The following is a 72089-nucleotide window of genomic DNA, read 5'->3' as shown; positions in this document are numbered from 1 at the left end:
ATTCATTTAAAACATACTTTAATAGTAGAATTATGCGAACCCCTGTTGTGACAGCAGCACGATACTATGGGCACATCAGTAGTTTAAGATGTTAATTATTACGCATCAAAGTCCGTGAAAACCGCTATATATATTTATGTAATCAACAAACAAGTGTGTTGTATATTTGCTTAACAAGCTCTATGAGGTTAAAGAAGACATGGCCAATTAATTTCCTATAAGAAACTTTCGATGCTTTGTTATATATTTATTCATCTGACGTTAATGCACGTTCCGTGAAATTAGATGTCACTAGAGTATGAAGAAGAATTACCAATAAATTCAATTAAGTAATGAGACGTAGTCAGCGGCTTGTAACTACTAAAACAATGTCTATACGTTACACTAGGATGAGCAGAATTGTGCTTGTGACGAAACCAGTTAATTAAGTTAAAATTTGAATTTTAATTAAGCAATCATTTCAAATTAGAATTCGTAGAGTAACACTTAATCCAAACTAATATTGTAAATGCGAAAGTAACTCTGTCTGTTGCGTTTTCACATCTAAACCGCTGAAACAATATTGATGAATTTTGGTACAGAGATTAGTACAGTAGGCTACTCGAACTACTTATTCTACGTAGACGAGGTTACGGACACCTGCTAGTAATAATAACAACAATAACGCACACACTCATAGCCCCGCACTAGGGAACTGTATCGAAGGGACAATGTACATACCACAGACAACTACAAATTACACCCAAAATCAAGAGAGAAATAAATGAGGCCGTGCAAATAATTCTTCCGGCCTGGGATTCGAATCTATGACGTCTGTGTGGCAAGCGCAATATTGAGCAATTAAAGCCAGCTAAAATATAATTTCTCTCAATTTTTTCTTTCGGAAAAAATTTATATATATATATATTTGTCCGGTAACACAAGGTAGCCTAGTACCTACAGGGTTCCGCACTCTAGTAATGGCTTAACATATTGTTGCTCATTATTGTTTACTAAGCACTTATGTGCACTTAAGTAAGATAAATACCATAGCGATTAGAAATAAAATGGTTATTATTATTTTTAGCGAACTAACGAGCCTACAAAATTTTGTTTTCTGTTCTTTTGCTGTTAGCGCACGAAGAAATTAAGGTGTTGCCTAATTTATGTTCGCGACTGCACAAGGTACACCTAAAAATCTACAATGTAATTGGTTTCAATGCTTGGGTACTCGCTGAAAATTCTGTGATAATAACCGTTAAGGTTGAATTATTTCGAAATGTAGAATACAATATGATACCTAAGCTCTGAAAAGTTTATTACGCTCATCAAAAACACCTTAAAGTTTAAACTTACTAAATGACACATTCGGAAAATAATACACGAGAACTTAAAATGCCGAATGTCCGAAGGTTATGTACCCGAAAGCAAGTTATTTATATTCTAAAGAGCCTTTATTCTTCCATAATAATCAATGTTTAGTTGTCACAGAAAATACATTGATTTTCAATCATTATATTAAACATATAATTATTTATATTAACATTATTATTTACCATAAATGTTCGAAATACTACATTTCCTGTGTTAAAGGGTAAGGGAGTTGATGAAATTACAGGCACATGGGACTTGTCAACTTATGTCTCAGGGTGACTGGCGCAGTGCCCCTCAGATCTTTGCGATTTAAAGCTCTGGGTGGCACTGCAGCTGTTATGGACAGGGGTGTAGCTTAATATTAGGCGCACGATTTGATATTACAAAAAAATTCAGTTATCATCTCGGTCAGATAATTATCAATTAATAAAAAAAGTTAAATTATAACAAATTTCATAATTGATTTTTGCAGAATATAGAGATATATCGCTAGACCTAGATAATATAAAAGTATTGTTTACATCATAGATATTAGATATGACGTATTAAATAATAGGCATAAAAAGGCCATTGGCCTATTCCTAGAGGGGATCATTAAAAATGTTATGCACAAAACATTACTTCTGTTGTAACAAAAGGCTTGGGTTTAGTGCACATGGCCACACATCGGAATATACAAACTGAAACTTTTTGAAATCGCAGGAAATATGTATATACTATTGAATGATCTATACCATTCTATCCCATTAAATCAATTATACTTTGCTGCTGAACATAAACATTTCTGAAATAGGAAGCGCTTATCACAAATTAATACTAACATAGGAAGACTGCATCTGCATCTCCTGAATTTATATTTTAGGTACGCACTCGTTTTCGTAACTAGCAATTACACTGTGAACGTAAACTACTTAAGACGACAATTTTGACGCTTTGTAACATCCGTGTATGGCCTTCCGTCCTAACAAGCCATGTGTTGAAGTCTGAGTACTGTGACGACAAACATTGCCGGTTGCCGCAAGGTCTCGGCTCTCGACAATATTACCATACTGTATTGTACATATTATATACTTGATAAATTCGAGTATCTTGTAACTCATCCTTTTCTCTCAATGCGCAATTCTCAAAAGATTTATTAAGTTAATCGATATGTAATAGCTCTGCCTACTTATCAAGACGCAGCTCTGCAGTTTAATTAAGTACATAACATTTAAAGTGAATAAGTTACTCGATTAATTCAACAATAGCTCGTGCTTTGGCCGATATAACAAAGCATTATACGGGCTGTGGCGGCAATCGAAGCATCTGCGATACAATACAGAGACCCTGAGCCACATAGGCGTCGTTAGTGGAGAGTACGGGCTCTCCGCCGCCACCCGCCACCGCCGACAAGCTGCCTATCGCACAACGATGCGCGATTTGTGCTCACGATGTGTGGGTGCCCACGCTATCTCGACTACCTGTATTTATAAATCCAGAAAATTCAACTCGAATAATTCGCCTCCTTAAATACTTAAAACATCTGTTATATATTTATATATTATAGAAATTCATATAACTTCACCAGTCCAGAAAAACAGATCCACATGCAGATTCTGATTATCTCGTGATTAATTTTCATTAAACTAGTCGTATACCTACATATTTGCATGAATCGGAGAGGCACATAATAAATAAGTTTTGCAATTTGAGTGACATGAAGAGATTATATTGTTTGGTACAGTTTGTCTATTACAAAGAAATGTATGTAGGCAACCACGTAATTGGATAGGACCGGTCGCGGCGAGAGCTCGCGCGGTCGGTTAGATAGAGTAAACACTCTGGTCAAACGCCCCAGTTACAAGCACTGTGATTTTACTGATGATTTGCATAATAATGTTATGTACATCGAGCGACTAACAAGGATTGAGAAAATATGAGATGTCATTACTTTTACGTATACGACGTTTATTGAATCATACTCCACACTCGTTTCAATCTGTATTTCTACAAATAAATCAATAGAATGAGAACTATGCGACCGCGTGGGTCAATTCGACGACGACGAGCTATTATGTGGTATGCACGTAGGTCGCACGTATTTAAGGTTTCTATTTCTACGGTTGCGTAACCTCACTTACTGACATGTCAATTTCACTACGGGCTGTTATAAATGCAATATGGTCCTATAAAATGACTCTTGAAGTAATAAAAATAACGACTTGTTCCTACTTATATTGTTTAGTTGTATTGTTGTTATTATTTTGACACCGCTAATATTGTTTTTTTTCCCATTTGTTTCAGGGAACAGTATATCTTTAATGTTTTCGAAGTAATAGTAAGCACTTTGGAAACCAAATTACAAAGAATTGAAAACCTTGACAAGGCCGTGGAACATCTAATGAGAAGAGTGGAAGCTCTAGACTCGAGAGTAAACGACAATATACATAAGACTGACGCCATTATTTCAAAATTAGGAAACCTCGACCTGAAACTGTTCAGCCACATAAGCCAGGGCGACCATGACTCTGTAACTGAAAATGCTTTTAAAAGGCAGAACGAAAATGTGTTCAGTGATGCTAAGATACTCGATAAAAAATTAGAATCCCTCGATCAGAAAGTGTCTGATATAGATTCCAAGCTTGTGGGTCTTAAAAACCAAATAGATAATAATTTTTTGCCGGTGGATGATATCAACGCAGAAGCCAGCGAAAAGAAGCCTATCAATTTAAATGTTATAGAAATTGCAAAAGGTCTCAATACCGAAGTAATTAATGAAATCACGAAAGAAGTAGATCAGTTGCGGTCCTCAATGACAACAGTAGATCGCAAATTACAATTCCATATAAATCTTGTTTCCGAAAATTTGGGCAAGGTATTATACATGATGGCCGATGTTCACTCAGCGATTGTAGAGCCAGAAGCAGCGTCCATTAACGTCAACAGTTTATTCAAGAACAGAACAGCAACTAGCACGCAAGCTCCAGTAGCAAAATCCAGCAAGATCGACAATCTTGTAAAGAAAATAATACCGATGATGAGTGTTTCTGAAAAAAAACATGAAGTCTGGGATGTTGTAGTGGGTACTAAAAGTTCTGTTGATGACTTAGTTCCCAAATCCGATGAATTGCTGACTCAAACACAACGACAGGAGCGTGCTATTGGGCAAATTCACAACGATCTGAGAGTAAAAACAAATCTTATAATTGAGAACTTAGATATGGTAGAGAAAAGGTTAAAGAAGCAGGAGGATGATGTGGCAACGTTAGCTCAAAGGCCGGTCCCTGCCGAGCTGCTGCTGGACCCGACCATCGATAGACTGGTGGAGTACGCCCCCAACCGGTACCGAGTGGACGAGCCTACTACCGATCCCAGCACCAGTACCGCTGCCGCTACCACTTCTTCCTCAATGAATAACAGGTGACATCTTTCTTTACTTAATAACGCTATTGCGATTGTAAAAAAATATTTTGTACAAGCGATTGTATGCGCCCTGCGACTGTTATGTGATATTGTTATTATTGCGGTGTACGTGTGTTTATTTATACGTACGGTAACTAATAGTTATGTCAAATGCAGCCCAAGCAATTCGACACCGAGTCCGACAGTAACAGTGACACCAACGAGCACAGGCAGTACAGGCGCACCCGCCAACAGCACTAACGCGCGCCCAGCCAGTCGCAAGGGTGGCATCATCTTCCCCAGTGTTAAGAACAAGCCCATCATCGGCAACAACACATTCGCCTCGGAAATAGTCGCCAACTACAAAGATGTCAAAGTGAGTCCAAAAATTTAGGGCTCTAAATCTAGTATTTCTGTCGATTGTTGCAGTGTAATCTTTGTGTTTAACCTCCGTTTAAAACGTTTAACTGCCTCCGTGGCCGAACGGTTACCATGCCGGACTGCCACGCAGAGGTCCCAGGTTCGATTCCCGGATCGAGAGAAATATTTGTAGGACCTGTATTTGTTTCACTCGTGAGTGTAATTTGTGGTTGTCTATATGTGTGTCCATGACACGCTGCGACACAGGGTTTCCCTAGTGCGGTGCTATGTTGAGTGTGCGTTATTATTATTATTATTATTGTTGATAATGCACGGTCAAGAAAGTAACATTTAGATACTATACATAAAACAAAAGGCTTTGCTCAGCGTTACAAATGAAAATGCACCTACCTGTTTCTGATTCAATGTTGTCGAGTGGCCGTTTCCTTCCGAAGCCGCGTTCATACAATTAATTTTAATCAAATTCAACATTCAGAATTGGCAACCACAAAAATATTATTACAAGTTTTTCGTGCCAAATGATTGATGGCGCAATAAATGTGGTCACACCACTTTTACGACCGAGTACATAACAAGTCTATAGAATAGAAATGTTCTTAAAGTACTGATTGTGCTCATATTACAATATACATAGACTATTACTATTATGTTAAGTGAATATTGATTAGGGTCCTGCTAAAGTATAAGTAGGATTAGGTTTAGCACAAACATATTTAAAAATATTTCAGGAAGCTTACAGCGAACGTTTTGGTGTTGTTATGTGAAATGTTCTGTCAGTTTTAATCAAAACGAATAGTATGCAGCTCCGAGGCTTGTATGGCAAGCCACGCCACCACCGGGCCAACATGCGACCATTTATGGTTCTGGTTTGGCAATACGGAACACTACCTGCGCAATATAGAACAGCCTAGCAAAATCATTACACTAGACACACTTTTAGTGTGTTTAAACATCAAAATCTGAAGCTACATACAGCGTTGTCTCTTTTTTAAAGTTATTGTTTTTAAAGTTATTTAGGTATGTTATTGATAGACGTCTCTGATACTGCTATACCGGTAGAAAGATGCTATATCTACTCGTACATTAGATTTATTTGAAACATTGTGCAGGTAAGTATATTTTTACTAGAAAATGTAGACAATGCAATGGTTCCAGAAATACGTGAGAAATTAGATGCCTTATCTAATAAAATCGCGAAATAAACTATATTAAGAACACGCGCTTGTAACCTTTTCAATCAAAACAAGGAAAGATATTGACATATGAAGAGGCTGTGTGGTGGAACCTTAGCCTAGATACCCAACTAAATGTGGGAAATTTTTGTTTTTAATTACGAAAATATTTACAACTTTGATTTTGCTATAACTTCGTTATGATAGAGGTACAAATTTTTTAAGAATAAGTACTAAGTACAATTTTGGTACATTTTTTTGGTATCAAATATGTTAGGATTCGTTAAGATGCGCACGGCACTCTAAAATCTCAACATAATTTGTCCTAGTTCTCAGAAACTAACCAGCAGATCGAGCTGGAGTTTCACTTTACTTCAGAGTAGGTACTATTAAGGTAAAAATTTTTGGAATAAGAAGTTTTTATAGTTACTAAATAAATACTGGTAATCCGAGGTACACCCGCCATATTGACAGTCAATACGGCGGGTGTACCTTTGAAATTGCTATAACTTCGTTCTGATGGAGGTACAAATTTTTTAAACAGAGGTACTAAATAGTACATATAAGGTACATTTTTTTGATACCAAATTCGTCAGGAACCGTTAAGGTACACCCGCCATTCTGGCTCTTACTTCAGTCAGCCGTGACCATGGGACCTGTAAAGTACCCGAAACGTTAGTAGGTTTGAAAAAAAAGAGAATAAGCACGATTTAGATCTGATAAATAGTTCCATTTCCATCATAATATATTTTTTATTCTGGATTTTCCAAAACTGCGAGCTATGAAAATTGAGGTAACATACATATAGCCGACGACGACGACTCCGTTGAAAGAAATCAAGCGCTCAAAGCGCTCGCAAAGAAAGTTGCGTCGCGAGCATTACGTAAAACTAGTTCATACATCGTCGTGCGCTTTCCGCGAGGCCGTAAGCGCATGCGCAAAAACCGCCTGTTCCCACCAAATGACAACCAATGTAATAATACAACGTGTTTATTGTTCTTGGAGTACGAGACCCGCGGTTATGGCGAGCAGTGTGGCGCAATTTTTATCGCTCATATGTTGACTCTCGTGTTACCCGACTCGTTCGTCGGTGCTAAGAATGTAATGGAGGTTGGTTAGGCATGCGACACCGACATAGTACCTATAACCCTTTCCAAAAAAATCTTAGCTCATGTCTTAGTTAATATGAGAACCGGACGACGTGTTGGCACATATTTTACTGCATCCCGCTACTATTAACAGGAAACTGACAAATCGTGGCCGTTCACCCCAACCCAATGATGAAAATACGTTACGTTACCACTTTCCTTTTCCCCAGTTAGGTATCATTATTGGCATTATACCTTCTCAGTTATTTAACAACGAAAATTGACTTTAGATTATGCTCGGATAAATCATAATAAATACTTGCTTGCAAACGCACAATTGCCATGGACTAGGAAACCTTTCAAGACAATCTGAATAGAATATTACTGAATATTATTGACGTCATTTAAACTTAAGAAAGTCCAAACATCTGTTTAACCACCTCATGAAAGTAATTTATAATGCAAAATGGAATATAAATAAGTTTTGACTCAACAAGCCTTTAGGGTTAGAGTAACTTCCTTCTTTGCTTTCTTTGTTCGTGAATGGTTAAGTACTCATTGTCCAGCAAACATATTGGACGGATGGAAAGCTCGGCGTGCGACTCGCCGCGCGGTTGCGCAATTCGCGAGTTATAAATCTAAAGAATAATTATCTCGTCGCGAACAAAGCGCCAGATGCCACCGACACGTATGGACAGCAAATAGACCATTTGGCAACCTCACTATAGAAATATTAATGGAGTGTCTTAAGGACATACAATCACCGCTACAACCGGTGTCTGCGCAGACTAAAGCAAAATGGCACATAAAGCAAAACGACTTAATTTTTTATCAGATACACAACGGACTTGCGTTGGCGTGGGTATAAGGTATCTGACGTGGTATATTCAGTACGTAACTATTTACTCGCTGTACAATAGCAGCTCATTTTTTTATAAATCATCAACAAACAGAATTACTTTATGATGACTGTAAACTAACTTGAGACTCATGTTAATCTACGGTTAATAACCTTGGTTTAACTTTTGATTAAAAGTGGTTCACTGTTACCATTTGAAATATGTATATCTCTATGACGTAACAATTAGCAGTGGGAGAGATATTGAAAATAACAATGTAACACGCTACGTCGCGCCACATTCCTTTAGCGAGAAAGTGAACTAGAGATGATGATGCGAAATGCAACTCTTCGTGTTTCAACAGCACGTAGACGCGTATAGAAAGCACTGCATACTATTATATTAATTGCAGCAAACGGTGTCACCTATATTTATACATCAGTATAGCCTTGCTGTTAGTACATTAATATAATTTTGTTCACTGTTGTGATTTTTCCAAAAGACACTTGCGCTTTGAATATAACATAAATGTCTAATTATCTCCGTGTTATCTGAAAGGAACTCTTAAACATGGTCTTTAAAAAAAAGACTATCGCGCGTAGAAAGCTTTAATGTAAGAGGTACATTGCTAAAACCTACCATTGACTATTTTCCTTGGGCACTAGATTTATTCAAGCTTTCTGTTATGCTGAAGGAGATATCGTGGTTTTTATATTAATAATCAGCATTTATTTTCTTTAAATTGGGCTTTACATTCTTCAATTCACTCACGAATCGATGAAGTTTTAAAGAAACGCATGTACCTACCTACCTATATACACAAACAATAATGCTAACTTTAATAGCGTCGTCCATTAGACTTACAAATCTGGAACGTAACTAATGCACTGCGAAATAATAGGAATAAATATGCTTCGCTTTGCGACTGACGAAGGGCTGTCCACTCGCTGTTGGAGATCTAGATCGAGTTCGAGGCGATTGTAGTTTAAAGACTCATATAAAAAGCAAAGGTAGTCTAAGAAATGAGTCTACAATAGTGTATACTACCGTTACAGGGTTACTCGTGCGTAGATCTCCTGAACGCCGGCATGCGAGAATCAGGTGTCTACTACCTACAAATTCGCGGGACCACGTACTGGTTCCTCAAGGTCTACTGTGAGCAGAATGTTGCCGATGGTGGTTGGACTGTAAGTATTCTCTGATATACCTAAAAGTCACAACGCTTTCCTAAATTACGTACTCCTACACTACCTATCTAGTTACTAAATGCCAAGTGCAACTAGGCATTGCATATTTCACAAATTGCCGACAATTACGTTGACAATTTTGTCTTCCACAAACTTATGCAATAGCAGGTACTCATGAGAACCATCCATTTTAATTTAAATAAAGCCTAATTTTAAATTGAAATTACCCTAATTGAAGTTTGTAGTAAAGTCGAAATTATAGTCCTCTTAAATTGCTGTAGTAGAAAGTCCTTGAATAATCTCGTAAACAATACAGCGAAGGAATATCGTGAGTCGTGATAACAATCATTGCCCACGAAATCCGAATTACTTGGTCGATCTATAGGTATAAAGAACACTTAAAAATGTAGGGTCAAGGAAATCACTTGACGGCCCTTTTTAATAAAATTAACTTAGTAGGTACAAGAACTTAATAGAAGATAACTTCTTTTGGCACCCTAATCATAATAAAAGGTTCCACAAAAGCTGTAACTATTCAAGCAAATCCTTTGAACAGTTCAATAATTTAACTACCAGGTGATTCATCGGCGTGATGACTTCGGGCAACCTCCAGAGAACTTCAATCGAGATTGGAATGACTACAAAAACGGGTTTGGGGACCCTAGCAAGGAATTTTGGCTAGGCAACGAGAATATTTATATGCTCACAAACAATGATGACTACATGATCAGGGTCGAACTTGAAGACTTCGATGGCAACAAGAGGTCAGTTTGTTATTTCAGTTAGTAATTTCATCCTTCTAGCCCCGTATAAACAGGTTCAAGCAGGTGTTCGTTATGAGTTTCTTCTGATAATCGTGTACATCACCCAATACGAGAATTACACGCTATTGTGTCTTTAATTCAGATATGCGCAGTATTCGCACTTCAAGATTTATTCAGAAGCGGAATACTACAAATTGGAGATCGACGGATACGAAGGTAATGCTGGCGACTCGCTGAACGACCCATGGTACGGTTCCAACAATAGCCCGTTCTCCACTTATAACAGGTAACTATATAGGTACCTACATTCGTTAAGTAAAAAAGGTGATAAATCCACATCTGCACTTGGTAATATGGATAAATGAATTATCCGTGAGTATTTTGGGTAGATGCATACGTCATGGTGTTAGTATTTAAGCGAAAGATAGAAACAACAGATTCACACTACAAAAAAAAGCGTCATCACTAGGAAACCGTAGGTGGGTTCTGATTTCGAATAATCAATTCTGGAAGTGATAAAATGAGATTGTGGTATGTCGTTGACTGACCACGATGAAATTGTAGGATATGTCGTTGATTGATAGGGAAGTGTAGATCGCATATTTAGGTACTGCAATTCGCCTTCTAAAAGCGGCTCCTTGAGATCATCATAAGAATGCAGACTAATACTTAGGTGATGGTAACCGCTTATGATCAGGTGCACCAACAAACCGGCAAACAAATGGTCCAATGTTGTGATAAGAAAACGTTTTCAGAGATAACGACCGATCGTCCCTAAACTGCGCATCAATGCTGAAGGGCGGATGGTGGTGGAAATCCTGCGGCCGCGGGCTTAATGGCCTCTACCTGCACGACCCACAGGACCTCACCGCCAGACAAGGTTAGATACAAGCCACAGGAATTTTTCACCAACGTTTTATTCAAACAGTATTATACTGTAAAGCAAGGAGTGTATTAAAAAAAATTCATCTGTACCAACCTTTCACCTCACTTTTCTTTGTTAATGCTTCGTTGAATTGAGGACTAATAAGTATACATGATGTTAAAATGACTTTATGAACCTTTTAAATATTTTATGCTACATAGAGGAAGTGTAATAATCTAATAAGTCACTACAAGTTCGATGTGAATTAAGGTGATCCTGCATTAATATGCATACGTTTTCCAATTAACATGTCCGGTTACTCTTTTCTGTTTAATTACTAATATATTATAGTATGCCCTTTATTTTTTTTATAAAAAGATAAAGTCAAACATTTTGCTATTTGAGCAAACGAAACAAAGGGATTACTCGTATCACAGAAATACTATATAAGATAACGTCTTTGAACAAATCCACAAACAGCATTAGGACATATCACCTTAAGTTGCAGAGTAGTCTTCCAATAAGCTGGGCCGCGAGCAAAGTCGAAGAAAAAGCTCGAATTGAATAAATTTATTTTTACAATGTTTACAGGAATCGTCTGGTTCCGCTGGCGAGGTTGGGACTATACTCTAAAGCGCGCCTCGATGATGATAAAGCCCAAGGGCCTGCAGCCCAACACGTGAGCGCCTCTTCCGGCTGCACACTTCGCCTACCAGCCTCTGTTCACTCATTACCTGGACTCGACTAAACCAGGCGCCATTTTTACAATGTACCGACCATCTAAAAAGTTACAAAAGAATGTATGGATTATTTTTTTTCAGAAATATTGTAGCCACGGATACGCTATCACTTTATATTCATATTATAAAATACTTAAAACTATTTCAGAAGGATCTGACCCAATATACAACACAAATTGTTTACCCCACGGTTAGGGACAAATGTAGCTGAATACGCAAGCGTAAATATGGCCGCACAATAGACTTATTAGGGAGTCACCATACTTATCGACATGGAACCGCATTAAGCCGATCAGAAAAATCCGTATGTCCACGTACTAAAAGAAAAAATGACTTACGTTTCACGTCGGGGACACAAGCGGAAACAAAATGTCTTTTTCGCTATTATTGCATGGATATAAAGGTTTTTTGACCGGCGCAAGGCGATTCCACGGAGATAAATGTACTGAATCCCTTAATATACATACATTGGACGAGCCATATTGTGAACACAGAAATAATTAACCACACTTTCAGTGCCTCCGCGGTAGTTTGGCATATAATTTTCGATACATTTTGCTTCACGAGTTAATATAAAACGCACCATATTAAGCGTTAAATTTCCGCTCGTGTTACACTATGTATTAAAAAATACATTCGCTAAAATGTTTTCAACGAGCCAGTGTATTGTAAAAAGCAAGAAATATAGCCGCAATATTTTAGATTTGTCGAGTGATCTGCGGCGTGCAAAATATGCGTGCATATCGTCGTATTATGCGATTATTCCGCTAGATTTTGTCCTTAGCCTAAATATATTAAATTATTTTTTCTTAGCTCTAGTTACAAAAAGGGCAATACCATTATAAATAAATTCCATGTTTGTTACAATACAGTATTGCTCTTACTATTTCAACTAGAATAATATTAACAATGACACCATTTTAGTGGTGATTGTAATCGCATTACAGAAATGTAATGTTAAGACGAAGTTCTGTGATATTCAATGACACGTGAAGTAGAATTACAAGAAAACATAAAAAGGATCGAATCCGAGTAATGAACTTGAACATCGCAGGCAGCTGTTCGCTCAAATATCTATCTGTATCTGTAAATAAACACTTCTCTATCGATCACTATCCCACAAGTCCACCCCATGTTCTTTATATTTTACTCTAAGCTTTAAGCTATATGAGTCAGCACACTTCAGTACCGTGCCCGTACTAAAATGACACATAATTTAGATGAACTATTGTATGATTGAAACAATTACTTATGTATATTGTATATAGTACAGTATAATAGGATGACATTCGTATTACGGCACCGGCGCGCGGCGATGTTCTTCCACATAGATGAACTCGCACGGACGAGCGCAGTATTGAAACGTGCTAACGTATACGTAGTTTATACATCATTGTAAATAACAAATTTGTATCATCAATGTGCCACATCACGTCCAAAATTCATTAATTTATTGTTCATTTAACTTGGTACATGAACCGTTCGATAAGTAGATTTATTATTTAGTTTTAAGGAGAAATTATAATAAGATGTAAATAATTAATTTTGATAAGACGCAACCAGAGCGGTGTTACCAGAAGCTGAGGAACTTTCTATCCCCCTCACGTCTCGCCATTTGTGAGTCAGTGTCCAACGATCATAATCTGTTCCTTAGATTAAAGTTTCTCTTTCTGTATTTCATTGCGCCATATGTTCATGTATTTAGTATACTTAGAAATATATATATAATCATATAACTTATTTCAAAAGAAATCCATGACATTTTGCACCCTCTCTTCGCACAGCAATCACTACGTCTTCACAAGTGATTTTATTATTTTTGTTGGTGTCACTGGGATGAAAGCTCCAACACGTTGTGACAGTTATAATATTACATAGTCGTATATGACATTCCTTGACAACCCATGTAAAACTAAGTAGCAAATAAGAAACGTCCAGTGGCATGCCCCACAATATTTCATGTTAAAATAATTCTACGGGATAGATTTAATACACCTAAAAATTTGGAGGCATGAATCTATAGTTCTCGTAACTTATCTGTTCAAATAATTGCACCTGATTAACTATTGATATTCTAATGAAACAATGCAAGATATCTATAAAAAATCCATGAATAGCAAACCAGCGGATGGGTATCAATAAGCATTCGCGTTCGCCAGGAGATGAAATGTTTGCAAGTTTATATTACTAACATTATATACAAGAACTTTTGTTCCAGACTTTTTACAAAACATAATAAATTTACCAAAAATAAACTTTTGAGTTGTAGTTATACTATCTAACATTTTTCAGATCTGTATGTGGTAGGCAGTAGTTTAAACGTGGAAGGATCCTCCCTGACGAGCTCCACTTTCTTTTGTTACCGCACAGGGTTATCACCGTTTAGAAAGCGATCTATTTAAATATTTTTGTTTTTATGCAAGTAAAATTTGTAATACTTTATTTTTAAAAGTCATGGAGCAAAAGTTGTTGTTTGCGATGATAGTAATATAGTCCTGGGAGCTTGTTAATATTTTACAAACAACTCTGTATGATAAATACTGGTGCACCCTAAATTTGAACATAGTTGTACGCTCGAAATGCAGTTGACTATACTATTATTCGCAAAATTTGCCGCCAGCGAAAAATTGGACACAGGACTACAATTAGAAATTAAATTTACTTATATTTAGTGTGTAGTTTTATTAGCAGACACATAAATACGTTTCACATTAAATGACATAAGTTTTACACTAGGATAGAGGAACAGCTCTGCAGCATACAGCTACTAACAGACATACACAGAAGGTTTAGAAGTTTGCAGGTCGGGATACCATTATCATAGACACAGAGTGTAACTACTTTATTACGACATGTATATAATGTGAAAAATAATTGACGTAACTAGCAAATAAATATGGACATTTGTCTTCGCTCAAATAAATACTCAATTGAACATTAATCATTAAATCGAAATTTCTTAAAAATTAATACTGACTAAACAATGATCTTCAAAAAGCAGTTCTTACTTAATTTAATTGGGTAGTTGTACAGACACCAATTATTATAAAGCAAGAAATAATAGTAAAGTTTACAAGTAAAAGCATAATGTATGTATACTAATAGACCAATCGTTATAAGATTATGTTAACACATATATAATCATGAATATTTCCAATAATAGCTAATAATATATGTAAGTCCGTCTACAGTAAATAACACCAAAGTATGCATACTATTTGTTACATATACACGTCAATAAATTACAATGATGTCTCTGCTTACACAAAATCATATTCCTTTCTTCAGTAGCTAATGCAAAAAATCTTTACTGTGAATCATGAGTGTCCATTTTGTCCTCACTTGAAATATCGAGCGTATCAAAATCATCTGTATTAAGTAGCGCCTCTGTGTCAACATTCATATCCACATCAATTATTTGATCCAACATTTCAGAATCTACTAAGTCATCCACCTGTACTACATCCTGTGAGTCAGTCCCCAACACATCTATAATTTCGTCTGAAGATACATTATTGTTATCCTCAACCTTTGCCACTTCAGGAGATTTGTTTTTGTTACGGTTTTGATTTTTTTTAGATTTTTTGCCTTTTTTATTTTTAGACTTTGGCATGCCATATGATGAAGTGGATGGCTGCGGCTCGCAAGTCCGTGCAGAGTGTGCGAAACTTTGAGATGAATGCCCAAAGGATTGCGAGGAATGGCCAAAGTCCTGCGAGGAATGCCCAAAGGCTTGTGAAGAATGCCCAAAGGCCTGCGAAGAATGCCCATAGGCCTGCGAAGAATGCCCAAAGGCCTGTGAGGAATGCCCCAGGGCTTGGGAGGAGTGTCCTAAACTCTGTAAGGAGTGTCCGTAGGTCTGCGACGAGTGCCCGTAAGGCTGGGAAGAGTGCCCGTAAGCCTGAGAAGTACTTGGCAATGATTGCGATGTTACTGTACATGGGGCAGTCGTGCGAGCCTCTTGCAACAAGGACCCAAGGCCCACTTGTAAATCCGGGAACAAACTTTCTACTTCTGGTTGAAGATCTTGGAATATTGATTCTATTTCTGGGGAAGGATCCTGAAAAACTGAGTGTAAGTCTGCTAACGAGTATTGCATATCTTCGGAAGCAGGTAGCACACGCGATGGGCTCGACTGTGATATACGCCGCCCACGCGCTTTGTCCACCTTAAGGCCTCCATAATGCTCGTGTTATACTTTCATTTTCTTCGGCCCCTTCTTCGCAGCGCGTTCCTTAGCCTTTTCGAAGAGAGGCAGCAATTTCTTTTCCTCAGCTAAGATTTTCAAAAGCGTAATGATGAATGGCAGATAGTTGTGTCTTCTACGAACCATTTCTAGTTGATATCTAGCCATCTTGGCATCTTCATACTCAATGAACATTCTAAGTTTTGGTATTTCGTTCTCAGTGATATCTGTTTCCATACCAAGCATCTGCACTTCCTTGAGATGCTCTTCTAGCTGGCGCTCGTATATCATTTTTCGGTCTGACACGAGTGCCATCAAGTTGAAATGGATTTCACCCTCTGTGTACCTGTAACGAAAACAGTTAAATAAAAACACACGAAACATGTATAGAGTAGTAGCAGTAGATCTCTTTGTGAAAAAATTCGTACAGACAAGTACTATCACTGTACCTATTTCTGTCGCTAAAGCGTAATGCGACGATTACTGCGTTCGGGTTTTAAATATAAGGGTGCTGAGGAAACTACAGGCTCATGGGGCTTGTCAACTTTGGCTCAGGATCACGAGCGCAGTGATACTGCCCCTTAGAGATCTTTGCTCTGAGTGGTACAGTGCTTCTTCGGACCAAGGAAGTTACTTTCAAATATGCAAAAAGTAAAAGTCTTACACATTGATTCTTTTCAAAATGATTGGCCTGACTACGTCCAGCCAATCCTGTTCAGGGGCGATGGCCCCGTGATCAATGGGACCTTCACGAAGTCCATCTAGCTCATATAGTTTTCCTTCAATGGGCATGTAAGCTATGAAATGGTAAGCGTCATCATCCTGAAATAGATCAAAACAATTTATCTACATGCCTCGTCACTGAAATATAAAAGGTTAGAACAAAATTAACCTTGGTTGCCATTTTTGGGTCGAATTCAAAAAGAGTCTGTTGCGCCATAGAATTATGAGCACTACGTATCGTCTGTGAGTTGCTAAGGGTAAGTCCACGCATTTTAGGATCAAAGGACATACTGAACTCTTTCAGTTTAGATAGTTCTGGTCCAAGATCTACATCTGGATGATTGCAGTTCAATAGTAAACTTATTATTGCTTGAGTGGCACAAGCATTGTTGATCACCTGAAATTAGGTTAGAATTATGTATAAACAACAACAAATTAGCTTAGTGATTAAAGAGAAAATATCAAGTTTCGAACTTGTTTAGCAAAATAAATCTTTTCTAGCCGGTCATCAGTCACAACAGGTCCAGATGGTTCTTCATGTTGTAAGTATTTAAACAAAAATATAAGTCCATGTACAGGTCTGTAACAAACAAATATTGTTATAATTAATAAATCTAAGCCATTCTCATAAACAAATGCTGCTGAAATCGTCATTTCACCTTAAATTCTCGAAAATTGAATCTTCAATAGTCCACAACTCTTCTACTTGTACACCTTTGGCTCCTGAAATTCAAAAGACATTTTCGGAGTTTAAAAAACAATTCATTTCTAGTCTTGTCTTGAAAAAAGAAACTGGTAATACATTATATACTTATATGCAATAGTCATATTGTATTATCTCATAAATAATTATCTCGGTCTATAGTTGTAAATTACTGCCATATGCCTTTTCAAGTATTACTACTTTTAATATATCTGTGTTGCTCTCATCCAATCAATGACATTCCACAACTTTAAGCAATACGATCGATATTTCTAGCAATGTCAACTCATACCACATTTACAGGCCTCAGTATTAGGAATACGTAATATAATGAGAGGGACACTGCTAAATCGAAACTTCCAAACTTACCAAACTTTTTTATTAACTGTGTGAAAACACCAGGGTCGCTTTCAATTAAGCACCAATCTCCAGCAGATTCCATGTTAATCTTACCTAAAATTAAGAAATAGGCCCTTTATTATTATACATTGATATACCTTCTGTATTCTGTCATGGCAATCCTTAGTACTCTATATTGGTTCAACACCACAGAACAGATTTCTGAGGCATCACTTGAAAGCCAGTCTAAAGTTTGAAGTAAAATGTCAAAATCTATATATTTACACAGATCTTTCTCTACAATACATCACAAAATTTCTTTACTGTACACCAAAATGAATACTAGGACGGTTCGTTTAGTGTATTGACCAATCAAAGTCTGCTGCTCAATGGCAAGCATCCTCTTAGGAAGAATACACATGTTCTTTTATTTTGTTTAATTTAGGAGTAGAGAAGCATAGTGGGTGAACAGTTCCTTTTCAATCGAGAGGTCAATTGCATGACATTAGTTTCTAAGTTGCCTATGTATGAGTATATTTGAGAATGTTTAGCAGCAGTTCCTCTCGGTAATGGTTTAAGAAATCTCCATTTTTGAAAACTTAACAACCATTAAGTCTGCAACACACATTTATGCCAGTATGGCGGACTATGGCATAAACCCTCTCCTTAGAGCAGGGCCGTGCCCAGCAATGAGAGCAGGACCGTACCCAGCAATAGGATGTATGCTGGATTGGTGACGAAATTTGCGAACGCTGTCCTACTGGGACAGTACCTTGTGATAAGTTAAACACCACTTGTACAACACTCATCAAAAACGCTTTAATTCATCTAAATGCATACAGTGCACAAGTGTAGACGCTTACTACAATACTCAATTACCATTTAAACCATTTATTTCCAACCACATAAAATACAGAATGAGAGGAAACAAGATTATCTATAGAATATTATTTTAAAAAAACTAAATGATTTGTGTGTGGGGAACAGACTCAGCATTTACTGAGTGACAGAAGTCGCTCAGCGCTGGTTTCAGCCAACCCCCGACTTTAGTACACAAATTTGCATTATGGGCCTATTCTATAAACTTAGACTTAAATTTAAAGTTAAAGTACTAGGTAATCTATTACAATATTAAAATACTAAAATAAAAATATTAAAAAATAAACATCTTAAAACTAACCATTGCCTAATAATAAGATCTGAATTATTAAAAATAAAAATTAACCTTTAATTTTCACTCGTACCAAAATCGAACCAATAATTTTCTGTGTAATTGTAAATCTGAATACCTGATTTAAAATTAGTGAATATGTCTATTACCACAAAAAATGAGTCTGGTTCAGGAGTGTCTCTTTCTGTTTGGCGAGTATTACCTTTTTCAGTTGATGTTTAACTTTGTTACGTAATGACAGCATATTTAAAACGCCTCTAAACCCCATTGTTTTGTGCTTAGGGATTACCAAAAGATTAGCAGCTCTACTACATATATTCCTTTCTTGAACATGTTTGATCCATACTATGAGTTTCCAGAATGAATAAGAAAAAAATACTATAAATCGTCGGAACTGAATTTATTGTTTCTCAAAATATTCTCCGTTAGCGTTAATGCAGTTTTTCATACGAATGAACCACTTTTGATTTATGCCACTCCTCCGTGACAATTTCTGAAATATATTTTTCATACTCTTCGACAGCCTCTTCAGGTGATGAAAATCATTGACCGCGTAACTGGTTCTTAATTTTTGGAAATAAATAAAAGTCACAAGGTGCCAGGTCGGGACTGTACGTTGTTCACCTTCAAAAATTAATTTGTCTGTCTGGCCGTGTGAGAACTGGCATTATCGTAGTGCAAGATGATACGGCGTTTACGGTTATTTTTACGGAGTTTGTCAATAACTTCCGGCAAACAAATGGTCGTGTACCAATCACTATTCATGGTACAACGATTCTCCAAAGCAATAGTAGCCACGTGTCCAGTTCTATTAAAAAAAGAAGCAATCATCCGTTTAGAGGCATTTTTGCACGCGCGCCACTTTGATTGGTTTCGGCTCATCTCGAAAGACTCATACGCTCGGTTGCTGCTTTGTTTTGGGATCGTAACTATAAATCCCTGTTTCGTCACTTGTTATTATGTTCTACACCAAATTTGACGCCCCTTCGTTGAATATGGTAAGCATGGCATTGCACCAAGTCACGCGATTCGTTTTTTAAGCCTCAGTCACATTGTGTGGGATCCACCGAGAGCACAGCTTTTTCACACCCAAACGTTTGTGTAGTATTGATTGTATTTGACTCATGCCTAGGCCTAAAGATGCCCGAATCTCATGGTATGTCACATGCCTGTCTTTTTTGATCATAAGGCGCACAGTATCGATGTTTTTGTTGTTCACAGCAGTGGACGGGCGACCATCACGAAATTCGTCACTGAGATTCACCCGACCACGTTTGAATTCTGCAAACCAGTATAGATAGTATAAATAGTCGTCTTGCATGGTGCTTCATTGCCAAAAGCAGTTTGAAGCCCAGCGCAGCTCCGCTGAGCTGTTAAATTGCACTTAAAGTCGTATAAAATCATACTACGAAAATGTTCACGAGTTAAATCCATGGTGATGTAGACAACCAATTTCTAAAGGTTGGCAAGATTTCTGTACAAGCCTGGGTGAAGAGACTTCACCATCTGACATGTGGCGTAAAATGAATTGGATAAAAGGCAAAAGCGATAACAGGAGCACCACAACTCCGGAAAGAAACTGCTTCTCTCCCTAACACCCGACTCTGTTGGAGAAAAGCCTACTGAAATAAATAATATTCCCATGAATCTGCTAGAAACAGAAATAACCCTTTGTGAATTGAATAACTATATAAAACGAAAAGATCCCTTGGTGTTGATGACTTCTCCTACTCCGTGCTATTTAATTTGCCAGATTCTGCCAAAATATTTTTAATTTAATTTTAAAAACAGGTTCCTTTCCTAGACAGTGAAGTATTATTAAACTCATTGTCATCGTTACGCCCTACCTCTCTGATGTCTTGCCCGTGCAAACTCTTTCATTTCATCCTTATGAAAAGAATTGAGTGGCACATGGAGAATTGAGACTTAACTTCTTCCTCAGTTGGTTTTAGGAGAGTTTGTTCTAGTTTGGATTGTCTTTCAAGAATTGTTTCAGATATAACCTTGGGTTTCTCGTGAGTTGGTACCCCCAACTCTGGCTTGCTTTTTAGACGTCTCTAACGCTTATAACAATGTTAGTATCTCTTCCCTGGTAGAAAGCCTGAAGGGTATTGGAGTGGACGGAAGAATCTATCGATATATATGGAACTTCTTGACTAATAGAATATTGATGGTGCAGTTACCCAGTAACACTTTCTTTAGTAGACAAGCTAACAGAAGTTTACCCCAGGGCGACCCTTTGTCACCACTACTCTTCAATAATTCTCACTAACAAAAATCGATACGGAAGTTCAAGTCCTGCAATACGCTAACGATTTAGTAGTATATACGGAAATCCAATCTGTTGTTATTAGGAATGTGATCTGTATTTTTGCGGAATTATTGGGAAATATTGGACTGTGTACATGAGGAGAAAAGTAAAGCCTGTTTATTTAATAAATGCAGAAAAGAATTTAATGTAGAATTAGACATAGCTGGTGTAGTAATAAATAACCATAAAAAAATGAAATATCTGGGCTTATAGACTCCAAGCTCCTCTGGAACTCTCACATAAATGAGTAGTGTCAAGAGATTTATAAAGATCTTAATATTTTAAAAGAACTCGTAGGTAGCTCTTGGGGCTTTCACTCTAAGTTTATGAGAAGGCTATACATTTCTCGTCTGAGAAGCCAAGCCAATTCGTTAATATAAGTCTTTTGTACGCTAACTCAGTGAGCAGTCACTTACGTAAACTAGACCTCTTACAAAATAAAGGCTTACGTATCTGTGGGGGTTTCATTAGAACTACACCGACACCTGTAATGGAATGTGAGTTGGCCATACCACCTTTGGCTGTGCGTAGATATTGGTTGGCATATAAACATTGGTTATTCAAGTTATCTCTCACTGATAAAGTAAGTGTCAAAGTATTCAAGATCTTACCGCAAAATGTAACACAAATAGTTACTGGAATAATAAGGCAAAACCAGCTTTAACCGAAACTTGTAACAATTTAGAAAATAGAGATGAATACAAAAATAACAAATTGGAAATGTTTTATATGGAAATTTGGATGTCGAACATAGATGTAAATATCAGAATAAAAGACACTGACCACTCCCAAGGGACAATGTAACACGGTGAATTTAAATAACTGTGTGAATAGTTTGTGACTTTTGAATACAGTGGCTACTATATTATTTTTACTGATGGTTCCAAGGACAGCAATAGTGTTGGTGCGACCTTTTACGACCCGCAACAAAATGTAATTTTCACACATTCAAACTGAAATTGTGTTATGAAGCATGCATAATGACAGTGGAGTTACTTGCCATAGAGGAAGCATTATCATTTGTTAGTTCTGTGGATTCAAACAAAATCGTTATTCTCACTGACTCTAAAAGTGCACTTCGACACTTGGTTCGATGTGTCTTTGGAGGTCGAAGCGTACCAATAGCATACGAGGCATCAAAATTAATGACTAACCTATTGTCCAATAACATTAACATAACACTTCATATTGGACTTCTAGGAAACGAGATAGCAGACAGACTAGCAAGGGAGGCTGTTTCCGAGCTGTTGGAACCATCAGGTATACCCTCTTCCACAGAACTTATCCCATTATCAGGGACCTAAATATGGATCAATGGGCTAAGAGCTATGATGACATATCTGTGACAAGGGGTATATGGTACAAAACTATCCAATTGGTTCCTCCAAGAAAGCACTGGTTCGAGGAGGGCACAGTGTGTTATTTTACTTTAGTTGCAGACATCCTCATTTTATGTTCGATTTCAATAGGTTGAATCCTAATAAATTATACTAAGAAACACCCGTTTAGATATTTACTTTTATTATGGAGATATAATTTTTTTTTCGAAAGGTCACTGAACTTCAAGAAAAATGTTTTTGCCTGTATTTCCCTTTGAAAAAAATACAAATTTGAATGTGTATTTAAACTTTTTAAATGTGAAAATCGTAAATCCTTAAGTGCACAAAAAAGCGAGAAAAAAAAATACTTTGTTAATTTTAAAAATATTATTATTTAAAATTAACCATACTAAATTGGCATTTTTTTTACCTTCAAAATACTACATTAATGTATCTATCGAATAAGGAAAAAATAAACGTTTATCTTGGAAGATTTCGGAGATACCGCGTTTCTAAGGTATTTTTAGATTTCTATGGAAATAGGATTCTCACAAAATGTATAAATTTTTACCCAACTAAGTGAATCAATGGCAGGATATGTGTTAAAACAACAATAATAATATATTTATTTCGAATATGAATAGCTTTGTATGTGGCAGTAGATACAAAGATATGAACTTATTTTAGTGTTAGTAAATATAAAATTTTATTTATATATGTGGGAGCTTTGGTAGCCCACAACAATTCAAATTCCTTTATGAGGTTCAGATAACATAGTCCATATGGTAGATTAATTGATTTTTACATTTTTAACCCTTTCATAGACAGTAACGACGTTTACCCTAAAATGAAAAATTCGAATATGGACAATACGGGCTATACCGATCGATATATGGATCTTATAAAAACTACTATGGGCTTTACCGTGCGAAATCCAAGTACTTTCTTCGTAGTTGCCGCCTACTGCTTCTCCATAGAGAAGTATCAACAATGTACTGACAAAATTGAATGATTTATTTGAGATACATTTGTGGACGTTATACACACATATTTAGTACGTGCACACCAAGACAGTACTGTGAATACCGACGTGTTTGTATGAAGTGATGTAAGACCGTACATGTCAGTGCGTCTTCGCGCTGGAACTTTCTGACATTAAAAAATCCCTCAATTTTTTTCTCTAAATGCATAGTTTTTAAGTAATTCAATAAACCAATAATGTGTACTGCAGAAACCCTATTCTATAATAAATAATAATGAAACGTGTTTTCACACTTTAAATTAGGTTAGTTACGTAGGTATTTTCTGCCATCTAGGTGAAAAGAATTACTTAAGTTTCGTTTAAATTTGATGAATAACTAAACAATACATACAGTGTACTATTAGTAATCAAAATCACCTCTCTTATACTTTCCAAAGTATTATTTAATTAATTAAATTTCTATTGAATTGATATTCAATTATTTTTTGTGAAATTACTCCACTAGTTTGTTATAATTATTAATACAAAGATCGAACACTTAGAAAAAACACTCAGAAAAAATTTAAAAAATGTTGTTTAATTATTGAAATGGTAAATAAATAACCTTCAACACGGTTTAAATATAATCTAATTAGTAATTGTTTCTTTTGTAATTGTTAGTATGTTGGAGATACTGGCTATTATAATATAGTTCCATACGATTTGAATTGGTTGCCATAGCAATGAGAAACTATTGACAAAAAAAATATACAACTATGTCTATGTGATACGTGCCGTGCTTTATTATTTCCTCATTAATCCACGTTAATTTCATCTGGTAATGGCCCAGAACCCCAGTAATTAACCTAAAATTACGTGCAGGAAATAAATAAGTGGTTGTGAAATTCGTGAAATATTTTTTTTTTGGAAAATTATGTCGGACGAAAATAATTCAATCGGCTTAAGCGGTATCCAGAAATTGAGAGGTTCGTCAGACTACCCTAATTGGAAGTTCTTGGTGAGAAATTATTTGGAAAATAAAAACTGGTGGGGAGTAATTTCGAAAGATGTGCAGGATAGTGATGCAGATAGAAAAGCACGAACGACTATTTGTTTATTATTAGAACCAGTGTGCTTTACCCATGTATTCAATGCTAAATCTGCCAAGGAGGCCTGGAATAGCCTACAAAAGGCTTACGAAGGTAAAGGCTGGGGTCGACGAATTTACATTCAGCGAGATCTTTTTAATAGTAGACTACAAAACTTTGAATCTATGGAAAAATACATCTCGCGAATAGTGTTCCTTGCACAGCAGTTGGCAGATATCGATTCACCAATTAAAGACGACTAGATCATATCGATTTTGATCGGTGGATTGACCCCTGAGTACGGCCCCTTAATCATGGCTGTAGATAACAGCGGTCAAGAAATCACGTTGGAGCAGATTAAGACCAAATTACTACAAGAAGGTAGTAGACAAAGCAAGGAGGTAGCCACAGACCACGAACAAGCCCTTATGACGAGAAAGACACAGAAAAATGCTAGATCACACATTAAAATCAATGATCGTAAGCAGAAGTTTATTTGGAAGTGTTATAAGTGTCACGAGCAAGGACATAAGGCGTCCGAGTGCACAGAGCGGAAGAAAACCGCGAATGCCTGCCTCAATGCGAAGAAGGCGTTTAATAAAAACATGTGGTATCTGGATAGTGGATGCTCAAATCACATGACTCATGATAAGAACAAGTTGTTGTCCTACAAACCAGAAAAAAACAACATGAAAATCTCTATAGCGAATGGTAAAAAGCTACGAGTACAAGGACGAGGGAACGCTGAACCTCAAGTCGGCGAAAACGTAAAATTATTTTTGAATAACGTTTTACATGTTCCCGATTTATCCATGAATTTGATTTCGGTAAGCGATTTAACCAAGAAAAATTATTGCATTAATTTTGACAAAGGAGGTTGCACAATTCAAAATAAGAATCGAACTGTTGCAAGTTGTCATGAAGTTGACGGAATTTATGAGTTAGAAGAAAAGAAAAACAAGGTCGTCAATTTGACATTGTCAAAACAAAATGAAAATTTTTCGAATATTTGGCATAAACGATTAGCGCATTTAAGTAGAAATTATATGGAAAAATTGAAAACCCTTGTGACAGGAATGGAATTTAAAAGTTGTAATTTGTCCGAACCGTGTATTCCCTGTTTCGAAGGGAAGATGTGCAAGAGTCCCTTTAAAAACAAAGGTACGAGAGCGAACGAGATTTTACAGATCGTTCACTCTGATCTTTGCGGGCATATGGAAGAATCATCATTTGGAGGTTCGAGGTATATTCTCTTATTTATTGATGACTATACTCGGAAGACTCATGTTTATTTTTTGAGGAACAAAAGTCAAACTTTCGATAAGTTTCGTGAATATAAGACGGAAGTTGAAAATCAGACTGGTAAATCAATAAAATGCCTGAGATCTGACAATGGGACAGAATATTGTAATGGTCAATTTAAAAGGTTTTTAAAGTCAACTCCCTCTACGAATGTGGACTACAGGAAGGCACTCTAGAACACTTATTTTTTTAATTGCCCCCTAATAAGCTTCCCACTTTACGATTTGCTTCCCGAAAATATTCCTCGCCCAATAAATATCAACTATTTCCTAGCCAACGCACACTCTCCACTAGTATTCACTTTATACAAATTTCTAAAACTTAATAACATAAATCTGTAACCAGCCCCGAATAGCCTCTGCTCGACCACATTCATTTCATAATTTTCTGTTCCAACAATGTGCGTCGGAGAAAAATTCTCATTTCTGACCAGTCTTAATTTTTAAGAAAAATGAATATTCTTCATTCTCCCATTATCTTTCGTATAATTTTATTTCTTTCCCTATCCTCCATGATAATTTTCCACGCTGACACCGGTCAAAAGTTTGTTACTGGATGAAAACGATGCCTAACTTTGTTTTACTAAACGATTTTATTTTTTATTTCCCGCTAAATAAAGCTTCCTACAATGTTTCTAAAAGAAAGAAAATAACATGAGCTCTCAAATTATATTTTTGTAATGCCATTAAAATACATATATAACCGTCATTGTGAATAAAAACCGCCGAAGTATTTTAATAACCGGCAATCTATCTCACCACCGCTCCACATGCCTTTCAACCCTGACATTGGCAAAATCGTCGCGCAAAACGACGGAGCCATAGACACAAAAGTTGAAGTTGAAGTTGAAAGTCAGCAGGCATAAAGTACCAAACGACTGTGCTCTATACACCGGAGCAGAATGGTGTCGCGGAAAGGGCGAATTGGACCATTATTGAAAAGGCGAGAACACTTCTATCGGAAGCGAATTTGAGTAACAAGTATTGGGCAGAAGCGGTTAATACCGTGGTATACTTAAAGAACAGGAGTCCGACAAAAGCTTTGAGCAATGCTGTACCAGAAAAGCTTTGGACTGGAAAAGATGTAGATCTAAGTCATCTAAAAATCTTTGGTTGTTTGGCTTTCAGTTTAAAACCAAAACAGAAGCGACGCAAATTGGACATGAAAACGGAACCTATGATATTTATTGGATACCCAGATAATCAAAAAGGTTATCGTTTAATGAATCGAGAGAAGTAAAATTTTTACAAAATATTTTTCTTCGAGATAAGAATTTAGACAATTCAGTGGTTCGTCTAAGCTTTGATACGGATTCGAATGTTCAGTCCAGTGTACGTAACGAACTTGATATTGGAGCAGGGCCTTCAGAGGTGCACGATAGTTCCTTTCATGATACATATGACGTTGTGCCGGAGGAGAGAGTACCTGAAGAGGATGTTGCTGAAAAGGATGTGACATTACCTGAACACATTGAAACAAGGTATCCTCAGAGACAGTGTAAACCGGTTGATCGCTATGGCTGTAATGTTATGTACGCTATGGAAAGCGTGATTACTAATGATCCTTTGACTGTGGAAGAAGCGTTGTCAAGGTCTGATGGTGATTTATGGCAGAAAGCAATGAACGCTGAGCTACAATCACTTAAGGACAATCAGACCTGGACGTTAGTCGACCTTCCGCTGGATAAGAAGCCGATACAGTGCAAATGGGTATTTAAGATCAAGAAAGATAGTGATGGAAAGGTAACCAAGTACAAGGCTAGATTAGTAGCTAAAGGGTTTACACAGGTACGTGGCATAGACTATAGTGAAACCTATTCCCTTGTACTTAGAAGCTCTACTTTACGATTGTTGTTTTCATTAGCAGTTGAATATGGTTGGTATATCGACCAATGGGATGTCACTACTGCATTTTTATATGGTAGGATAAAAGAAGACATTTACATGCTCCAACCGAAAGGAGCAGTAGTCAAAGGTCAGGAAACCAAAGTCTGTAAACTTCAGCGATCTTTATATGGATTAAAACAAGCCTCGAATGCTTGGTTTAATGAGTTAGATAAAAAGATGTTAGCTTTAGGATTTTTACAATCGAAAATAGAACCTTGTTTGTACCAGAAACAGATTAATAATAATAAGAAGCTAATTGTAGTGATTTATGTTGACGACATTTTCATTTTTGGATATTGTGAACTGGCAAAACAAAAATTAAAGACTAGTTTACTTGATAAGTTCAAAGTGAAAGACCTAGGCGCGGCTAGACATGTCTTGGGAATGAGATTGAGGAGGGATAAAGATATAATTTTTCTAGATCAGGAGCAGTTCATTCTAAATATTTTGAATGACTTTAACATGACAGATGCTAAGCCGGTTAGTACTCCAATGGAAGTGGGAATCAAGTTGGAAAAATCTACTGATTCACACTATGATCTGCCATATCAAAGTTTGATAGGTTGTTTAAATTACTTAGCCTGTAATAATCGACCGGACATTGCACATGCTGTAAGTAAACTTTCACAGTTTAACTCGTGTTATGGTGAAACACATTTTAAATGTGCAAAGCAAAAATAATAATAATAGTATATTCGTCAGTTACAACTGTAAGAATGTTAAGAGAAGCGTAGACTGTGTCAGATCGCTATGTAAAGCAGCCGATATTGTGGCTCTGCAGGAAACTTGGTTACTGCCAAATGACTTAACGTTTCTAGGAGACATCGACCGGGACTTCAGCTACAGTGGTAAATCAGCCGTGGACTTGATAGCAGGTATGTTACGAGGTCGGCCCCATGGAGGCGTAACAATACTATGGCGGAGTAGTGTTTTTCGTAACGTAACAGTGATCAAGTGTGATAGCCAGCGTATTGTAGCAATAAAAGCTCAAACTTGTGACTTACGTGAAATTCTGATTTTATGCGTATATATGCCTACTGATCAGGTTGACAACTTTCCTCTTTTTGCGCAGTGTTTAGGGGAATTGACGGCTATAATAGAAGACTTAAATATAGAAAATGTGTACATATTAGGCGATTTTAATGCTCATCCGTCGGCCCCTTTCTGTGATGAACTATTTAGTTTCTGTTTGGAGAGGAAATGGGTTTGTGCGGACGTAGTAAAGCTCGGCCTGTCATCTAATACTCACACCTATGTCAGTGACGTACATGGTTGTAAGAGGTGGTTGGACCATTGTGTGGTGAGTGAGTCGGCTTTACATACTGTTTTAGATATTAACGTCCTATATGACATTAGCTGGTCGGACCACTATCCATTGCAGGTAGTATGTGATTTAGGTTTAGTTAGAAATAAGATATTAGCCAGCAAATATCAATGTAACAATAAAATAATTTGGGGTGTACGAAATCTAGAGGAAATTAATAAATACTATGAATGCTGTAATAATAAACTGAAGCTCGTACACTGTCCAGATGAATTTTACGAATGTGCCGATAAAATGTGTAACAATGTGAGTCATCGGCGTGTATTGGACAAGTTTTATAATAAAATTGTTACAATTCTTAGTCAGTCATCAGTGACTACTTGTACACGTAGGGTTAAGCATAATGTAAAGAATAGGTGTATACTAGGTTGGAATAAGCATGTGGCCGAGGCGCACCGACAAGCTAGGTTGGATTTTCAGATGTATGTCTTGTATGGAAAGCCTAGTTGCGGGCTCGTATACGATAGAATGTGTCTTAGTCGTAAAATATTCAAATCGAGACTAAAGTTTTGTCAACAACGTCAAGAACAGATTCGGCTGGATTTACTGGCAGCCCAGCATTCAGCCAAAAAATTTAATAAATTTTGGAAGAGTACGAAACAGCTGAATGGTAAGGCAACTATACCTGTCAGTGTGGATGATACAAGTGACCCAAGGGAAATTGCTAATATTTTCAAACAACATTTCAAAGTAGAATCTCCATTAATTTCAATGAGTTCACTTTCGTTTAGTAAAGACTGTCATGTCGATCAACCCATATTAATTACTAGTGAAGACGTAAGACAGGCCATTAATAATATGAAAAGAGGCAAGTCTCCAGGATTTGACAGTCTCAGCATAGAACATTTGAAATATGCAGGTCCTCATATAGATAGACTGTTATCCTTTTTCTATACTTTGTGTGTAAGGCACTCATACCTACCGTCGGAGCTGATGAAAACAGTGGTAGTGCCATTAGTAAAAAATGCCACGGGAGATATATCTGACAAATCCAACTACAGGCCGATCTCACTAGCTACAATAACAGCAAAAGTCTTGGACCGAAATCTTGATATGCATCTTAGTAAGAGTCTACAAGTACATGATGCTCAGTTTGGTTTTCGTGAAGGCTTATCAACCGAATGTGCTATTTTGACCGTCAAACACACCGTTGATTATTATGTAAAGAGGAAAACCACCATATATGCATGTTTCTTAGATCTATCAAAAGCTTTTGACCTAGTCTCATATGATAAACTTTGGTCAAAGTTAAGCTCAGTAGGGGTTTCTCCGGAAGTCATAAAACTTTTTCAGTTTTGGTACAGTAATCAGAAAAACACTATAAAATGGGCAAATTTTCATTCTGATGAATACACATTAAATTGTGGTGTACGACAAGGAGGATTGACCTCGCCGAGGCTATTTAATGTATATGTGAACAGTCTAATTGAGGAGCTGAGCAGCATGCAGGTCGGATGCCGAATAGATGGCGTCACTGTCAATAACATAAGCTATTCTGACGACATGGTGCTGCTCAGCCCTTCAATTGGAGGTCTTAGGAAGCTTTTACGTGTATGTGAAGCTTATGCTGTGGAGCACGGTTTGAAGTACAACGTTACAAAAAGCGAGTTTATGATTTTTAAAGGAAAGAACAAAGGTCCTGTTCATGTACCACCGCTGTTGCTAAACGGAATTACTATTAGACGTGTTCCACGGTTTAAGTATCTGGGACACATTTTGACTGAAGAATTGATGGATGATGAGGATATCGAGAGAGAGCGCAGGGCGTTGTCGGTTCGTGGGAACATGCTGGCACATAGATTCACTCGTTGTACTGTCAGTGTTAAACTGACTGTTTCAAAGCGTATTGTCAGAGTTTTTACACGTGTGGTCTATGGGCCAGGTTCACAAAGCGGGCCTACGACTCTCTGCGAGTCCAGTACAACAACGTTTTCAGAGTTCTATTGAGGCTTCCCCGATTCTGTAGTGCTTCGGGCATGTTTGCCGATGCACACATGGACGACTTCTATGCGATTATACGAAAGAAGACCGCGTCTATTGTGCAGCGGATACGGGGAAGTGACAATGGAATTCTGAGGATGATAGCAGACAGGATGGACTCTGCTATCCTCAGCCGGTTTACATTGTTACATGTAAAAAAATAGTCCCTTAGTGGTGTAGAATGTCAAATTATTTCACTAACATAGTTTTTAAGTATTCTTGTTGCTAACATTCTATGGATTGATTGGTCTGAAAATAAAGGATTTTTATTTTTATTTTATTTTTTTATTTTTTTTTATTTATTAAAGCGAATACTTCGGTATTTAAAGGGTACGCCTAACTATTGCCTTACTTTTAAAAAATCGGGAGATTTAAACTTGCGTGGCTACGTAGATGCAGATTGGGGTGGAGCACTTGATAGGAAGTCTTTCACTGGGTTAATTTTCAAATTTGGGAAAAATGTCGTAACGTGGGAGAGCAGGAAACAGGGAACTGTATCTTTGTCTTCCACGGAGGCAGAATACGTAGGACTTAGTCAAGCTTCAAAGGAAGCACTTTATTTACAAAGTTTATTGAACAGTCTTACGATTGTGGATAGAAAAGCGGTCGTCATTTATAATGACAACCAGTCTGCGCATAAAATTGCGACTAACAAAATGATGCATAACAGAACAAAGCATATAGACATCAAATATCATTTTATACGGGAATGTGTTCTGAGTAACAAGGTTGAGATCAGGTACATGCCAACCGATAAAATGATAGCAGATGTTTTAACCAAGGCTGTACATGGCCCAAAACTTAAAGAATTTTTAGGACAGTTTTCTTTAAATTTATATTCTGTTAAGGGGACAGAGTGAGAAGAGTCTTTCCAGGGTTGTAATGAAATACTTTTTAAATTTTTATTAATGTTGTATTGCTTATGTTGAAATGTTTTGTGTACTAGATTAAAGGGGCGTGTTGGAGATACTGACTATTATAATCTAGTTCCATAAGATTTGAATTGGTTGCCATAGCAATAAGAAACTATTGACAAAAAAAAAATACAACTATGTCTATGTGATATGTGCCGTGCTTTATTATTTCCTCATTAATCCACATAATTTTCATCTTAGTACATAATAACTTTTATTTGTCTTCTTATACTACAAGGGTTACGCTATTTTACGGTGTACGCTATTTTAATATATAAATTTAAGCTTTTTTGCTGATGCACAAAAACATTTGCAAGAACAGTTTACAGTGCTGCTATGAATGTGACGAGATCAGCCGTCAGTGATAAAGTGTAATAATTATGTTGAATCAATATGGTCACTACGACATAATGAAAAGTAGTGACTTTTGGTGTGCTGTATTATTTCAGTATTGTCCATGAAGGGGTTAAATTACGTTAGTTAAATTTAAAATCAAGTGAAATAGATTGAAGTAATTATGTCAAAAATAATTTAAAACAATGTATGTTACATAGTATTGGCAAATTTTGTTATAATATTCACGTATGTGCATTACATAGTGTGAATAAAGATAAATTATCCTGGCAAATGTTGAAAGCTCATACATTTTCCTCATTATCGGATTGCTGAATGATTTCGTCTGTTGCTAGCGTGATATCAGCAGTTTCAATACTAATGTCTTCTGTAGTGGTAATGATGGTAACGAACATTTTCCGTGGTCCCTCTTCTCAGAAGGCAAAGAACTTTACCAGGTATAGGTAGAGATTTATTATGTTTGTGACATGAACTAAATGTCAAAGAGGATAAATAAGGATCTGATGATTCCAGTGTAAGGTGAAACAAGTCCATGATGGTCGTTTTCCGATCCAACTTTCATGTATGGTGCTCTCGATCATAATGTCAAAACTTGTTCCTTGACTCACCGACTTGTTCCGATAACATACCTATTGGTAATGCGCTACACTCAATGAATATAAAATATTGCACTATTCAGTGACAACCCTAACCCAAAATTTAAAAATTATATATTTCTGGTCTCTTGTGTTTGTCGCATCTGGATTTTTTTATGGTAGTACTTATTACTGTCATTAACAAATCCACATTGAAAAAACATGATAATATGTACAAAGTCTTCAGAAAAAAATGGATTAGACTATAGAATAGATAGAATTAATTGTTATTAATTGTGCTCCAGGATAGCTTGATATTTTTTAATTTTTGGACTTATTATTTACTTACTATTTTAGTAGTTTTCTATCATAACATGAAATATTTAATGAAAAGTCATTTACAGGAAAGGAGATAATCTGATTTTAAGGTCTATGGATTTTTCTCGATTTTTACATTTCTCTAAAACTATGATAGATATAGCCCGGAGAGTTTAATTAAGAGCTTTGTTTGAGTATTATCCTTCTAAAAAACACATAAAATGAGATCCGCAACTTAGGTAAAATAACAGACTGTGGCAGGTAGTCTATCAAAGTCACTGTTAATAATTGCTCTTAGACAGCATTCTGGTCACATTCCATTAAATAAATTTTACTATCTCATGAGATGGGCAGAATCCCCTCAATGTCGATTCTGTAACAAGTTGGAACACATGCTTCATTTAATGGAATGTGATCGATATATGGGCTGTCGGGCACAATATCAATTAAAAGACATTGGTCATGTAGGAGAGCTAAATGTAATGCTGAGGAACCCGTAACCTCCAAATACAAATTATTAAAATCATTGTTCAACTTCCAATTACATGGCTGAGACTGGACCACCAATTTCTATATTTATGACGACTTTCAGTTTGTATATCAATTTATTCTTTGTTTGTGAATAGGTGTCAGTGAACTTGTAATGTCACAAAATGGTGGACTGATACTACTACCTATAGGTTAGTATTCGATTTGCATATGGTGCACTTTGACAAAGCACCATACATGTTAAAAAGACAATCTTCCAACTTATTATGTTATCAAACAACCAGACTTACTTACATATTATAATATACAACACAAGTTTAAACAATAAAAATCTAATATTTAGAGCTAAAGGATACTTACCTGCTAATGCACATTTATACAGCGAGCCTACAACAAAGTATATTGCAATCACGTTATACGAACACCGCACATGGAAGCAATATTTGAGTAATTACTTCCTTATACAAGGCAATGACCAGCAACTTTACACTATTTCAATTGAAACAGTGAACATGTTGCGTATAACTGAATTATATAGAGTTCAGCGCATAGGTGTTTGCAGTAAAACTGCATATAACAAATAATCAATACTAGCCGGCCAGACGCGGCGCATAGTACCCACCTACCGGGCATAACGCAAGCATAAGTTTAGTACAAAGTGAATTCACTTACCACGGTCCCGTGGTTACAACTGCATACGCGAATCGAATTAAAATTATTCATACAAAACACATTTATTTAGGCGATTAAACTGAATTACACAAAATAAATTCAAAGTTGTCTTCACTTTACTTTTTTGTAAAATCAATGCATTAGCAACGAGGACATCGTCGTTGACTCCACTGTCAATGTCAAAAAATACAACTCATCCTGTGCTCGACTAGAGGTGGGCGTTTAACAGGCAAGCACTTAAAAAGTTTTCAGTCAGTTCAATATTCTCCAATTTAATTTTTTACAACGGGCTTAAACGAACGTAGTGCATAAATTCTCTTTGTTAAACGGCCCATTCACTTCCTGTCAGGCAGTCCTTCGCGCAGGCATAAGACTGCTCACACGCTATCCAACGTATGGCATCAATTTTGTTGGAAAACTTGCAATATTAGTATCATAATGTCCATTACTTACTACACTTCCAAAAATGTCTAAAATCTTGAGCTGTTTCATCTTCAGCATAGTATACTATATGAATTCCCAGTTTGAATTTCTGTAATCATAGAAATTTGTGTGTTGTTGTGATACATGGTTGCATCTGGCAACAACATTAACGGTCCTATTCCAGAACTCTACTCAATACTCAAGTCTGGACATGAGTATTGCAGTGAGCACTGAAAATCATACTCAAGTCCTTGCCATTAGGGTCGTATTTCCAGTGCTTGAAATCCTACTCAAGTCTGCTCAAATCCTACAAAACCGACAAACAGCAGTTCATCACGTATGACGCCGGACTACTCACACTCCTGCCTGGAAACTGCTAGCGCAGGGTGGAGCTTGCTGCAGTCTTGCAGGACGCAGGCATTGCAAGATGGCTTGTACACTACGACTACATTCATAATCCTGCATTCAAGCGTTAGAAAAGCATGCTTTTTAAAAAAACGCGTACCGTTTAAAAAAATAAGCAGTTTTTCCTCATCCCATCATCAATTCTGTTGATGTGGTAGAAAACCTAATAAGGTTTTAGAACAAATTTATTCGACAAAGTTTTTAGTACGCAATTGAACAGTTTGAAACTAATATTGCTTTGTAGAAAACAGTCGTCATCTTGAAGTATAATTAAGAAGATATTTTTTGAAAACATTTATATACCTTTATATTTTGGATGACAAAAGATCATAATTCCGTTATATATATATATAATGTAATAATATATATTGTTCTTAGAACATTCATTACCATACATTAGTAATAAATTAAAAAGCCATTAACTATAATAATTGAGACATTGAAAATAACACATTCTCTGTAGTTATCCAAATCAGCTGAATGTTTGTTCAGTACTAAGTTAATAATGTTAAAAGTGGGCCAAATCAAATAAATTTTATGTCACTTAACCACGCTACACAAACCAAATTTAGATAGAATTTTATATTCGTTAGTCTTTTTGTTAAATTAAATTACAAAGTTAGAAAATTTGAAACAATGTGCAGAAAATCCTAAAACAATGTGCAGAAGTCCTTGCTTCTCCTCTGACAAAGATTGTTAATCGTTCTCTGAGAGATGGTAAATTTCCCGATGAGTGGAAAAAGGCGAGAATTATTCCTGTCTACAAAAAGGGGGATCAAAGGGATATCAAAAATTACCGCCCTATATCCATTTTATCGTGTTGTTCGAAGATCTTCGAGTCTTTGGTTTATCCATTACTCGCGAATCATGTTAAAACAGCAATAACTCCATCTCAACATGGTTTTAGACGGGGTTTGTCGGTTGAAACAAATTTGACCGACTTTTTGTCGGATCTCACGTCTGAGATTGATAAAGGTAGACAGGTGGATACTATCTACACAGACTTCAGCAGCGCATTTGATAAAGTCCCTCACTCTTTATTATTGCTTAAACTTGAATCGGCTGGTGTAACTGGGTCTCTACTAGACTGGTTCCGTACATACTTAGGCTCGCGAGCTCAAAGTGTCTCTATTGCAGGCAGTGATTCTTACACTTATTACACAAAATCTGGAGTCCCGCAAGGATCGCATCTGGGTCCTGTCCTTTTTATAATTTTTATTAACGATATTGTTACTCAAATCCGTCACAGTAAATTTTCTTTATATGCTGATGACCTAAAATTATATAATACTGTGAACAATTTACATGATGTCACGCTGCTCCAAAGTGATCTTAATAGAGTTAGAGAATGGTGTGTGGGCAATGGAATGGTGCTAAACAGCAAAAAATGTTTCCACATAAAGTACACTAAGAAAATAAATCCTATCCCGTCACACTATAACATTGATAACACCGTCATAATGGAGGTATCAGAGATTCGCGATCTCGGTGTTGTGTTGGACAGTCGACTCGATTTCATCTCACATATTGACGCTATGGTGAAGAAGTCAGCACGGATGATTGGTTTTATAAAGCGAAATACAAAGGGATTCAAAGCTTATACCAAAATTGCACTATTTAATAGTTTATGCCGCAGTGTTCTTGAATTTGCTTCTGTTGTCTGGAATCCATTATATGCTGTGCATTCACAGCGCATAGAGAGCTTGCAGCGAGCCTTTACGAGACATGTGGCATACATTTCGTCAGGTATATCTCATAGGAGCCCATATGACCAGCGTCTCTCTTTCTTTCAAATTGTGTCTCTCCACGAGCGGCGAAAAATTATTGATCTTCTTTTTTTGTACAAGGTTGTGAATGGAATTATTAGTTGTGACCAAATCCAAGAACGCATAAAAATCTGTGTTCCATTCAACTACCCAAGACATAGGATAACAAAACTTTTTTATGTGCCGTCTTGTCGTACAAATCTACTCCTAAACTCACCCTTGTGTAGAATGTGCCGTTCTTACAACGCAGTTAATAATTGCAACTCCAGTGATCTTGACATTTTCTATGACTCTTTTTACAAATTTAAATGTAAGTTGCGTACCCCTACTTGTTAACATATTATTAGGAATTTATTATCTTTATTGTTAATTTATTTCAATAATCTTAATTTATAATACATTATCATATTTAGTTCAATCAATAATTTAAATTTGATTTTACAATTAATTATTTCAATTATGTATAGTTTAGTAATGATTTTTTGAATTTTTATTATTTTAATTTCATTTGTATTTTTGCTATTTTATTATATCAAAATACCTTGTGAGAGATGTGGATACCTGTAATTGGCTTACACATAAGAACTGTGCCTTAATATTATTATTTAATTGATGATTGTATTTATGTGTAATCTGTTGGTGTTCCAAATAAATAAATAAATAAATAAATAAATTTGTCATAAAATAACAAATAGAGGTTTAGAAAAAGTTTTTGACTTTCACGTGAATGTATCGGACCGGGAGAAGACTTTGACAATAAGACAAAATTTGATTAGAGCGTGATTCGAGCATAGAGGATGGGGATTCGAGTAATCACAATGATCATAAATAATAAATACAAAAAAGAGTCATCATAATTACTGTGTTGTTGATTATTTTTCCGAAAAATTTAAATAAGCGTAAATTTTCCCGGAAATATATTTGAAAAATTGGAAAAATATTCGAAAGCACACATGATGTTCTACGTTTAGACTTAGAATAATAACGCATAGAATGATAGTTTCATAAAAAACGAACTGTCACAAGTGAGGCAAAAATCAAATTCATGTAGGCGTAAGCAACTTGTATTTACGCTCGTCGGCACGCACACAAATATACAAATAAAGATGCCATGGAATAACATATCCCTCAAAAGTGGGGAAATTGTATCTTGCTTAACTTATCGTTAAGTTAGAGGTGCCTACAGATTTGCTCGATTTTGTCGATCAGGTATGCTCGATTTTGTCGATCGTTACTGTTGATCGACAACGTCAAGTGACAGGAATTTTCAAAAATTTATTTTTGGTAATCATTATGGAAACATTATCTAAATCCAAGATGGCGGACACGCCTTTTCAAATAAATGCAATATGGGAATCGTTTTCGAGGTATTCGAGGTGCTCATCACGAATATGGCATTTATTTCTAAATCCAAGATGGCGGACACGACTTTTGAAATAAATGCAATATGGGTATCATTTTCGAGGTATTCGGGGGTGCTCATTACGAATATGGCACTCATTTCTAAATCCAAGATGGCGGGCACGATTTTCATATAATGGCAAGTTGGGGATCGTTTTCGAGGTATTTGGGGGTGCTCATTAGGAATATAGCACTTATTTCTAAATCCAAGATGGCGGACATGACTTTTCAAATAATAGCAAGTTGGGTGTCGTTTTCGAGGTATTTGGGAGTGCTCATTAAGAACATGGCACTAATTTCTAAATCCAAGATGGCGGGCACGATTTTTCGAATAATGGCAAGTTGGGTGTCATTTTCAAGGTATTAGGGGCTGCTCATTCCGAATATAGCACATATTTCTAAATCCAAGATGGCAAAGAATTAGAAGAAGAAGAATTAGAAGTGTTGTATTCAGATTATACATGCCATTTCCTTATGGTTTACCAAAAATACATTTTTGAAATTTGTAGTCAACCATCTTGGATTTAGAAATTAATGCTACATTCGTAATAAGCACTCTAAAACTCCTCGAAAACGTCTATAATTCTCAATCGTTACTGTCGATCGACAATGTCGAGCAAATCTGTAGGCACCTTATTAAATACTACTCAATTTTTATTTAACTCATATATGAACAAAAACCTACAAGCGAGTTTAAGTGAGACTATCGAATTTGAATATATAAAAAGCCTGATATTATATGTGGGTATGTTTACATGAAAAGTACACGATAACAATTAAGAACCTGAACCTGAAAGTTATTTATACACGATTTTGAAGAACTGACGATGACTTTTTAGTCAGAGTTAGTTTCCTGAAATAATTTTAATTAAGAACTTTTAAGCCTGGGCAAGACAATTTTTTTAAATGAGTGTATGATGAACAAGAATAATGATTTTTCACATGAAACTAATGAAGACAAATATTAAATATATTTCGTAAAAATAGCTAACGTAAATTCCCTACAATGTTGTTGCGGCGGTGTTCATTTGTAGAAATTTTGCAACCGTTGCGATATTGCCTATTCTGAAAAAATTACGTAATATAATTATTTTGAAACAGAATAGCAAAATGGGGAGAAAAAACCCGTTACTTTGCAACATTTTCGTATCTTGTTGCAACGAAATTAATTTTCTGTTTTAGTGAATATTTATATAAAAATACAAGTTGCAACGCGTTATTTCCTTGTGGAATGTGATGTTAGTGTCTATTTTAAATTTGTCTGATCTATTTTTAAACCCAATTACCGCACAATTCGTCATTTTTAGCAAAAAATTTTGAGCTCCTCGCGGTGCAACTTGACCTTGAGCACTGACAGCTCGCTCGCTCGTGTAAGCCCATAGGGCGTCCTACAATTTGCCTCACTTAACGTGTGCGGGCTAGGTTTCTATGCGTTATTATTCTAAGCTTTTAGATATATCTTTTGAAGTTTTATTCAGCGTGAATTAAAAAATGAAGTTGTTTAGTTAAAACAAGTTAAAAATTAACTACAAAACAGCCGAATAACAAGTTTTCTGAGAACAGTTTACAATAATAGTTCTCAGAAAACTTGTTATTCTGCTGTTTTGTAGTTTTGTATACAATACGATAATAATAACTATTATTAGTACCTATTCTTTGTTATCTGCAATTAAATCGCATAAAATAGGTTACACAACAATGTTGCCGTGATGTTGCTGGGGCCCTTATGTCGAAAATCACAAAAGTTCCATTTTTGTCTGCAAAATTTACATTTTAAAAGTTTTTTCGTTAAAAGTTCTAACTGTAAAATTTATTGTATACGATTAAATCCTAAAAATAAGTAAAAGTACACTCAAGAAAAATTAAGCTATAACCAGAATCGATTGATTTCATCTTGTTTGCACTTTAGTTAAAAGGGGGCATTCATTATCCTGCATTGCAGTCCCCCTTGCCGTCCGCTGCGTAATGCAGGATTATGAATGTTGTCGCAGCGTGCAAGCCATCCTGTAATCGTACAACTTTGCTGCCGAGCGAAACACACTACTTTTCGCCTCACTATAGCCAGGAAAATGGTAGAGGAAAGAAAAACAATTGAACACCACCAGTTTTTAAATTAAAAGTCAGTGTCAGTGTTTATTTTCGGATACGTTTTGAATTTACACATCATCAATTTTTATTCTTGTTTGTACTTTTATTTTCTGTGATTAAGTGATTATTGAAATTATTCTAGTTCTTCAACGAATTAAAATAATTTACTAAACACAATTAGTTATCATTGTCAATTTAATGTCAACAATAATAAGAATGAAATACACGAACTGATTTATATTATATAAATAAGTAATGTACAACTAAAAACTAAGTAATTAACAAAAATGTATTTACGAACGACAAGTCGCTTCTTTGGACGTGTCATTTTTTAATCAGCCCATCGTCGTTTTCGTTGATAAAGTGCACAGAACGCTTTTGCGCGTAGATTTCTAAGGAGGATTTTTTTAATTAATAGTTTTGGTTTGGATACAAGTCCTTTGAACTATGTCTTCATTTAATTATCGAGATCCTCAGTAATATTTGCCGTTGTAGTTCTAAATTCTAATACATTATGTTTTCACTTCCTCAACTTAGTTCACTTGTTTGGGTTTATTAAATAGTCTTTTAAGCAGCGGGAGTTAATATTTATGTTTTACTTTCACTTAAATCACATTATCTTCTATCACTTTGAACAATAACTTTGAATTCCTAATTAGTAGATTTTCAGGATAAAGTCTTTCGTAATTTGGTTTAAAATAAGGAATATAATTCTAACTTTCTTCATCACTATGTCTTTCTTCGTTTTTTCTTCGTAATATATTTAAAATAAAAAGAATCTTTGTAAAAACTGTACTCCTATCGTCAAAAATCCGCCATTTTTTTACGGTTCTCTCTCTAAGGCATGGTCAGTGCTCAAAGAAGAAAGAAAGCCTTTTCGAGCTAGTGACGTGAAAAATAAATTTGAAAAAATAACTCTCAATGTCACACCGGCCAGTATGTAAAAGATTGCATACTCATGCACTGACAGTGTGAGCAATCTCCTACCTGCGCGGTGGACTGCCATGCAAGTAGTGAATGGGCAGTTTTAAGTGCACCACAGCCCATCGTCAAGTTCGATTTTCAAAACACTTTCCGCGCTAGCGTGGAACAAACGCTTTTGCGCACTTCTGATGAGATTTTTTTAATTTATAGTTTTGGCTTGGATACAAGTCCTTTGAGCCATGTCTTCGTTTAATTAAATTTCTGTAAATATGGCCGCCACAAAGAGGATAGGCAATTTGAGGCGGCGTGCTTGGATTGACTCGGGTTTCCTTAGAACGGGCCGATACGAGTATTTTAGTTCGAGATTCGTATAATTTCGCGTTTTAATCTTCGATTAAGGCACAATAGCACTGTCCTATTCCACTTTTAACTAGATTTCACAAAATAATAGAAAGTCAAAATAAAAACGACACTTTTCCCTCCAAAAGCCCAAAGCGCATCTCTAAGAAGAAAGAATGCCTTTCCGAGCTAATGAGGTGAAAAATGAATTTGAAAAGTTTACTTTCAATGTCACACCGGCCAGTATGTAAAATATTGCACATTCATGCACTGACAGTGTGAAACGTTTCCTACCTGCGCGGTGGACTGCCATGCAAGTAGTGAATGGGCAGTTTTAAGTGCACCACAGTCCATCGTCAAGTTCGATTTACTTACCGCGCTAGCGTGGAGATAATGCTTTTGCGCACTTCTAAGGAGAAAGAAAGCCTTCCCGAGCTAGTGAGGTGAAAAGAACATTTCGTATTGTGCACTGAAAGAATAAAATCGTACCATCGTTCAATCATCTGATTAGTGCCACTGAGAAATAACGCGAGAGATCTCACTGCCTATTGTCTTATTGCATATTTACTTGTTCGTGTGACGCATCACAACAGTAGAATAGCAATATAACAACAGCAGTTTAGACGTTTTTCGTTAATAAGTTATACATTGCGTAACAATAATGCGTTGCGCAATCCGCTGCTGTAATAATGACCACCTCTCTAATACTGCTGTGCTGTGCTGACATCTACTCTACTGAACTATAATTCACTCTTGGTTGCGCCCATAGAGTACATGGTTGCGCCATAGCTTGATCGTCTAGCTCAGTAACCAAATAATTCAAGATTATAAGTAAGTAGCCTCTTTAATTTATATTTATACTTTTTTATATTTATGTAACAAATTGCCAACGCCTCGGTGACAATGATACGCCATCAACTGCAAAGACTACATTGTAGTCTATTTCTATCGACCCTTTATGTCTCGTAGAGATTTTTAATAATTTTAATTTTGCGGGCTGTTGTAAAGTATGTAATTCTTGTAATTGCTTGACCTGAGTCAGATCACAAGAGGCGTAAAAACGCATTTAATGTTTGCCTTTTGGTTTCGGTTATTAATTACCTAATCATATGTGCCAGTAAAGGTCAACAATATTGCTATTGAACAATCCCCGTTCTCAATATTATATTATATCCTTTGCTAACTCTGTAGATACTCGTAATGCCGTTTTTCTCACAGATTCTAAAAGTGCACTACATCTTTTAGTCTGTGTTTTGGTAGGCTAAGGTATGCCTGTAGCATAAAGCAGTTTCTTTTTTTTTCATAAAAACTTAAGTGATGGGACGAACTAGTTGTGCGCCCGATGGTAAGAGACACGCTGGTCCGTAACAGTTGCCGTACCACTCAGATCTTTAAATCAAAGATTTGAGGGGCACTGCCACTGCGCCCGGCACCTTGAGACATAAGTTAACAAGTCCCATGTGCCCATAATTTCACTGGCTCTGAGATTAGTAGTTAATTTACTGTGCAAGGATATGTATACCACATCGCACTAGAAGGCCGTGAAATAGTGGATAAATTAGCAAGAGAGGCTGTCACGGAATCCATGGAATCATCATGTAAACCTCTTGCTGCAGAAATCATCCCATTTGTAAAAGACCTAAAAATGGATATGTGCAGTACGATCTATCTATTTAGACAGTGTTAGTACCAATATGCTAACATTGTCTAAATTACATTACAATTAATAATTGTTTAATTGGAATCTTGTATATTTTGTAAAAATACACATTAAAAAAAATTCTGATACAAAATAGTTTACTCCAAAATTCAGGTATCTGCAGTCAGAAATGTAGGTAGAACATAATGTAACAGGTTTTACGTAGAAAATCTTGCTAATAAAACACTTCATAAGTAATTTAACATTAAAGTCGAGACCAATTCAATGAGCCCAAACACTACAATTCTGCTGTAAGTTGAGGGGTTGAGTAGACTGTCCTGGTTGCAGCATTAAATCCAGGTTACCATATTATTGTAATGTCATTGGATGTTCATAGTATACAAATATTGAAAATAAATATTCATTTTACGACCGAGATCCTAGACTAGCTGGAAAAAGAGCTGATGATCTTTAAACAGCTGGACAGGTCACCATACATATACACAGATAAAGGCTTTAAAACTAAATCCTTTCTTATTTCTTCGGGGGTTAAAAACAGAAATAATGCTACCCCTTTACTTGTAAAACTGCAAGTAGGTACTTGCTGATGGATTATTTTTTCTTAGGAAAGCATGATTAAAACTAACTAAGTATACTTTAAGCAAGCTACACATGCTACCTTTACCCATATTTGTAGATAAAATAAATATATATGTATATTTCTCCATACAAAAAAAAACTATTTTTGATTTCTGAAACACAAGTACAAGAGCTGTCTGGAATGTTATCATAATTATTTCAGCAGTTTGTTTAAAAACGATGGCATTCCGTGCCGTTCAGTGGCAGACAGTGCTTTCGTGTGTCCAAGCTGATAATTCATGGTCTTGGAAGAGTTTGTGGACTATCCAGCCATTTTTTTATATGATAAATAATGATATTCCTCACAATGCCCATGGAAACTGTCTTTCGAAAAACCGAATCACTGACGCTTGCATAAATGTACATTACTACACATGTATTGTGACAAAAAAGATATTCATTCTCAAATAACTTTTACGAAAAAGATTCAAACTCAAACCCTTAATTGTCGGGAAACGTCCATAATTTATGCCTGCGCAAAGCACTAACTACTACAGTACTAACTCCTAATTGTTGTTGACTTTTGTTGTTTGTCTAGCATTATTATTATTATTATGGTGGCTTCATTTGGGGCCTATGCGGCCCCTCATCACTGCGATCATTAACTGAACTGATCTATTGTGATCACCACTAATTACAGTTCAGAGCCAAGACCAACAGCGTTAAGGAACTGAAGGACTTTCCTGGCTCTGACAGTTTTTATGTCCTCTGGGTTTGGCTTGTGTGGTGTTCGCTTTTACAAAATTATAAATGCGAATGTTATGTTTTAATTTAATCATGTAATGGTTCCGATGCTCGTTCATTTTTAGCTTACTTATCTATATTTGTTATTGTAAGTGAGTGTTTGTATTCTGTTTTGAGAATTAAATGTCATAAACAATATTATTTATTTACAGGGAAGCAAAATGTGGGGATTGTTTCTATCAGCCCTGGGTTGGTTGGGTTTAAACCCAGTGCCCTTCATCGCAGAATTGATAGGCACCACGGAGCCAGCACTGAAGCTTCTCATATCTATATTAATGGCATATCCATTAGCCGTTGTCTACCACAAATTTATAAGATCTCGAACTGATCTCCGAAACCTTTACTTCATTATAACAGGATTAGACATAGCTTACTATAATTTTGGCCTCACCCTGTATCATAACGCTGTTCCAATATTTGTAATGTACTTGACTACATTAGTATGTGGGCCAGGAAAAGTCAATGCTATTATCACTTTCTTTTTCAACATGTCATATCTCTTAATTGGATATACTTTGACAGAGTCTGAAAACTATGACATAACATGGACTATGCCACACTGTGTCCTTACTTTGAAATTGATAGCATTAGGTTTCGACCTTTGGGACGGGCAGAAGATGAAAAATGGCGAACTTTTATCAACCACTAATCAGAAAACAGCGTTAGAAAACACGCCTACACTGTCAGAGTTAATTGGCTTTGTCTATTTTCCACCATGCTTTCTAGTTGGACCTATATTCTCATTCCGTCGCTACTCAGACTTTATAAATGAAAAATATCCCTTAGACAATGGTAAAGAATACGAAGGTCTGGCATTGAAAAGGCTAGGTCAAGGCATAGCTTATCTGGCAGCATTTCAAATCGGAGGTAAGACTTAGATATGATAAATTAAATTTAATATTGTTGTGAAATAATTAATACGAACTTTGTTTCACAGTTTCTGTGTTCAACATTCAATACATGCTGTCTGATGAAATCTGGGACCGGTCAATATTCTACCGACACTATTACTGTGGGTTATGGGCTCATTTCGCTCTTTATAAGTACATTTCATGTTGGTTGCTCACTGAAGGTAATTATTATTACAAATGTTAGCTTGTATTATTATTCCAAATCACTTTCAAAATAATACATTGTAATTATGGTAATGCACACACTAAGGTAAATGACAAAATTGTGACAATCGGAAAAGGAACAATTTCACAATCTGAATTACTTAACATAGTAATTAAGAATCTAAAACAATGTTTTGTGAACTCAAATGTAAATAACTTATAATTATTGGTGTTCATAATGATTGTTGTTATTTAATTTTGTCATTATTAATTCTGTGTACCTATTACATTATTGATATGTTTCTTGCAGTTTATTAGTTGTGGATTATCAATAAGTAGTGAAAATCAGTGTTGCAACTTGTGGAAGAAAGTTGCCTTTTTAAAGTTCTATAGTCTGAAATGACTCTCTTTCATGTTATGTAATAGTACCAACGTCATTTTCTATTTTCGTTTCAGCATCCGCAATCAGATTTGGACTGTCATACAATGGCACACAGCAATTACCTGATGGGAAAGCAATAACCAAATGGGATGGCTGCAACAACATAAAGCTTTTAAGGTTTGAAAGTGCTACCAAATTCCAGCACTACATTGACAGCTTCAACTGCAACACTAACCATTTTGCTGCTGAGTATGTATACAAGCGGCTCAAGTTTCTAGGCAATCGACAAGCTAGCCAGTTCTTCACTCTACTCTTCTTAGCCTTGTGGCATGGCACAAGGTCAGGCTACTATATGACTTTTTTAAATGAATTTATGATTATTTACATGGAAAAAGAATTAGAAAATATTTTTCAAAAACTTGAAATATATGATCGAATGTGGTCTAATAACGTAGCAAAATATGTTCTTTATGTACCGTTAAAAATCTATACAATAGTCTTCATGGGTTGGAGTTTGGTGCCATTTGACCTCAAAGTATTTTCAAAATGGTGGAGCATTTATTATAGTCTGTATTTCTCTGGATTTTTATTGTTTCTGCCATGGTCGTTTGTTTATAAACCACTACTTCTCATTGGTATTAAAAAATTAAAGCTGCGTTCCAAGGATAGAAGCAAAGTAGAATAAGGTGCTCAACTGCATTAAACTATTAACACATGTACATTTAGAGTAGCAGCCTTAGTGTGAATGTAAATGGTTTATTTATAATAATAATAATGCATATATAAAAATTACGAAAAATAAGGCCTGAATGATGTAGATTTTTTTAGATAAATTTAAATAAACAAATGCTGATTTTACAAATGTTAACCGCTTGTGCTGTGATCCCCAGTTACGAATAACGTCACCCATAACTTTCCCGTGGAAGTCGTACAATGCGCCCAAGCGATGTCGAAAAGTTTTAGATTGGGGGTTAACTAATGCAATCAACTTTGGTATTTTCTTCCATTCTTACGTAGTGCCAATAGCCTGTTTCGATCCCTCCTACGTAAAGAATCGTATACTTAAATTCACAACTTTGCAGGAGAACGTTTTGATGTATTGAAAGAACTAAAATGAGAATAATACCTTCGTATTATTATTATCGTATTATTTCTAATTCTTGAGGTATTGCAATTAAATTTGATAAATATACTAATTATTTTTAATGCCTTATATTTATATTGCAGAGCGTAATAAACTTACTTAGGTACATGAAAATAAAGTGATTTATGAAAAAATGCACCTTTTTTGTGGTTTACGATAGGTAACGTAGGAGTGGTCGATTTGTTCTTGAATTCCGAGTCTTTGAATGTGTCGACAATTTTGTTGTGGTGTGTGGCTTGCGTCTATACAGTGGGTAACTAACGTCCTGCAATCACGCAGTAGTCGTATGGCTCTTCATCAAACTAACGTACTTACACACGTGACACTTCAACATATCGGGATTGGCATAAAAAATATCGATACAGGGGATCAGAATTCACTTTTCTGCTCATCATGTAATGAAACTACTTTTTTCGTATGTAAATCGTGTAATCGCGTCTCATAGTCACGTGACCATGGGACATGCAAAGAACCCGAAACATTGGTTGGTTTCTTTGAAAAAAAAACAACAAATTACGCTATTTAGATCTGAAAGAAATAGTTTCATTTCGTAAATTTGACATACTAATATTTATATACATAATATACATATAAATTTTATACTAATTTTTGTCAATCGTGATTTGTCCACAAAAATAAGTCATATTGATATTTTTTATGCTGATCGACCCACTTTCTTATAAGGATCATTTCATTGCATCGGAAGAGAAAAAATCAGGACAGTAGAAATTGGTCAATATGAATGTTTTTCATATTGACCAATTTATTTATTACCTTAATAGAACTACCTACATAATACTACAACTAACGTTCAATATCATCTCTATCTTACTGTAAGCAGGTGTCGCGAGTTTCCACGTGTTAGGTCGGCCACATACAGTCGGAATTCCGTTTCGGAATATCGATCCTAGATTCCGTATATGTATCACACACATGCGTTTATTTCCGTTCGGAATAACAAGACCCAGGTAAGAGACGCGACGCGAGGCATTCTCGCAGCGAAGATACGTATATACGACTGTGTGTTACGGCCCTACAAAATCTATGAAAGACTTGCATTCGGAACTTTTTCCATGCGGAATTCGCAATGCTTTGTGCAATATACGGAATTTCGAATTGGAAAAAAAATCCAACAGTTTACTACTGTATGTGTGTGATAAGTCCGTGATTTGTATATATTTGCTGCCTTCGAAATTCCGAAACGGAATTCCGACTGTATGTGGCCGGCCTTACAGTTACATACAACAAGGTTGGTTATAATTTTCAAAATTTTATGTTTTTACATTTAATTCACTTCGTAATAGCATGGAGTTCTTAAATCTGTGCAGTAACTGGCACTCTAAGCGTTCCAAAGTTCAGCTACGTGTAGAATTTATTGACCGGAAATTTGGAACACTTTAAATTATTAAGTAGGTACTTGAACTATGATTAATTTAGTACCTACATTGCATTTCCCTATTATATGAAACAACATTTCATTAAATTTGACCAACTTCTGCTGTGCGGATTTTTTAAAACTGAGTGAATCAACATTAAAAGAATTTTGTCAATATTATTCTTTTTTATGGACAACACATCCTTGATAAAAAATTTACTAAGTTTTGTTTGTTGTATTTCCTTATGGTAGTTGTTTCGGAAAGGTAACAATAATTGTATAGGCATTACTAAATAGATTAAAAGAAATTTTAGTTGTAATAAAAATGTGTCGGAACATGATCGGACAAATTTTTTCTTGATAGTTTTGTAGTTACTATTACTTAAGTTTTTTAACGGTTAAATCACTGAGGTAACAATGGCATATATGCTTCCAATGTGAATTGACTAATAAAGTATCCTTAGATAGAAGACTAGTGGCGTCCGATTCGTTGTCGAACATGTTGCCGAGTTAGCCAAAATGTTCGCAGCGAACGCCTAGATTTTCCGGCATACCGATATTTTACGTCAAACAGATCGAATAATGAAAATAGCATTATCCTATTGGTGGCGCCATCTTAGGGCCCCTTCAAATTAGACGCTCGCAGAAGCGCGGCTGTGGCGCTACAGCCGCGTCAATACTAATTTTCATACAATATTTCGAAGCGCAGCTGCTGCGCAAAAAAATGCGAGATATATATATTAATAGTAGCGGTGGCGCGTCTGCCGCGCCAGACGCGCTACTGCCGCGCCAGACGCGCTACTGCCGCCCTTCTACAAGCGTCTAATTGTAGGCGCCCTTAATCGGTGGTTTGGAAGGCAAAATCATTTCATATGTCCCAAAATCTACCGTACTTACAATATTAAAAGTAAGTATGTTTGAATATATTGCTTAGGCTTATACTGTTCTTATCGTAAGTACGGCAGAAATATTGTCTTACCCATTGTCGCAGTATTTATTTAATTTACTTGATACTTGAATTTAATTAGCTTTAGCTATGTTTAGTAAATATCATGGGCTGTAATAACTTAAGAAAATTTTGTTGAAGGGAAAGTAGAATAAGTTTTTATAAATATTATCCTTTACGGTAACTGGGTAGGCTTGTCTTTTTTCTAGTCTTTTCGTTTGATTGGCACAAGGCACAAGCTAATATCATTTCCAACGTTGTCTAGGTTTGGTATCTTGCATTTTTCTATTTTATAGTATGTGAAGACAGTATGTAATAAAATTTTTGATCTCTAAGGGCTTATATTACAATCTTAAATAATTAATATAAAAATAATAATATTACTTATATTGACCGTTATTATATTAGAAGTCTGAATTTGCCAATAACGAAAGTTTGAAATAATCACTGATGCCATGAAAAAGTTCAATCTAAAATGGATTAAGGTTCTGTGATCTGTGTTAAAACTTAGATTATGTGTGATTCAACCTTGTACAGTGCCGAGAATAATTGTCTCGAAACTTCATACAACGTACTCGTTTAAACTATGCCTTAAATGTTAACATGTTGCATGTGAACATACCACACTTATATAACAGGTTCTTATTAAAGTGAATTTTTAAGATAATAGAAATAATTACTATTACTTACATAAGCACGTGATTTAACTCATCTTCTATATTAGACTGCCTCAGTGGCCCAATGATTTGCACTATGGGCGCTGGATAAGGATGTCCTGGGTTCGGTTCCCGCTAGGACCAATTTGGGAAATGAACTATTCTAAATTGATTCTGGCCTGGGTATTCTGGGTAGTGTTCCCAGGTGTTTAAATAAAGTTATTTTAATGCAATGAAATGTTGAAGGTAAACTCGTTTGCCCTGTTTATAATGGTACAACGTGCAAAACACTAATTATCACTTTTACAGGTTTCTTGATATTAGTTCTATGTATATATCGTGTAGTTACTCATACAATATTTTATTTTTAATTTTAAAGCGGATATACCCCTCTAAAATCAAATCGAAGATTAGGAATTTTTCCTCTGCTCCCTCTTAAGAGGAAGTTGATATTAACGAAACGGGGATTTTAGACGGGAGGATATCTATCATACAGAGGAGTAACACTACGATTACAGTCAAAAAACAGGTGCTAGAGGGTACCCTCTGCCAGACCGCACTCACACGGGGAGTGATCTCGAACACGAACTTGGCCAAGAACACAGGAGTGCATATGCGAGCTAAGCGTAGGCGAATAATTGCGGAGGTGATATTTTTCGGAATCGATTTCCTAGTGAAGAACCAAGGCTTAGTGGGATGGGAAGATCAAGTTGGATTTTACCATAATGTTTACTTACAGTTTGACGGGAAGATTGCCAATGAAAGTTCCAGGAATTGCGCATTTGTGGGAGGGCAAGGGCTTTAGCGTCACGAGGAAAACATCGGTCATACACGTTGCTACCTATCATAATGGATTCTTTTGCACAGAGATCCGCACATTAATTATCTTTTAGCCACAGTGGCCAGGGATCCATGCCAATACCACCTCGATATTTTCCGTATGGCATTTAAATTAAAGATCTTTAACCTGCAGAGTAATCGAGAAGTTGTCTTTAGCATGGAAAGGGCGCTTAACCAGGTCTTGTACGCAGCTCAGTGAATCCGTTAAGGGATTTATTCAGGTGGTGGGAGTACACGTAAGAAACCGCTTCTAGCAGGGCAATGGCTTCGCCAGTTCTTCTGTTTATATAGCTGTCATTAGCCGCTGGCCAGTCAACCTGTGGCATAAAGCGTGTAACCATTATGGTGTAACCGTTCCGAAATATCGGGAAAATAAATAGAACTCATATCGTCATACATCGCGACAAGAAACCTACACAACAAACAAATAATCATTTAGTGAAGAACCACGAAAACCGAAAAATGTAAAGAGGCTAATGTAAAAATTTCCAATAGAATATTAATCCCTGCTTCCATATTTTAATGTATAGAACTGCGTACGTTAGGTGACATATAATTTATTTTTATAAATTATAAGTGTGCATTTGACCTCCATCTCACCTGATGGACAGTGACGATGAGGTCGACGATGGACCATACACACCTAAATAACGCCTATTCACTCTCGCCTTGAAAAGGCCCAAGTTATAGCGTTCAGGGAACAATTCTGCAGGCAGGGAATTCCATTCCATAGCCGTTCGCCATATAAATGTGGAAGCGTAACGCTTCGTGAGAATCTTTGGAATATCCACAACGTAGGGGTGGAACTCAAGCCTACTCCTAGTCCCCCAGTGATGGAAAGGGGAAGGCGGAATTAAATCGTGTAATTCCATCAAACACTCTCCGTGATATACCTTGTAAAATACCGATAAGCAGGCAACTTTAGGGCGGTGTTCAACTAATTGTGCTCCACTGATTCCGAGTCACCTGTAAGCCTCTTGTCACGGTTGTCAAATGAATCCAAAGTGGCGAGTTAATAAGTAGCAGAGCCATCCCAAAGGTAGCAGCAGTACTCCATGCACGACCGGACTTGTGCTTGGTACAGCTGAAGCAACTGTCCTGGTGTAAAGTAACGCCTCACTCTGGAAAGGATGCCAAGCTTCCTTGAAAACGTTCTGAGAACGTTCGCTCAAGAAATCCGAGATCCAATTGCAAAGGTCAGTGGGAAGCCCATAAGAGGGAAGCTTACTTAAAAGGCTTGCGTGCCAGACCCTATCAAAACCTTTAGAAATGTCCAAAGACACTGCAAGTGCTTCGCCTTGCTTTTCTATAGCCTCGCTCCATATGTGACAGGCATACACAAGGAGATCCCCAGAGGAGACAGTTGCCAAACATACACATGCCAAAGTCTTGCAGAGTATGGAAGTGACCGAGATACGTCTATAATTCACAGGGTCGGCTCTGCTTCCCTTTTTCGGCACAGGTTGCACGTTTGCAAGCTTCCACGACCTGGGAACTACACCAGTCTCAAGTGAGAGGCGGTACAGGCATGTGACAGCAGGAAACAACTCAGGCGCACAGTTACGCAGCACTTTTGCTGGAGTTCCAGCTGGCCCGCTAGCTTTATTCACGTCTAGATTCCGCAGAGTTCTACGTAACTCTTTTTGACGTATGCGAACTGGCGCCATAGTGCAGCCAGGCTGAGGTAAGGTAGGTGGTAGTTTCGCTGCGGCATCGAGACCCGAACTCTCTGCAAAGAGTGAGGCAAAAAGATTCGCCTTCTCTTACGCAGTATGGACCAGTGAGCCATCCGGCCTCAGCAGAGGTGGCAAAGATGGGCCGATATTAGATTCGACCGCTTTGGCCAGGCACCAACAGGATTTGCTGCCTGCTGGATAAGAGGAAAGCTTGGCCCCTATGCGGCGCACATGGTCGAACTTGGCCCTAAGTAACACGCTTTTGCACTTCTTGGCGGCCTTATTAAAAGCTTTCTTCAAATTCCGTGTACTCGGAGCTTTGCGTAGTCAAGCATCTGCCCACGCGGACTGTTTATGTGCTTCAGCATAATTACAATGAGCGTTACATCAGAGTATGGTATGTAATACTCCATATTCAAACACAAGACCTCGACTACAGCGTCAGCACAGCTCGACGAGTCTCCTGAAGTAAAGTACGCCTGCCAGGGATATGATGCAAAGAAATACCGCATTTTCTCTCAATCTGCTAACTTGTATCGCCACACCCGTCTCATACCACTAGGGCCCTGATCTGGTGGGGAGTTATTATACTAAGTTTAGTGTTGTTATAAAGAATTGTCGAATCCTGTATTTATTCGTATAAAATTAAGTTACATGAAGTAGTATTTTGTAGTTAAACATCCGATCCGATCTGATCAAAGTACTAATTAATTATATAATAATGCACCTTACAACCGCACCGATTACCTGGTCCTAAACTAGGGAATTCTCTATACTAATATGAGTAGTAGCGTAGACCTCCTTATAGAAAGAGTTCGTCCATCTTACCTATTTCTGCCTCCAAACAGTAATATGAGCATTACTGCATTCCGGTTTTGGAGGGTGAGGATGCTGGTGAAATTACAGGCACATGGAACTTGTGATGGGACTTGTCTGTGTCAACTTATGTCTCAGGATGACGTTCGCAATGGGAGTGCCCATAAGATTTTTGCGATTGAAAGATCTGAATGGCACTGCAACTGTATTATTAAAAAAAAGAAAGAGCACAAGAGCTCAACACCATAATCAATTTAGAAACGTTAAATTCCCAAATTGGTCCAACGACGAATCCGGGACATCCTTATCCAGCGCCAGCAATGCAATACGTGAAACCACCGGGGTCGTCGATATGTATACTTAGCAGTTTAATAAAGGGATGTTATATCCGATAGCCTTGTAATGTATTTGCAAGTACAGATTATAGGCGGTTTGTAAAACTGAAAGACGACATGGTTATGCCTTCGTATGTGGAGACGTCTGCCGCGTCAGGTAGTTAGCGTTTGAGAGTTATTAGATGTTTAATTCTTTTATTGATCGAACTAAACTTAGCCATTAAACAATATTGTCTACAATGTGCGTAAGTTTGACAATGATATTAATTATAAATATTATGATATAAATTAATTTTCTTAGAAATTGCTTCCTATTTTGCGCAGCAGACGTCGATATTACATTCAAGAGTCGTGCAAGTACATAATGATTATTAACTGTCCACTTGCAATCTTATTTGCACATGTCAGTATTTATTTAAAGTTTATTTTACTAAGTGTATTTTTGTACATGTAGTAACAATTTGTCCAAAACGACTGTAACGTTTTTGTTAATTGTTTGTCATGTGTTTTACAATAGTGAGGTTTTTAGTGACGATTATTTGTTATGATTGTCAAACAATGAAACCGTGATTTTCCCTAAGGATCATTTCTCAAAATGGCAACTTTTCAAATGTCCATTTTCCGGTTTCGCTATTGACTACAATGACCACTTTGCATAGTATGAACAGAAAAGCGGCCATATCCTACTTTACCAATCCTTGGGTTTTACTTTTTTAACTCTAAATGAGGGGGAGGCAAGGTTAACTACGCATAAAATAAAAGCTAATTTGGTACCCGTGAAACTATTAAACCGAGTCTGCATGTATTTTATGGTTGTTCTAATAATTGCTCGTAAAACAAGTAAAAACTCGATCTGTTCTGAAAGTCGGCGACCGCCAACCCTTGTGGCAACCTACCTTAGTGTTGTCCGTGGACAGGTATTAGGCACGTGCAAAAGGGAGTCCCAATATAGTGTAATACAACATTGGTACCGTTAACGACCTCACTATTGTGAAGATATTGTAATTTAAAATAATTAGGTGCTATTAGCGATCAATTTTTCAATCATGCGTGCACTTTTGATTTAGATTGTTTGGCCTAATGGCTTTATAGGTTTTGGTGTTTGTTCTGTATGATCAAGGTACTTGATACAAATAAGCTATGCTGTGTGTCTAAAAACATATTTGGACAACATGAAACATTTTGGAAACATATCGGGAATTCTAGCAAATGCACGAGATTCCCTGAGAATGCACGGGCAATCTCGCGCATGCACGAGAATAATTGTTGACGCGACCTGGTTTTTTGGCTCATATCTGGTATGTAACGTACAAACTACAAAATTTAGCATAAAGTTAATTATGCTATGTACAATATCGTTTAAAAAAATTCACTTCAATTCCGTTCCGCTATTTATATATATTTGTGATCCTTTATTACTACGCCATGAATATCGAACGAAAGTACTTTTTTATAATGCATTCACTTTTGTGGTACGGCCGCTTGTACATTTTTTTGACCAAATTTAACGTTTAGTGACGTATACGTTAGGCAACACTGTTCTCTATTCTGATCGATTTTGAAAACAAAGGGACGAAAATTATTATGACCTTAGCAATATTAAGTATTCTATAACTTTTTTGTTATAATTTTTAGTAACGTTTCGGTTTTTTTTTAGTTTTGTAGTGTCTATTATCAGTAGTATCTGTAATTATTATTACAGCACGTTGCCTCGAATGTCCGAATATAGTGAGCAAATAGTTTCATACATCGCCGGATACGTAGTAATACAAAAATATATAAAATGCGAAGAATGTAACAGTGCGCAGTCTTTACAAAAACCTGGACTTGGTCATACGCATGAGTTCGTTGCATTCAAGGTCGAAGGTGGTCTAGTTTATCCCACCTAAGATGCTATCCAAATATGCAGAGTAGCAGATTTAGAAATCCGAGAAATAGTAAACACACCACAAAAACTTCACACGAGGCCGTCAATAAGTAAACCTCTTCTGATTAAGATTTTACCATATTTTGTCAGCAGTAACATTTTCAGTTGTCTTGCCATTCATCAATTTGATCAATTACCAACAGAAAACCATGTAGTAAAATTATTTAAGGCAGTCGCAAGTTCATATATTGACGTGCGTTTTCGTTATTTAAGTTAATCGATAAGATCTTCTATTACAAAAAGATGTTATATAATTAGCTCGTTTTATTGGAAGGACAATAGGTTTAATAGTTGAAGTCGATTAAAAATTAGTCTTAATTTTTTAAGTAATCAACATTTTTTTAAAAACAAGTAAAATAAAGGACTTAACTGTCATATTCTAGTATTTTTCTACTATATTAATATTACGACTGCTTGTAATCAACAAATACTTGAACAAAAATTATTGAATGAAATACGCGTAATAACGCGTATTACGTTCAATCAATCTATTTAGAGCGGAAGGAGGTGTCCCATCACTAAATAGTTCTTGTGACGTCATAGTGGGTATTAAAAATGTGGCACGCTTAGAGATGGGTTTTTACCCGAAAGGATAAATATCCGATTTCACCGAGTTTATCCTAAAACGTGGATAATAATTTTTTTTGTGTTTTTTATAATAAAATTCATTAGAATTAATTTTTTATTCAATAATTACGTACTATTTATTACATTTTGCCATTGTTTTATGTAACAATACTGTTTTAGGAAATGAAACAATTTTTCCGAATTTGAATGGCATAAATTTGTTTTTTTTTTTTCAAACAATCCGACGTTTCTGCACTACTATTATACTGTTTAGTACCGAAGTTTTTTTGAGTCAATAACATCTCACTAATGGTAGGAATGTAAACTAATAGCAACATAATCACCTAAACTTTTATCAACATAAAAGTTGGCTGGTGTAGAACATTCGATTGACAGAAAGTTATCAAATGAACTGAAAACCCTTGAGCTGACCTATCCTGTCTTAATAAAGTGCGACCCAAGTTTATGGTCTTGGGGTCTACTGCGTACTAAATAAAGTCATGTTTGGACTTGAAATAGCCCAAGGATTCTCTTTCACATTTCACACACAAAATCTATTAATTAAAACACACGGTATGAAAAATAAATGTTTATAATTGTGTATGTACACAAAGTTAATGCGAAGTGCGAACACAATTCTCCTTAGCGGCTCTCTGTTTCTTTCGCACTCATGTAAATTATTCGATAGCGAATTAAGGCTTTGGCAAAATAGTGGCCAAGTGATTTTGAATTGAATATCCTTTGTATTAGAATTAATTATCGTTTAAGTATTTCCAATGAAATCTGTACAGTTTTTGAAAATAAAATATGGTTGTTCAAACCAAAAACCCTTATATTCTATATACGAAGCTGAACAACTATACAATAACGGACCAACTTACGGCCGCTTTCTATATTTAATCTCAATCCATAATTTGCTATCTGAGCTTGAATGATCAATCCAAATCCTATTTTTACTATTTCAATAACAATATAGTAAAAATAAAAATATACTTTGTTTTGCTAAATATAAATAATATACCACGATTTAAAATATTTATCCTCGTTTTTGGGTAAATATCGAGTAAAAATGGATATTTATCTTGAGTATTTATCCCAATGACATTTATCCATTACCCATCTCTATGCACGCTTGGTTTTCATACAAATTGATGTACTTGCGGCGTCTATCTATATATATATGTCTGTGATGAGAATAAATAAGAAATATAGTTTTCGTTTTTATTTAGTTTCAGTATTATATTGTTTGGAGGGAGGGGAGGGAGGCCTTTGCTCAGCAGTGGGACGGTATAAGCTCATAATAATAATTATATTGTTTGTGCGACATAAATAAAAAAGTAGATAATAATCTTCCTTATATTTCTTCACACCTATATTTAGATATTATCTTGATAGAACTTTTAAAAGTTTGTTAGGTCTTATTTGTGTCCAGTACCTTACCAGGGATGAAGGTGTAGTTTTTTTTTTTTTACACTAAACGATATTTTTTGCTGTACTTCTATCACTTTTGAATTAGTATCTAATATTTCGTAATAAAATAAAAATTTGGAATTATTACATGCGTCTATTTATTTCGCTATTTATTTATATCGCTCCTCCATCTAAACACCTGTTGTACCTACACAACTTCCATTCATTCCATTTGTAAATGGGACATAAAATATTTGCGTATTAAAATAAGATTTAAGATTTAAAAAGCCTCTGTTATAAAATACTCCAAAAAGATATTTCAGTTGATATCCATAAACAAAGTCACCAACAATTCAATGAGCCCAAACACAATAGTTCTGCTGCAGCTAGTTGAGGAGTTGGGTGGCCTGCAGACTGTCCTGGTTGCAGCATCAGTTTAAGGTTAAATATAAATGATCTGAATATAAAATAGATATTCATTTTATGACTGAAGTCCATACGCCTAAAAAAAGTCTGATGATCTTTAAGCGGCTGATAAATATTTAAGAACCACACCCCGCTTTAAAATCAGTCCATCTTCAAACTTACAACTTCCCTCTTTTTTTGCGTCAGGATGTAAAAAAAAAAGAAAACTTGAGGAAATTGCATGGAAGGTTTTCGTAGCTCCGAAGATTTGTGAAGTCTCCAAACTGTCTTGGCCAGTGTGATGCAAGATCTAATTACCCGTAGAAAAGAGACTGGTCTAGGAGGAGAATGTCTACGGGTCCACACAAGGTAGTCCATAATAGTTATAACTATTAAAAAGTGACTGTCTTGTAGGTATCCTGGAAATTAAAAGAAGGAACCCGTAGATTATTCTGCATATCGTCGGGGATAGTGCAAAGTCGCGTATGTAGCATTGGTAAAAGGCGCTTATCTACACAAAACCGTATTTTACAGCAGAGGGTTTTAACATTATTACTTTATTATTTCAGTGGCCACGACTTTCATTTTTACACAGTAAGCATTAATTTATGTTGTCTATGGACTGATAACAACAGATTCCCGTAAAGCACGCTAATTTGGTTGCCACGACATTTATACGCGAATTTGATTTAGCCACTAAGTTACCGAAATGGAAACTCATAACCAAATGGTAATTACGCGTAATTGCACTATCCCCGACGTTATGTCGTCTACGGACTGATAGCAATAGATTCCAGTAAATCATGCTAATTTGGTTGCCACGACATTTACGCGTATTTGATTGATTTGGCCACGAACTGGAAACTGTAACGTAAGTTTCGCGGTATTGATGTCAAAGGAATACTATGATACAAGAAACGTTTTAGTCAATCGAAAAGTAATCAAAAGAAAAAATAGTGCAAGTAACATAATTTCTGCTTTTTATATATTTTTAATAAAATAAACAAGTTTCCAGTCAAACAATTATTATTTTTAGTGTAAATTAGATAGTGTAGCAACCGTAACTGGATAGTTAAGCAGAAATAATTGTATATTGTTTTAACAAATAAATAAAAAATATCTAAATTTTAACCTTTAGATGGATATTTTGATAGCAACTGATTAGAACTATATCGTAAATAAGCCACACATTGAATTTTCCTGCATTTAAATAAAAATTAAGTTATGTTTCCCCAAACTATAATTTTTTCTTTTAAAAAGTACAAGTATTAAAGGTATGTATGATGACCTGTTCAGCTGTTTAAAGATCATCAACTCTTTTCCCAGTTAGCCCAGATCCCTAGGGATCTCAGTCATAAAATGAATATTTATTTTTAATATTGGTATACTATGACCATTCAATGACATTACATTAGTATGATAACCTGGATTTGATGCTGCAACTAGGACAGTCAACTCAACCCCTCAACTTACAGCAGAATTATCATCGTGTTTGGGCTCATTGAATGGGTCTCGACGAGTAGTTGGCTTAGATACAAATGGTAACTTTTGGAGTAGGCATATTTGTATCGAGGGTAGTTCTTTAATTTTAAATCAATTAAGGTAGGATGGTCGACAGTGAATCAGGTGTACACTATGTACCGCGCCAATAACTCAGAAACGCGATACTGGAATTTGGTGCAAATCGCACTAGGTATAAATCTTCTACAGTGGGCACCAGTCTTATCCCAGTCGACAGCGAGCTAGCGGCACGGATGCCCTGGGGCGTCGATGTTTTTTATTTTTTTACCTTAAAACGGAAAAACGCGAGAGGAATTTCGAATTTCGTTTTGTTTGATTTGTATATAAGTAGGAGCTGCATTTTAATAGATAAAAGATTAGCCATCAATGCACTTTTTATTGAGGTAGTTAAATTTGTTACATATTCTGATAATGAACCACTTTAAAAGTGTACTTACACAACGTACCTATGACAACATAGTGATAAAATAAAACATGAAAATGTTGACTGCTAAATTAAAAAAGAAACGTAAACTAAGTGCTCGACTAAATTCTATTGTGGCACCTTGGCTCATTGTGTACCATTCCTCAGTACAATGAGTACCATAGGGTATGCACAATATACCATTTCTCTCTTTTTTTTAAAAAACATGTTTTCAGAAGCACTGACTGTATTTGGACCAAAACGAAGTACTACTTTATCATGTTTTAAATTATCTATAATTTTAAGCAAAACGTGTATAATTTAGGTTCATTGCAGCTCTTGAAAATGGTGGTTCAATGTCGACGACACTAACCCTTAAGAGAAGTTTTACTAGGAAGATTTTTCAGGTAAAACATGGGTAAAACCCGCTTATATTATAACTCTACCTACATTTCTATTTGCAGATACCCACCACTACTCACAGCAGAATTATCGTGTTTGGGCTCATTAAATTGGTCTCACCGGTAGTTGTTAGCTTACAGATGGTGACTTTATTGAATTTTGGGGTATACATTGCTTTGTATCGGTTTTTTTATTTTTAATATGTATTGTTACAGTTACATAAGATTTCAATTAAATAATTATTAATTGTATTGTAATTTAGACAGTGTTATTACCAATAACCCTACAGAAATTTTTTAATTATTATTTACCGCGTACAATGGTTTCCACCTACAATTTTATTACTTACCTATATTTTAAAACCGGGCGCTTTGGATAAAAACGTTTTAAAACCCGGGCGGGTAGATTGGGTTTTAATCCACTGCCCATCTTTGCACTCACGAACGTTAAGAAGGAGGTCCCTACTATCATATACTACGTGCACTTGCATGCAAAACTCAAATTGGCTACATGTGTCAGATACACGGAATTATCCAATGCTAGTTACGCGTAATTGCGCTATCCCTGACGATATGATATTTATTTTATAACAAAATGATAATCAGGAATATAAACTCCAAAACTAGATGGCACAAAAAAGAATTTTAGTTTGGAAATGTAACTGCGTTCTCCGGAGTTATAATCATTTATAGAAGAATGGTGCCGTAGGAACAATGAAACATCCTCGTAGGTTTCAAACGGTGGATAGACTATATCTATTTTGTTGCAACTGGAACGACTATTTCACATTATGAAAATTAAATGAAAGTAAACTCTAGAATAAGGCGCGTTTATGAAACAATTTAGAAACTTACAACACTTGAACATGAATGATTTCATTTGTATACTTATACTCTCTTTACCTGATATGAATTAAACCTACAAGGTCTAGCAAAGTTGGTCATGGCGAAGACTGAAAGCAGCGCAACCGTGGGAAACGCCATACGTAGCCAATCCTAGCTCTCCACGCTTATTGATCGTATAATACCTCCCAAGCTGATTTTCAGGTTTCTCCACTTACTTTTTCGTACATTACAATGTTTTGTTGAATACAGTATTAATTTTCATGACGTATACATTTTTTAGATACCAATAAGGTAGTTGTTTTTTATCATAGTTCCTTCGCTAGCTAGAAACATTTTTATCACCGAGTAATATAATTTGCAAACTAGTACGTGTTTGAGATTTGTTTAAACTGGTGTTTAGTAGTCCTGATAATTTGTGGCACTTTGGCAATCCATCCAAAAGAAATTCGTACCTGTATACTGGGTCACAGTAGGTACCTATATTATTTTTTGTTTACTGGTTATAGAGAGACGGGCCCTGATTTTAATTCAAATCGGAATCGATCTGATCGGGTAGCCCACCCACAATATTATACGCATCGACTCGGAAAAGACGCACTTTCCGATCGTAAGAGGCAATCAAAATCAAGCTGCTATATCTATGCCGTTAAAGTACTTTGGCCTAAAGGGTAGAGACAGCCATTGTAACCATAGACAAAGATGTAAGAAGACAATGTCTTAACAATTAATATTAAAAAACAAGATATTAAAATTTATAAACTCAGACTATTCTTTTTTTCCATCCTCTAAGCTTATAAAACAGAATAAAAGCGAGATTCGAACATCTCGACAATCCGCTATATGCACCCCTTGGGAACCTGAACATCTGTAACCACACGGAAAAAGCATTTTGTCTTCACTATCATTTTTACAAGGTTACTCTTTCAGACATATGGGTTGTACAAATACATGCCTTGTCTAATACACTCTTAACATTTATGAAGATACGTTCATATAAATATCTGTATGCGATGTCCAACGTATTATACATAGGGCGCACTATAAGTTTCCGGAACTGGCCACTTACAGAAATAATATTTAAAAAGTAATTAAAACGTTTGAAAATGGAACTCTTTGGCCGGAGAATACAATTTGTTTCATCTGACTGTCACTTGTTTTTACATTGTGGCGTCATTTTAGAAATTGGTTGTCTACATCACCATGAATTTAACTCGTGAAAATTTTAGTATTATGATTTTCTACGACTTTAAGTTAATTTAACGGCTCAGCGGAGCTTCGCTCGGCTTCAAACTGCTTTTGGCAATGCAGCACCATGCAAGACGACTATTTATAGTTGGTTTGGAGAATTTAAACGCGGTCGGGTGAATCTCAGTGGCGAATTTCGTGATAGTCGCCCGTCCACTGCTGTGAACAACAAAAACATCGATAATGTGCGCCGTATGATCAAAACAGACAGGTATGTGACATACCATGAGATTCGGGCATCTTTAGGTATAGGCATGAGTCAAATACACTCAATACTACACAAACATTTGGGTGTGAAAAAGCTGCGCTCTCGGTGGATCCCACACAATTTCACTGAGGCTCAAAAAACGGATCGCGTCACTTGGTGCAATGCCATGCTTATCAGATTCAACGAAGGGGCGTCAAATTTGGCGTGGGATATAGTAACAGGTGACGAAACATGGATTTATAGTTTCGATCCCAAAACAAAGCAGCAATCGAGCATATGGGTCTTTAGAGATGAGCCGAAACCAACCAAAGTGGCGAGCGTGTAAAGTGCCTCTAAGCGGATGGTTGCTTCGTTTTTTAATAAAACTGGACACGTGGCTATAATTGCTTTGGAGAATCGTTGTACCATGAATAGTGATTGGTACATGACCATTTGTTTACCGTAAGTTATTGACAAACTCCGTAAAAATAACCGTAAACGCCGTATCATCTTGCACCACGATAATGCCAGTTCTCACATGGCCAGCCAGATAAATGAATTTTTGAAAGTGAACAACGTTAACCATATGAGCCATCCCGCGTACAGTCCCGACCTGGCACCTTGTGACTTTTATTTATTTCCAAAAATTAAGAACCAGTTACACACGGTCAACGATTTTCATCACCTGAAGAAGCTGCCGAAGAGCACGAAAAATTTGTTTCAGAGATTGTCACGGAGGAGTGGCATAAATGTTTTCAAAAATGGTTCATTCGTATAAAAAAAATGCATTAACGCTAACGGAGAATATTTTGAGAAACAATAAGTTCATTTCTGACCATTTATAGCATTTCTTTTTTATTCATTCCGGAAACTTATTGTACGCCACACGTAGGAAGCCTCACACTTTATCACAAATTACAAAATTAGTTTTCGCTAATAATCTGCATTCTTATTTCATTAAACAATTTTCTAGGATAATTTACATGGAGTACATAAAATTGTACTTTTTAATGAGGGACATATGCCTCTCTCTCGTCTTGGTGTAAGGTCATGCCAGACTGCTGTAGTGTGGATAAACAAAAGATTTGATTAAATTTTTAATGAAATCTATAAATATCTACTATAATATACAAATATTCGAGAATAAATTGAAAAAGTAAGTACCTACGAAGATTGTTTAAAGAAATATTAAACATTAGGTATATTGAAAATACCATATTTACAAAGTTAAATCTTAGCTAAATTAAGAAAATGTTTAATTGGTTTATCTTACATTGTTCATTTACTGATGCTTCGTCCATCTCCCTCCAATAGACATGTGGGCGACGCCTGGACCTTCGTATAGAGGTTTAACACTGCTACGTTCACCAAACGCCTGCCGAGTGCTAAGCAAGAATTTCGTACCAATCCTATTACTCTAGTCAGCAGTACATATATACAAGACATGCCAATCTGATTTATTTTACAGTCAAGAGCACGTCAAGCTTACCACTTTGTACTTTGGACCGTTCTTGTCGTAAGCGGCATAGAGTTGAATTTCAATCTTATGTGTCAAACTTGACGTACTCTTGACCCTGTACCTATAGATATATATTTATTTAAATACAATACGTGTCTTGCTGATGAATAGCTACATAAATTATTCATAAAGCCATTTATGCAAGTATCAGGGCGTAAAAAACGCTGTTGACATGTAACAATCAAAGTTTTTCCCCGTAAATTGGTCTCTAGCCTAAAATGAGATCGCGTAGTTTCCGTTTAATTGTAATACATTTATCTAAGCTCTTCTTTCTCTATTACGTTACTGGTTCCGGTGAGGGTTCGGGGATCTTCTGGTATCCAGATCTTCGCATGTAAAGTACCACCGGATGGATGTTCTCCGCGGCGCGACCACGACAGAGAGTGAGATTGACAATTGCTCCCTGGAACAAATACACACTGTATAAACCAATATACTTACCTTGTTTATTATATTTTTGCAGGTTACCGATCTACTGTAGGGAACAGATTTAAGTCTGTTGGGTTTTTGGTGCACTATGGTGTCTCCAAAGTATCAAAAAAATCTTATGGTGGGACTTTACATCTTCGAATAGCTTTTGTGTAACGAAATGCAAGGGAAAACTAAAGAAATCAATCTGTAAAAGTAAAGACAAAACTAATTAATCGCGGTGCTTATGGTACCTACTCGTAATTCTGCTGATACGGAGTCGGGTACAGACACATCTGATAGGTACAATATAGGGCTTCATTGGGCTATAAATTCATATTTGGACTAAAGGGGCAAGATCCTGAAGAGAAATGAGAAAGTACCTTATAACTCCACCACAGTCTTACTATGGTGCGACAGAAGTATTTATTATAGAAAAATAATAATTACTCTCACCTGGTGGTTAATTTATTCAAAATTTGATGTGGAATTGATTTCATTTTCGACAAGTTTACCCACTTACTATATCATTTAGATATGTAGTGAAATCGATTTCATGTTTTATTCTATCATATACTCGTTTGTAATCAAGATTTTGGTTCACGTGTAATGAAGTTCTCCCCTGATCTTTAATTTGTATTCATAATTATGATCGTACAATCGCTTGGTACAACCCCAATTGAGTGCAAACTTAAGGTTTATTTATCCGTAATTATTTCAAAAAGGCCATAAATACATCCGTTGCCCCCTGGGGTATCTATTCGCAAAATGTGGTATAAACGCCGGGGTGTTATTTTATTCAGGGGGTGCGATTCGAGGGGAGAACGCCGACACACGTGCACTCGGTTATGACTGTTAGCCCCTTATCGATATCTACAATTGATAAAGTTGACCTGTCGTCCTCTTCATTATTAAGTACAATTATTCTTTTTTTGAATAACATTATTTAAAACCATTATAATCTTTAGCTTTACGAATGAACGTAGAAATAGTCAAAATCTTTCTTGGGCTACCCTATTTTCGTACTTAGCTGAAGTCTAAAAACAGCGATGATTACACCAGTACAATCTCTTAATTATGGTTTAAGTGTGGTTTTTATCTTGGAAAATTATATTTATCTAAATAGGGATCTCATCACTACCAGCTACAGTTGATTTTGTAACTCTTTTAAAATATATTATATTAACGCACACACTCAACATAGCCCCGCACTAGGGAAACCCTGTGTCGCCGGTGCCATGGACACACACATAGACAACCACAAATTACACCCAAACTCACGAGAGAAATAAATGTAGGTCATACAAATATTTTGCCCGGCCCGGGAATCGAACCTGGGACCTCTGCGTGGCAGTCCGGCATGGTAACCGTTCGGCCACGGAGGCAGTTAAAATCAACTTATATTAAATGACTACCTAATTTTATTCGAAAACGGGGACATTTTTATATAAATCATCTCATCTTAACCAATATACGTTTTCAATTTTTAGAGAAACTAATATAGACTAGTATTTGTATAGGAAAGTGTATTTATGGTCACAACAAGTGATAACCAGTTCCAACCAGAATATTATTTTATACCTACTACTAACAAATGCAAATATGGCATGCCACGCACAGTTAGTAGCGAGGGTTTGGACAAGAGCATTAATATTAGTTTAAAATACGTATGTCATAATCGACATATCATTACGAGTACATATTTCCTGCAATTAGTCCGCGTGTTGTCGGAACGGGACAACCACAACTTTACTATCAATAGGCAATGCTACTAAAATGAGTACAGATACCCGTGGAATAATTAAAAGTTTTATTTCAATAAATCAGTTTCAATTAAGTCGTTTGGACCCGGTAATTCTTCCCAGCATATTTGGCTAATGCCCCCAGCTCTTGTTCGATTCTAATAACTTGGTTGTATTTGCCGATGCGCTCCCCTCGAGACAGACCGCCGCACTTAAGCTGGCCTGTAGACAAACCCACTACCACATCCGCTAAAAACAAATCATCAGTATCACCGCAGCGGTCCACTACAGCTACTCCGAAACCATTCGCTCGAAGTTGTTTGAAACATTCGATCAATTCTGTTATAGTCGCAGATTGACTTAGTCGTAAGGCAGCACCATTTGCAGCTTTTTTCTCGATAGCTAAACCAATTCTTCTTATATTGGTTTGTGTTAGTTCATTGCCCAATATTTGATTAAGGGTACGGGGAGTAATTTGCGCCCACGCTGCCCAGTCGTCAAAATCGAAACAGTCTTCAACGGAGCAAACACCGAACTCTTTCATATTGTCTAGAAAAATTTCCGCCAGTTTGTCAGAAGAGACATATTCTTGTGGATTTGAATTAGGATTTTTAAAGTCTAAGTCATATGCTCCGTCTTTATAAAAATCATAAGCGGCGGCGTTAATTGCAATTTCTACTTTTCCGGTATAACCGGTCTGCTTAATAACATCGGTCAGAAACAGCAATGCGTCTCTGTGGCCCGTAAGAGGAACAGCAAAGCCACCTTGATCGTTAACGTAGGTTGCATTAACGCCAAATTTGCTTTTTATTGTTTTTTTAACGTAACTGTATATTTCGCAACCCGCGCGTACTGCTTCCGCGAAAGATGAAACACCAGTTGGCATTATATTGTACTCAGCGAAAGGCAAGCCATTGGCAGCGTGTGCTCCGCCAGTGAGGATCACAAAGTGTGGTACAGGCAATATTATAGTGGTGATATTTGCCAAATCAGATATGTGTCTGTAGAGTGGCACACCTTTCTTGGCGGCACCTGCTTTTGCTATAACCATTGAAACCGCTAAGATTGCGTTGGCACCGAGCCTAGACCTGGACTCTGTTCCATCGAGAGCTAGCAAAAATTGGTCTATTTCTTTTTGCATTGTTACTTCAAGGTTCTGTTTAATGAGCTCAGGTGCTATGATGGTGTTAATGTTTTTGACTGCCAATTTACAACCCATCCCGTTATATTCCGCAGGGATGTTGTCTCGCAACTGTGTGGCTTCGGCGATCTTCTTAGTGGCGTCGGTGGAGGGTACTCCGATGCGGAACAACCCCAACTCTGTCACCATATCCACTTCCACGGTCGGGACGCCTGTAGCATCTATTATTTGCCGAGCTACTAATATTTTTATTGGCATTTTGGACTGACCTATTCGGTAGCAATAAAATAAAATTTTAAATTTATTATTATAAAAACTATAAATAAAAGTAGGACAGGTCAAAAACACTTCTTTTTCTTCGGTATTATAGCTCTATCACAGACTATTAGATGCTAACGCATAGCTCTATCGATACAATCGATGCAATAACACTTAAATAAACAAAAATTACATGACATTTAAAGGTGACACTTGTCGTCCTGCAAAAACCAGTATTTTTTGGTAGACAAGTCTTTTTTGTACGCAATTACATGATAAAGTCTTTTTTTTCTTACATAAGACTGTGTTCTATTATGTGGTCTGTGGTGTTCTATGATTGGTTCTATGTATCAAGCATCTTCCGAACTCTTTTTCAGTTAGAGTTATGCATTGACCTACAATGGAGTTATGACTATAATCCTTAGACTAATTTTTTTTCCATCCTCTAAGCTATAATCACATTGACCTACCATATAATCAGTAAATTTTTTTCCTCCTTAAAAAAATATAATGTCCAAACACTCTACTTATATTCAAGAAAGCATCCCTTTAAAACAACAGATAATCGTGTGCCGTAGCTAGATGGGGTATAAGGTCCGTAGCGCACGCGCACGTGCGCGATAATCTCTATTGTAAATCCTGCATTAGAATACGATAAGGTGTTTTTTATTAATTGAAAAAGAGATTACGCGATGTCCACTTCAAATGAATATCAAGGTTTTTATCAGCCTGCCCTCTCTATTACATCGATAACAGTTTGATATACTTATAATATAAAAATAATTAACTTTATTGTGCTGTATCTTAAGGGTGCGTTCTCATTATGTCGTAACGAAAGATAGTCGTGCAAAGTTTAAAGTGTCGTGGCTTGTATATTTAAATGAAATTGTTTACACATAGAACAACACGATTAACTGTTGTTCACAACTTTTTTGAGGTTACGACGACCGTCTGTCGTGACAATGGGACGAGCTCAAACGACAGTCGTCTGACGATAAATAAAACGTCACGATAAAAATGTGACGACAAGTTCCTAATCGCAGCTTGAAACTATTCTTTCGTGCAAACGACAAGGCGACTGCCGTGAACTGATAAATTGTCGTCACGATCTAGTGGGAACGTCTAGACCCGACAATCGTTCAACGATAAAATAAACGTCCACGACATAATGGAAACGCGCCCTAGCGTTTATTCTGGAATATCGTTATTGTATAAACATCTTAAAGTATGAACTAACGCAAACTTGTAACATCGTACTTATAATCACAATTCCCAGTTGGTAGTACCTATAAATTAATTAATTTAATAATAATAAAATAAATATAAATTATGTGTGACCGTAGTGAAATTGCCATCAAACTTAGTTACGTATACACAAAAAAATTAAACACTTAAGTGTCATTGTAGCGAATAAAATACTCATAGGGGCGTGTGAAGTGGTGAATAGTAGCGTTCTAATATTCACCACGTGTAAGGGTGCTCTCTCTCAATTTGCTATGGCGTGATTCGCGAATTCTAACCCCTATTTACACTAGGTTCTCTTGTTCACTGAGCAAGTGCATCTGTACACTTGCGTAAACAAAACTAATTGCGTGGGTGTCGTCTTTAATACAACAGTGTTCTTTTAAAATAATGTACTTATCCAACCGGAAAACTTACATCTTTGTAAATGCATCTCGATTTTTTTAAAACTGATCTTAACATCTGGTCTCATGGTTAGTGTCCACCATTGACGAAAGAATAATATCGTGTCATACAGATATCGTTCTTTTGAAGCGTTACTTACCCATCATGTATTTATGGATGATGTTCCAGGGTTGTAGGTACCAATAATAATTTACTATTAATAACTACTAATTGTGAGATATGCCTACTGAGTAACTCAGCACAGGTATTATCCGTGTCTAAATAACTATTAATTTTGTCATAACGCAACTAAGTTCTATTTAGGTTGATTGATACGAAAATAACGTGTTACGTGTTCATCATCATTACTAATAAGTACGAACAAAAATTTTACAGTCTGGAGCAATATGGTCGCATTGATAAAATGCGATGCGTGGGATCCCATGGGATACGCATCACGCGATTGCCGTGGGAACATAACACAACGGTACCTTGACCAATCGCTTTGCACAACAATTAATGCTTCACAATAGCACTCAAAATTAATACAGATCGGTAGAAGTGAATTAATAATGGTGTCCTCTAAAGAGAGGGACAGGGTCATAGACAACTAAACATGTGTTGCGATTTCACACGTTTTCTGTTATTTTTTAACTCTCTATAACTTGCAAAATTTCTCTAAATGTTTTTCTTTGCGGTGCAAGTTAAGGCTAAAACTCTACCTTAACTTCCTCTACTAACACAAGGTTAGCGTTCTATCAATTATGCTATATCGCTGCTTTTAAGATACTGTCAAGTAAACACCTAAGTACAGCCAAGGCGGTGAAAATAATAATAAGTCTTCTGGATGAGTATTGATAATATACATAATATATATTTACTAATAATTATTATAATATTTAGTACCTAGTACAATACGATGAAGTGACGCATTTCGAAGATAAAAAAGTTCTCAGACTTTCTTAGCTAAAGAAATGACATCCAAAAACTTCACGGACAGATTGGGAGACCCAATAAGAGACCCTACCACTAGTGTCTTTCGAGCGCCAGCGTCTTGCCAACATGTTGCTGAAGCGCGAAGGTCGGTAGACGAACCGGTGTAAATGCACCATTAAATGAATTACGTAAGTAAACAGGCAACGAAAGTCTCGTATAGCCAACTGTACAGTGTTCATGTTGTCTATATAAAGAAGAAGGTGGTAAAATAAACTTAATTGCTTTGGTATTGTTTTCTGCTTTTCGTTTTTTTCTAAATGCGAAGAACGATCAAGAATATAAGTACAGTATTGGATACACATTCAACCAAATCATCAGAAATTCAGCAGGCTACCATTAATTTGCCTAGAAAAACAATAATATTTACTTTTAGCAATAACATATTAAATATTACTTTTAATATTAAGTAATATCTTTTTACATTTTCTGATAGTACATCTTCGTCTCTTTAGTCTTTGTTTCCTCACATTGTTTGAGAAAAGTACTATATAGTACGTCAAGGTGGGAAGGGAGATTGTTTGACCCGTATTAATACTACGTAATAAGTCATACTCGTCCAGAAATCCCGGCGTCTGCAGTAATATACTATACTATACTTGATCAGTGTGAATTCCAATGCCCTGTATTTTGCCCCAATAAAAACTACTCTAGATTTGAAAACATTACCACAAAATAATGTGTGAGTGAACGTAGATAGTACAATGATTATTCCGACTGATTAAATGACTAAAAATATTTAAATAAATAAAATAATATATAAATAATTTTCTAAATGTAAATTATATAGAGATCCCGACTACACACGATTAATGATTTACGACTCCCGAGAACATAAGGTGCCAGTGTTTTGTCCTATAAGCCGTTTAGGTCGTGATTAGTTTTTAATTCCTGGGGTTAAAACTTCGATTGAAAGTAGTCTTCAGTTTTAGTCTTGTCGACTTAAGACTTAAGGGTTACAAGACTAGTCTAGTCGTGAGTTGAAAATTAATCGAGTGCACCCACAATTGGGTTCACCGTAATCTGGTATAAAGCAATTTTAACAATTTTCTTCATTGCGCTTGGTGATGTCAGTGCACTCAGCTATTTATACTGTCACTTTTCAAAACTGTTTAATTTGTACGATTATATAGGTAAGGTACAAATTGTCTTTGTACGCTAGTACAGACATATCGTTGGTTGTTGTTGACACATTTTTCAATGTGGTTTACTATTCTTAATTGATTTACAAAATGAGTGTAGGTACATAAATTTGAGTTACAAATGTGCGACGCGCGATATCGATCTTTACAAGGTGCACAAATAAATTGACGAGCAGGGGTCGCTCCCTGACACCGTTCGACCCGGCCTACAACATCGCATGCTTCATTGCATGTGTTTTTATCATATATTTTTCAGATATGTTGCATGCATACCTACATCCGTATGTACGCACTACAATTAGATGCCAAGCTAGATAGAGATCATATATTAGTCTCTACATCTATGTAAGTATCTATGTAAGCATCTATG

The 72089-nt window shown here is 36.2% G+C and overlaps 5 protein-coding genes across 7 annotated transcripts in view; 2 read left to right on the top strand and 3 right to left on the bottom strand.

Annotated features, from left to right (window-relative positions):
- Positions 1 to 14175, top strand: part of LOC113228538 — a 58421-nt gene extending 44246 nt beyond the window's left edge. Inside the window, exons 2-8 of the mRNA XM_026461889.1 lie at positions 3637 to 4752; positions 4912 to 5110; positions 9270 to 9401; positions 9978 to 10165; positions 10308 to 10451; positions 10921 to 11045; positions 11622 to 14175. Of these exons, the coding sequence (XP_026317674.1) occupies positions 3637 to 4752; positions 4912 to 5110; positions 9270 to 9401; positions 9978 to 10165; positions 10308 to 10451; positions 10921 to 11045; positions 11622 to 11713 (1996 nt within the window). The 3' untranslated portion in view covers positions 11714 to 14175. The remainder of the gene's footprint in view (positions 1 to 3636; positions 4753 to 4911; positions 5111 to 9269; positions 9402 to 9977; positions 10166 to 10307; positions 10452 to 10920; positions 11046 to 11621) is intronic.
- A 1681-nt stretch (positions 14176 to 15856) lies between these two features.
- Positions 15857 to 34527, bottom strand: LOC113228548 (ubiquitin carboxyl-terminal hydrolase isozyme L5). The gene is made up of 7 exons (XM_026461898.1): positions 34386 to 34527; positions 17752 to 17835; positions 17339 to 17402; positions 17154 to 17259; positions 16849 to 17076; positions 16621 to 16778; positions 15857 to 16302 (listed from the first exon to the last, which is right to left on the bottom strand). The coding sequence occupies exons 2-7, from the start codon at positions 17822 to 17824 to the stop codon at positions 15963 to 15965; spliced, it is 969 nt and encodes a 322-aa protein (XP_026317683.1). The 5' UTR covers positions 17825 to 17835; positions 34386 to 34527; the 3' UTR covers positions 15857 to 15962.
- Positions 34528 to 42489: 7962 nt separating this feature from the next.
- Positions 42490 to 46875, top strand: LOC113228014 (lysophospholipid acyltransferase 5). Of its 3 annotated transcripts, none has more exons than XM_026461147.1 (4): positions 42490 to 42562; positions 44906 to 45620; positions 45691 to 45825; positions 46265 to 46875. In XM_026461147.1, exons 2-4 carry the CDS (start codon positions 44915 to 44917, stop codon positions 46873 to 46875), a joined length of 1452 nt encoding a protein of 483 aa, XP_026316932.1. In that variant the 5' UTR covers positions 42490 to 42562; positions 44906 to 44914. The 3 variants fall into 3 exon arrangements, with proteins under 3 accessions (XP_026316932.1, XP_026316948.1, XP_026316941.1); XM_026461163.1 differs by lacking the exon at positions 42490 to 42562 and adding an exon at positions 42932 to 42997; XM_026461156.1 differs by lacking the exon at positions 42490 to 42562 and adding an exon at positions 43160 to 43413.
- A 17788-nt stretch (positions 46876 to 64663) lies between these two features.
- LOC113225886 (pancreas transcription factor 1 subunit alpha) overlaps positions 64664 to 72089 on the bottom strand; it is a 13113-nt gene continuing 5687 nt past the window's right edge. The window contains exons 4-5 of the mRNA XM_026458350.1: positions 69065 to 69067; positions 64664 to 64812 (exon numbers count right to left, since the gene is read on the bottom strand). Coding sequence (XP_026314135.1) covers positions 64664 to 64812; positions 69065 to 69067 — 152 coding nt within the window. The remainder of the gene's footprint in view (positions 64813 to 69064; positions 69068 to 72089) is intronic.
- On the bottom strand, positions 66614 to 67975 carry LOC113240651 (enolase-like). Its single transcript, XM_026478010.1, has one exon. The coding sequence runs from the start codon at positions 67956 to 67958 to the stop codon at positions 66651 to 66653; it is 1308 nt and encodes a 435-aa protein (XP_026333795.1). The 5' UTR covers positions 67959 to 67975; the 3' UTR covers positions 66614 to 66650.

Source organism: Hyposmocoma kahamanoa, unplaced genomic scaffold (assembly GCF_003589595.1).
Source record: "Hyposmocoma kahamanoa isolate Upper Pololo Valley unplaced genomic scaffold, ASM358959v1 100021, whole genome shotgun sequence".
NCBI classification, from domain to species: Eukaryota; Metazoa; Arthropoda; class Insecta; order Lepidoptera; family Cosmopterigidae; genus Hyposmocoma; species Hyposmocoma kahamanoa.
Note: the sequence above shows the minus strand (reverse complement) of the source record. Positions and strands in the feature narration are given on the sequence as shown.

Excerpts from the sequence above, each read along its gene's own strand:
- LOC113228548 (XM_026461898.1), bottom strand. The coding sequence starts at position 17,824 with ATGGAATCTGCTGGAGATTGGTGCTTAATTGAAAGCGACCCTGGTGTT. Across the intron at positions 16,779-16,848 it reads ACCCAAAAATGGCAACCAAG|GATGATGACGCTTACCATTT; the intron begins GTTAATTTTGTT and ends GATCTATTTCAG. Across the intron at positions 16,303-16,620 it reads ATTTTGAAAAGAATCAATGT|GTACACAGAGGGTGAAATCC; the intron begins GTAAGACTTTTA and ends TTTTCGTTACAG.
- LOC113228014 (XM_026461147.1), top strand. The coding sequence starts at position 44,915 with ATGTGGGGATTGTTTCTATCAGCCCTGGGTTGGTTGGGTTTAAACCCA. Across the intron at positions 45,621-45,690 it reads GGCAGCATTTCAAATCGGAG|TTTCTGTGTTCAACATTCAA; the intron begins GTAAGACTTAGA and ends TTTGTTTCACAG. Across the intron at positions 45,826-46,264 it reads ATGTTGGTTGCTCACTGAAG|CATCCGCAATCAGATTTGGA; the intron begins GTAATTATTATT and ends TTTTCGTTTCAG.
- LOC113240651 (XM_026478010.1), bottom strand. The coding sequence starts at position 67,958 with ATGCCAATAAAAATATTAGTAGCTCGGCAAATAATAGATGCTACAGGC.